Raw genomic sequence first — 72089 nt, forward strand, 5'->3', positions numbered from 1 at the left:
CAGAAAGTTTGGGTTCCTTTAATGGCACGTGTTTAGACGCCAGCCAGACTTTGACTCCCACTTGGTAGTTGGGGGTCTTTGCTTGGTGTTGATCAGCAAACTTCTTTTAGCGATTCTAAGCTTGAAGTAGGTGTTCAGCTGCCCTTATAAAGGTTTGAGAAATGGTTGTGTGCAAGGTTTTGACTGCTGGCATTTCCAGGGTTGTAGGAATGTCCAATTCAGAAGTACATTGTGTAAAAGGGTGTCTGCCCAGTGCTGGTGTGTATGGAATTATTATAAGCATATTCAGCTATCCATAACAAGTCGAACCAGCTTCCTTCAGCTTGGTGTAACATGCAACGCAGATACTGTTTGAGCGTCTGATTTGTCCTCTCGGTTTGACCATCCGTTTGGGGATGGTGACTGGTGGATAGCCGCATGTGGATCTGGGCCATAGAGCAGCATTTTCTCCAGAAGTTAGATACAAACTGAGTACCTCGGTCTGAGACCAAAACTGAAGGAAACCCATGGAGTCGTACGAAAACTTCAAGAAATACCCTTCCCAGAGTGGAAGCATTTGGGAGCCCTTGAAGAGGAATGAAATGTGCCATTTTTGAAAATAGGTCCATGACCACAAGAATGGTATTAAACCCTTGACTGGGTGGTAAGTCCGTAATAAAATCGAGGGACAACGTGTGCCAGGGTGCTGGTGGGATTTCTAATGGTTGTAATACCCCATCCGGTTTCTGCTTGTATGACTTGTTTTGAGCACACACTCCACAAGATAGGATGAATTGGATAATGTCCTTATGCCACATGGGCCACCAATAATTTCGTTTTACCTTGGCTAGGGTTTTAGCGATCCCGGGTTGGCCCTCAATCAAGGAATCATGATAACCAGACATGACTTGTTCTCGTAGTTTTTGGTTTGGTAAGAATAAATGATCCCTGAAGTAGGGCAACTGATCTTTTATCATGTAGGGCCTCATTACGACCCAGGCGGTAAGTTACCGCCTGGGCCGTGACTTTACCACCATGGCATAAACTACGTTTACGCCATGGTGGTTGGCGGACTTACCGCCCCATTCCGAGGTTGGCGGGGGCGGTAAGTCCCCAATCCCCATTTACCCTTCCCCATTCCCATTTTTGCCCCATAGGGCATAATGGGAGTGGGGAAGGCGTTAATTACGCCACCGTAAATTACGGTGGCGTAATTAACTCCATGGTCCCTTAGCGCCATGGATTTTAACACCTGCTAAAAGCAGGTGTTAAAAGCGCCATGGCGCTAAGGGACCTCGTACTCAGGCGGTAAGGGTCAGCGCTGTTAACGCTGCCGTAAACCCCTTACCGCCTGGGTCGTAATGAGGCCCGTAGTGTTCTCCTTGCACATTCCACGCTTGTAATTGCTCCGGACTCATCAGATTTTGGATTTCTTCATGTAATTCTTTCTGAGTTATCGTTGCTGTAATTCCTAGGAGCTTGTCACTCGGGATGATTGCTATTGGGTCAGGGGTCTGATACCCTTGCTCTTCCACCCCCATGCGGAAAGGGCATCGGCCTTCCCGTTTTTCACCCCTGGTTGAAACGTAATCACGTAGTCATATTCAGCAAAAAACAGAGCCCAATGTAGTTGTCATGAGGATTGGGCTTTTGCTGTTTTTAGGTACTGGAGATTCTGGTGGTCAGTTATTACGGCGATTGTGTGCCTGGCGCCCAAGAGGTAGTGCAGCCATGCCTTAAAGGCTGACTTAATGGCTAGGAGCTCTTTGTAATAGTGTAATTGAGTTTGGGGGGTGTGAATTTACGCGACCAGAAGGCAACAGGGTGTAACTGGCCCGTTTCAGGGTCCTTTTGTGAGAGGACAGCTCCCATAGCCATGCTTGAGGTGTCCGTTTCCACCAGGTATGGGAGATCAGGGCGAGGGTGGCGTAAGATTGGGGCAGATGTAAACCTTGCTTTGAGTTCCTGGAAAGCCTCCTCGGCTTCTGTTGTCCACTGGAACTTTTTGTTGCTTTTCCTTAGTAATAACGTGATGGGATGCACGATTTGCAAAAATCCTGGGATCAAGCGGCAGTAGAAGTTTGCAAAACCCAGCATACTTTGAACCCCCTTGACTGAATTTGGGGATGGCCAGTTCAGGATAGCATCTACCTTGTGTACATCCACTCGGATTCCATTCGGGCTGAGAATAAAGCCCAGGAATTCCACCTCGGAGAATTGGAATGACCACATTTCGAGCTTGGCGTAGAGCTGGTGTTTACATAGTCTCTCCAATACGGACCGGACGTGTTTAAAGTGGTCCTGCTTTGATGCGGAATATACTCGGATATCGACGATGTACACTAGAGCACAGACATCAATCAATTCCCGTAGGACATTGTTCATGAAGTATTGAAATGCAGCAGGCGCGTTGCAAAGGCCAAAGGGCATTACTTGATATTCGTACATGCCGTATTTGGTGCAAAAATCGGTTTTCCATTCGTCCCCCTGTTTTACGCAAACAAGGTGATATGCCCCCCTCAGGTCTAGTGTTGTGTAGATTTGGGCATCTTTGACTTGATCAAGCAATTCAGGGATGAGTGGCAGGGGGTAGCGATTTTGTTACAGTAATCTGGTTCAGTGCGCGATAGTCGATTCACATTCTCAAGTCCCCCTCCTTTTTCAGTACGTAGAATAGAGGACTGGCTGCTGGAGACTTCGAGGGACGGGTGAACCCGTTGGTCAGGTATTGGTCAAGATATGCCTTCAGGTGCTGGTTTTCTGGTTCTGTGAGTGCGTAAATTTGCCCACAAGGGATTTGTGCGCCGAGTATCAGGTCGATTTGGCAATCGTAAGGTCTATGCGGTGGCAGGGTATTAGCTTGTTCTTTCTGAAAAACATCTTGAAAGTCCTGGTATTCACTTGGTAGGGTGCCGATTGCCGCAGTTGCAAGCATGGAGGTGCTAATATCTATTGGTTTTTTTCTCTTGGAGGTAACATGTGTGGGCGTAAGTCTCGGGAAAGGCCAATTCTTTTGCTCTCCAATCGATTCGAGGATTGTGAGCTACCAACCATGGCATTCACAAAATCAATCGGAATTGTGGTACCTTAATGAGGTCGAAAACGATAGATTCTTGGTGTCCATCCTGGCACAGAAGGGTTTAAGCTGCAGTGCATTGGGATACTGGACCAGAAGCTATTTCCGTGCCGTCGACAGTGGTAACAGTGTCAGTGGTTGATTTAGGGCATAACGGAAGCCCCATCTTTGCTGCAAGATCCTGGTCGATGTAATTCCCAACAGCTCCACTGTCTATGTATGCTCTTACTGCGTGCATCCGAGATGGTTGCTGGTGATTGATCAAGACCACAGATAGTGCAAAATGGGAGGTCTGCAGTTCACTTTCTTCGCTCGACAAGTGGACCCCTACACTTGCCGGGCTGGGGAGTTTTCTGATTCCTTGATGGTATCTTCCTTGTCCGTGGCCCCTACAGTCCTCCTCGGTGGCTTCACAGGGCACTCTTTAAGGAAATTACTTGACCTTCCACAGTACAGACATAACTGATGCTGTCTCTTTTAATCCCTTTCCGCTTTAGTCAAGGGGGATCTGACCCCCCCCGATTTGCATTGGTTCTCCTGAACCTTCCGTTGTTCGGGCACCATTGTCCTTTGAACGCACATACATAGGGCGAGCGTCCGGTCTGGTTCGTTCCACCCTTCGGTCAGGTCACCTATGATGCAGTTGAACAACAAGGTCCATGAATTCTGAGCAGTCTTTCGGGGGGTTCACTACTTGTGCAGGAACATCCTTGAGCTCCCCCGCAGCCCCCGATGAAATAACGTGGTTCTCTTCTCCACTGGCCATTCTGCTTTAACTACAAGTCTATTGAACATGGCTATGTATGTTAATAGGTCTTGATTCCCTTGGCATAGGGACAGAAGTTCGTTGTCTAATGCCTGCCCATGAGTACGATGGGCGAACAGCTTTTCCATCTCCTGCTGAAAGCCCTTGAAGTCATGCAGCAAAGGATCGTCTTGGGCCACAAAGGGTACAGACCAGTCCGCGGCGCTACCACTCAGGTAGGATAGCACAAAAGCGACCCGTGATTGGTCATTCGGAAAGGCCCCTGGCCTACAAAGGAAGTGCAGGCGGCACTTGTTCATAAACGTTGCAAACCTCTTGGGATCTCCCGTAAATCATTCGGGCGGGGCTAAGGGAACTGCCCCAGGAAGGGTTATCTGAACGGGATTGGCTGATGGCGCTGGCATCGAGGGCATGCTTCCCAGTAATGGTGCATGCCCTGCTTGTGACTGGAGAAGTTGCTGGCTTAAATCATCAGTGCGTTCTTTAGCTACTTTCAGCTCTCTCCTCAGAGTGTTGGTCTCCTGCCTGGCTGCATGGACCTCAGAACGTAGCAGCCCCAACATGTGGGCTAACTGGTCGGTTTCTGATGTTTCCATGACGCCCAGGTGGATTTTTATGTGAGGCTTGGTGTTCTGTAACGCTCACCTGGTATCCACGGGGACGTCACTCAGCCTGTTTTGACCTCTCACGACCTCGACCCCTTCCCTGGAGGCTATTCAGCTGGGGACTGGGCCTGAAACACAGGATTGTTAGAGTTTAACTCCTTATTGTCTCTGTGTGCTTGAACCCCTCCTTTCCCGGGGGTCCAACTCTTCCCTATGATTCGCAGTTCACCTTGTTTTCTTGGATGGTGTGCTCTCCGTCCTGCTTTCAGCGCAGGGGCGCGTTGATTGATGCGGACTCGTTGCTGCCTAGTTACTTCACTGGCAGGAGTCTGACAGGTAAGTTAAATGAGTCTTTTGAACAGTTCTCTGACTTCGGTCCTTTCCTTCCTCAGATGATGGCCGGCATCCAGGGATGGTGGTGTGTTGCTGAGATGAGTAGCGCAGAAGGTGACTGAGAGCGCGATGCGCGATGCACCCCTTTCGTATTTGTATTGAACTGAGTTCTTTTTCTGTGTCTTTTAGGTGCCGCGATGTTTTCAGCGTGGATGCCGATTATGAAGAACAAATGCGGTGAGTAAGTGCGGTATGCGGCGCCTCTAGATGTTTCCATGCTAACCTGGAGTGTCTTTTCCTTCTTGCAGATGGATGAGAAGTTCAAGAGACAGAGTTTGCCCAAAGTGGCTGGAATTCAGGTAAGCTTTTAAAGTTCGTATAGTATTGAAAGTAAGCGAAGATTTGCAGAATGGTTACTAATGCCTTTCTTCTGTTCCTTTCCCTTGTCCTTAGGAAACGGCGTGCCGGGATGGGAATGACACCGCCGAAGATGCCTGCAGAAAAGAAGGAGCGATGAATGATGGGCAGAAGCGCTGCTAGATAAGGCTCATCCAAACAGTGCTCTTATTCTTGCAGGAGCTGAGCGCAGAAGAAAGATGCAGATCTGCTTTAGACCGATCCGAACACGGTGAGTGTCATGCTGCAGGTGCAGAAAACGCAAAGCATGTTTCTCAGCGTGGGTGTGGCTTAAATAGTCTCTGGGTATCCCAGGTGTCTCTGGTCTGAACCACACCCAAAAGACTAGACCACACATGCAGTTCTGGTAAACAAAATATATGGGGGCATCCATCCAGTCCAATCCTCAATGTTATCCTATGGGAGTGAGTGAGTCTGGTGCCACAAGCGCCAAGTCTGACTCCAAGTGTGTCTTTGGAGGGATGGAGAGGCCCTTGGGGGCCATGTAGGTGATTGTGGCCTGGCTCCAGCCTGACATCTTGGAGGGCTGGGGACATGAGGGGCAGGAATCATGCCACTCATAACTCGGTCTTCAGGGCCCATAATGCCCAGCACAGCCCTTTCTGCAGGTCTATAAAGCTATATTACGGTCTTGCCAGGATTTACTACAGATATATACCAAAATAATTAACTGTTATTGTCACTTTGTCTGGCCGATCTATCGGCACCTTACAATTGTGGTAATGGAGAAGTTAATCCCATTCCTGGAGTCCCTAGGACTCCATGGGTGATTAGGAGGAATGATCCCAGGGAATAATTCCACCTGCGTATTTTCTCCAGTTTTTGCTGTTAAAGTAGAGCGGTGGCTTTGCATAGTTTACCACTTATTATCCCTGAAGTCAGCAGCCTGAGCTGCGTGCAATATGGGATGTGTAGTTGTAAATCATTACCTAACAGACATTTTAAAAGAAGGACTTGATTCTGGGGTGCCATTGGTGTCGGTCAGACCAGAACCTATTACTGGGAATAGAGCTATGACTGGTTGCTATCAGAGTGAATCCACAGTTACATCGTGAGATTTGATAGGCCATGGAGTGTAGTGTTTCAGGGAGGATGGCTTAGGTCTTGGAAAGGCATCACTTGGTCACATGCTGTACCAGAGGCAGGTGTTGGGAAACCCCTCCTAGATAGTGGACTGCTCTGTGGATGTCAGGAATCATGGCTACAAGGAAGGGGGCCCTGCAGAGAAGTCCTAGCGGAGCTCTGAGATGCCGGTGGGTCTGTAGGCAGTGGCAGCAGTGTGAATACCACCAGGACTATATTTTACAACAATGTTAACAGCATTATATTGGTGCATGATCTGACCACCAAGAAGACCTCACAGAATCTCTCCCCCTGGCCCTTAGAAGTGGTGAACTGGAATAGTCTCACAACAGGAGCCCTAGTCTAATGGGGGCAATAACCAAGAACAGTTGGTGATAACCAGATTCTGTTGCTGGTAACAGGGATCCAACACAACCAATTCCATAAACGAAAGCACAATGTTGTTATGTACCAGACAGCATGTCTGGAGTACAGTTTGAATGCAGCAGAAATCAATCTGGACTGCACAAACACACACTATCTGGCAGCAGGATCCCCCAAAGCAATTCAACTCATCGGCTTCTATGAAAGTCATAAAGAAGAAATACTTGTCATGAGACTGTAGTCAGATCCCAGGCTTTCCTGGTCGGAATAGACCCGGAAGTACTATGACCAAGAGCTTTCCTTATGACTTGGAGTTGGCAAACTCCTCCCTCCTCCTGCACTCCCTGGCATGTGGGATGACCCGCCCACCACAGGGACATGTACATGCACGGTAGGTGGAGTGGATCACGCGGCATTTGGGATTGCTCCCTTTGAGTCAAATGAAATAGAATGGACACTAAAATAGGAAAGACAACCATTGCCTTACTTAAAGACTGCTCTTTGTGAATGCTTTTGAACAGCCAATCAGACAGCTGGAGTAAAAGAAAGAAAAGAAGAGGACCACACATTGGGTAGGACGATTTCCAGCAACCAGCTAAATAACCCCCCTGCAAACTGCAATGAAACTCAAATGTACATCTCCGAAATCATTCATCCCTTCAACAATGCATTGCCAAGTCGTTCCCAATCTCTTGACTGCAACAATACCAACATGCCGCCTTTCTCCTAATGATTGCAAGGCTTCTATTAAGCTTAAAGAATTTAGCATCCCATAAAAGTATTGTTTTCGGATTCAATCACTTGCCTAATGATCTTGTTTGTTTCTGTTCCGCAGCAATGACTTTACCAAAGAAGCTCTTTTTGTGTTTATTTGGACTTCTGTCCATGACACAGTTTCAGTATGAAGGCTATTTTTACGCAGAAGCTGCACAGACCTCACCCAACTTTTTGTGCTGATTTGTCATGTCACAGAAAACACCACAGAGTTTAATTACCCTGAAGCCATTTCCTTGGACTCGCCCTCTCTCCTCTCCCATCATGTCAGCAGGTAACCCCTCTTCAGCCTACGCACCACTTGATATGATATGGCATTCATGACGCGCCTTTACGCACGTGTTTCAGATTTATAAATCTGCTTTTGAAAGTGCTCAAGGAACCACAGCCTTTGCTGAAACCATATGTTTTTATAAAGGCAGAAGAGAGCATCTTCCTTTTACCGCCAACATATAGTTGGTGGGGCATCGGTGTTGCCATGGCGTAAGCTTTAGGCTCTGTTTCAAGCCATGAATTGTTGCCATTTTGTAGGATTCAGACTCTTATTTTGAACCTGCCATTTCTAAGAGGATAAAAATAATATCACAACTAGTAGAGGCCTTTAATCGAATAACTGCTTAGATAATATATCAGCGGCTGTTCTGATTGGGTAACAAACTGTGCCATAATGTGTTACATACGTTGTATACTTCCTTTAATCTTCTATATTATTGTATAAAAACATCAAACACAAACATCACGAAAAAAGGGATCGGATACATACAGCCCAACAGCCCCGGCAAACATATCCCATAGCTTTGCCCTACAAATAGTAGCACACTTTTAGATAAAGCAGGCAGAGTTGTAATGGTTTGGGTCTATTTGACCTAAAACATTTGACCTAATCACATTTGATCAAATTTATTTGACCTTTTTGTCAGTCTAAAATGCGAGGGGAGAATCCCCACAACCCCCACACTTCCCCTCAACATAATCTAGACCCTTACCAAACCTATATATATATATATATATATATATATATATATATACATATATATATATATATATATATATATATATATATATATATATATATATATATATATATATATATGTATAAACATACATATTTAATAAAAATTTGACCGAAGAAAAGGTTACAAAAATTTGATCAAATGTTTTAGGTCAAATGTTTTCCAAATGCTAACACCTTTGTAATTATGGTAATTAATCATTGTGCTGCTTGCTGTGAACAGACGAAACATATATACATGCCACTGGCCTTGAAAGGGTTCTGGACAAAGGGTACGTAATTAGGATTCATGAATGGACAACCTGAAGCTCCTATGCATAGAGGAAGATCCTTTCAGCGACAAGCCGTAAGGCAGATAGCTTTCCTATAATAAAATATATGGTAAAACAAGATTATTCACTCTCCAATGGCCCTCGACACTTGCTCCTAAAATGCTGCTCTTTGGTTATCTACTGTACTCTTTGGGCCCGATTCATGGAATTATTTGCGTCTAAAATCTGGTGCTTGTGCGACAAACTGCATGCAAAACACTGCTCATCGATTCATGGAACCAACTGTGCTGGACTTTTCCGGGACTTGCATGGAGTTTGCATAGGCTCCTCACAGCTCTGCGAGCGGCAGAGGGGCTTGCGTGAGACCCCACAAAGGGGGTGTCCGTGGCCTGCATAGGGTCCAGAACAGGTAGCGGAACACACAAAATGGAGAAGAACAGATAATCCAGAGAGTGGGCATCATGATGGACGGATTGATGGCAGTCCATAGCAGGCCCACAAATGTGCACAACAAAGCTTATTCATGGATGTGACCACACAAACTCTAGCCTTTGAAATGCCCATGCAGTTCACTTGAAATCTCCACCAGCGAGAAGCAGGTGTAGGGACTTGCACAGAGGAATCGCAACTCTCTAGGTGAGTTTGCATGTCAGATTTAGGGATGCATGCACATAGACAGGGTTTTGATCATGCTTGGGGGTGGGCATATGCAGCGGGGTGCAGGGACTGTTTATGGAGGTTTGCACGCAGTTCGGCAAAAGAAATGCTTTGTGTGAATCTGTATGCATATCCTCGGGGTGCCAGTTACCATTACGGGGGACCATGCACAGGGCCTCTGAGATGCAGGCCCTCTTGTGGGGGTCTCTGTGCACTATTTGAAGGATGCATGTATTTGCACCTGGTGGTGCATGCAAAGGTAGCTGTTCTGGGTGTTTTTGCTTCCCAGCGGGGGCGTGTTGGGGGTGTTCCAGCCATGACTTGCATATATAGTTACGCAGGCAATTCCATGAATATGCAGGGCACGCATCTTTTATGCTGCGCGCAGGCTCTCGCGGTGTCGATCTCGGCATGCAGTATTTGCGGGATTAATGCGCTCTTGTCCATGAATCAGGTCGTTTGTGTCTAGTCAATGGTTTCTTAGTTTAAGATGAGATATTTTACTGATCCGATTATTATTAGTATTTTTAACTGTTGGCAATGTTGGCCAATTAGATGCCATTTTATGCATCGGAAGAGAAATTTGAATTCAGTTGCCAGGTTGCTCTCTTTTCCAAGTGGAGTGCTTAAACAACTCTACTACTAATTGTTAGGCAGAATTACATGCAGTACCCTTAGGGAACACTACACACATTTAAGACTACAGGTGTAAGCACAAGCTCACCTTTGGTACAAGTCTGTACTTCACAGTTTTATGGTAGCAGTGGCTGAGCAGCCAGACTTCTCTCACGAGGGATATGAGCAGTACAAGGTGTTACACAAAGGACTTGCAATCACATTGGTTTAAACAAACACTTACTCAAGGTTTCTTGGTAAAACAATATACATTTATTTACACATTTAGTTAGAAAACATTCCACTAGTAAGAAGCAGCTCAATATCACACTATAATACTCTACAGTACTAAACCAATACGTTTCTGAAAAAGTTAGGCTCCTCTGAAGTGGCACTTCAGTAACTTTCAAAAGAGTTAGAAAGACAAAGGTTATAAGAATCAAACACAATTACTTTCTTAGGCAGGGCAAATAGTTTTAATTCACTACAAGAGTCAGTTCAATTCAATACACCTGGGCCAAAGTCAATGGCTCAGTGTCTTGGATAGGATAGCACAGTTCTGTTAGTAAACGGTTAATTCTTTGCTAATGTTCTTAGAAGTAGTTTGGAGACGTTGGGAGGTTCCTGCACTGCATGGGTATGGATCGACAAGCTTGGAAAAACGTTGTTTAAGGTGTGAGTGCCTTAAAGTCCACAATCTGGTATCCTTCTCACTGGCTATCCGGTTTTCAACAGCACTCTGAAGAAAATTCGACCAGTATGGAGATGGTTTCCATTTGGCTTGTGAGTTGGTTGTTCCCACCAGTTCAAGGGAAGAAGTCGTCCTTAAAGGGGCTTCTCTGTCAAGGGAGTTTCAGGCACTTTGGACCTGCAGCAGGGCTTCACCGGGCAAACCAATGGTTCAGGAGTTGCAGCAGTCGTCTTCCTTCAGCTCATCTTCGTTCTTTCGTTCCACTGGTTGACTCTGCCTTCTAAGTCCCACAGACCTGCTTTTAAACAGTTTTCTCCCATTCATTCCAGCCTAGCTGTCACTCACCCAGCAGGGTGGCTGTCCTTGCCAGAAAGTTAGCCAGCCAATCATGCCAGAGTGCATTCAGGTTTCCTAGGGGACTAAGCACGGGGAGTTTCGGGCATCTCTCTCACATCCCATCCACCCCAGGCACTCAGGCGCCAAAGGGGGCTTCAGTACTGAAGCATGCCAAAGGCCAACAAGCAAAGGGACCAAACCTGGTTTGGCGCACAGAGACAAACACTAGAAGGACCTTTCCACCTTTCAGATGCAATCTTGAAAAACATGGCTCCCGTGGATTTCAACTACCGGAGCATTAAAACGGGTCACGGTTGGGGAAATCATGGTAATACCACTGCCACAAGCCATTCTGAGAGGAAAGGGTAGCTTTTGATGGCTACATGAGTTTTCTAGCCATAGGGAACACTAGGTATTCCCTCCAGCATTCTGCTGTAAGGCAGTGTGTGCTGGGTCTAGCAATTTAAAAAGACTAGCAGAGTCAATTTAACTTTACATTCACTGTGAGACAGTGGTCAGTCCCAGAGAAGGTATTTGAACCTTGGGAAGTCTAAAAGACATCCCTGTGCCACTGCACTGAGGGTGCTGTGTGACACACAAGAAAAAGATGATGCATATGGAGTTGTCTAAAACTCCATATCCAAAGAACACAAAAGTAAAACACACATAAAAATACATGAAAGAGTGGGTAAAAAGGCTCACACTCTTTCCAGGTAATAAATTAAGTCCTAGAAGTCCAGCAAAGTTGCTGGGGGTCTCCAAACGTAAGGGAAATTAGCACATTTATGAGAATTTCCCTAACACTAATGTATTTTGTATTTTAAGATTTTATAGCGTGCACAAAACGGAATAAACTGTATAACAGCGCAGATGACAACCAGATTGACAGAAGGTGAGGATGAGTCCAAACCAGCCCCCCAGAATACAAAGTGCCATCTACCTGAACAGAAACGTCTTTAGTACTTGGCGAAACTGAAGAAGTGAGCTCATTGTCCTCAGCTTTAGTGGCAGGGAATTCCACAGCCGAGGACCGACAGAAAATCTTCTGTCACCTCGAGATTTGCAAACTGAGTGAGGAATAACCAGAAGATGACCTTCACTGGAACATAGCTAACTCACAGGGTGATATAAGTGAATTAGCTCTCTCAGGTACAAAGGGGCGACGCCATTCACACATTTGAAAACAATGCAGGCTGTCTTAAACATAATACGGTCTTCAATTGAAAGCCAGTGTTACTTATGATGAAATGAAGACACATGAGTAGTTTTAATTTACTTGAATATTAATCTGAAAGCTGTGTTTTGTACTTTCTATAGTCAATGAAGCTCTTTGGAAGGAACGCCCAACAGTTGACTATTACAATAGTCTAAATGTGTGCTGGTTAATTCCCCCACCACAGAAGCATGATCCTCTTTTGGTATATAAGGAAGCCTGGGCTTCGCTACCAAGGTCCTCTTGACATATGCAGGCCAGTTTTTTTTATCTTGGATACACATTTTTGATTTTTACCTAAAAGTGTAGGAATGGGCAACCTCTTAGCTGCACTCAGCAGATGGTTGGGTCTGAACAGGATATGTTTGGTTTTAGCAGCATTAAGCTGCATGTAGTTCTTTGACATCCAGCCACTTACTTCTTCCAGGCATTTTCCTAGTCTGCTGAATGCTTCCTCGAGGTTGACAATTCAGATAAAAATCTAGGTATCACCTGCAAATGAGTGGAAATCCAACCCATAGCGTCTCAGAATTTCCAGGAGAGGCCGGATGTACAGATTAGACAGCAGTGGGCAAAGGGAGGATCCCTGTGGGACCGCACAATTCAATTTAATGAGGTCCAACAGGAACTCCCCCAGTCTCACATGTTGTTGACAGTCGGTCAAAACCAGTTCAATGCTGAGTCAGAGACTCTTCCTACCTCCTGTAGTGGTTCCAGGAGAATGCCATGATCATGAAGCCCATTGAAGGCTACATGAGCTTAATCACACCGTATACATTTTTATACATCCCATACTCTCATCACTATCTTGAACAATGCAATGAGTATGTGTTCCACAGGACAGAAGATAATTCAACTTGTAGCCTTAGGCCAAAACCTGCCCTTGGTCTTTGTGGTTCACCTTTAGTGCTACACCGTGGAGAGAATGAAGAGGTATAGTCATGTTGTCTTTAGGCACATTAGTGATGGTGTAAAACATGACTTAATCTGTTGGAGTCCGCTCCTTAAAACAAAGGGTCTTGTTTCAGAACAAAGGGTGTAACATATGTTGCATGATATTAAAATGTCAATGACAAGTACTCTAGGTGAGTGATACCTTTAAACTATTATTATTCGGAATACAAACATATTCTTACCAGAAATGGTGTTTATCATTTCTCACAATAAGCAAACCATCACTGCATAATTAACACAATGCTAACATGCTTGTTCCATTCTTCCAAAGATCCCTCCATTGCTGCAGTACATTCCTAAATCTAACTCAGAGATTGACACAAGAATACACAATACAAACCCATGGCTGTTCCTTGGAAGTACACATAAAATGGTGTGTCAAATAAGCAGTATCATGTTATAGGCAGGGATAGTCATTACAAACCTATGACAATCAGCATATTGGTACTTGAAAAAATAATAAAAAGTGCATTGTGTTTTATGCTGGTATATTTAGCAGCAGCTCCTAAATTGAAAATGTAATTGAAGTCCCAAAATAACATATTTATTTATGTCAGCACATTTCCTGTGTCACTTATATAAAATGAAAGCGAATATATGTATGATGCCAGCATTGTGTTGAAATATATGAACAGGTTTTCTGTGAGGGGCCCAGTTCTTGATAAAATGGTCTTTTAAAAGTAGTGAGTGTTTCATGTAGAAATAACAGAATTCTGTTTTGACAAAAATGTTTGAGCTTTCAATGAAATGCATGTTAATCACCAGTAATGATAAACTGCAAAATGTAACCACTTTTGCTGTAATCAGAGGCTCCAATCACTGATGGAATTGGCGATCAGGTGAAATCAGCGTGTGGCATCACTTCTGAACCCACTACGAGCATACAGCCAGGGGTGTTCCATTGAAGGGTGAAGACCAGCCATTAACCAGCCGCTTTATATCTTCGACTATGAGCCTTTTATGTTTGTCTTCCTCCCTGCTGCACCTGTTAGTACCCCTAGCCTCCTAATTACTCTGCTGTCTCTCCACACTGTGGTACTCACCTAAAATGCATTCTGACCTGCTCCTCCTGCTGCTCCCCCTACTCCCCTCTCCCTACGCTTTCCCCAATCATTCAACAACTTCCTCCTTGCCCTTCCCTCTTATAAAACTCACATCTCGAAACTCCCACTTCTCCATCTCTCTTTCACCTACATGCAGCAAACATAGATGGCGAGTTAAACATACCTCCCCTAACACCTATTCACCTTGCCTCTCTTCCTCTTAGACTCAACTTCTCTACTCTTCCTTACTGCATCAACTGAACATTGTAGTCTGGAATGCTCAATCATTTTGCAACAAAACATCCTTTATCACTGACTACTTTCACTCCAGCTTTCCTCCCCTAGACCTTCTGAAACCTGGATTTCTCCATCTGACACTGCCACTCTAATGGTCCCACATGACTCCAAACTATCCTTCATGCACTCATCTCCTCTGACTGGCAGAGGTGGAGGTGTTGGGCACCTACTCTCTTCCCATCTCAATGCCTCATGTATCTCCAATGCCACACACTCACCTATCTCTTTTGAATTCACTATCTCTACTATTGCTCCACCTCACTCGGTTCAGATCATCTCCATCTATTGCCCTCTTGGTCCCACTGGACCATTCTTTGATGAACTTAAGTAATTCCGTGATACTCTTTTTCACTAAACATCAACTCATTCTCTTGCATGACTTTAACTTTTATTCTCCATTCCCTTCGCAGAAATCTAAACTTAATTTTTTCTTAGTGACCATGCTCTCCATTCTATCCATAACCTACCACACCGGGGGTAACTCTTTAGATTGCTTATTCATCTCCACCTCTCACTCGCCCACTAATACTACTGTCACACCATCCCTATCCGATCGCTCCATTGTTTCCACCACCATCTTCTTTCCACCCTCTGAACTCTCCTCATTACTTGCCTCACCTATTACTAAAAGGACATGTAACCCTTCCACAATTCTTCCCTTTCTCTCTGATCTACAGTTCCCACTCTCCTCCTTCACATCCGATGCCGCTTCCTCTAACACTGCCATCTTCAGCTTCCAATCAAAACTATACAACTCATTCTCCCATCATTTTCTATTGCTAGCTTTCCCCCCTAAGACTCAGCATCCTCAACATTGGGTCACCCCATTCATGTGCTGTCTCTGCACAGACTTGCATCGGCTGCTGCGCAAATGGAGACACAATCACTTGCATGAGGAACTGCAACTCTACCTCTATGCCCTTAACTCTCTCTCGAGACTTCTCTTGATAGACCGAAAAGGGAATTCTACCTCACCCTCATTAACTCTCACTACAAGCAGACCCACGGGCTAACAGGGCATCCTGAACTCATTCCTCACTCCTCCTAAATCTATGACTATCAACTACTTTCTTATAGCTAATGGCATAGCCCACTAGTTCACTGCAAACATTTCCAAAATGGGAGACTCTCTTCTGACTTTCCTCACACTCCCTCCTCGTACATTCTACACTCTGCCTACTCTAACATCATCCTCTGCCACTCTATCTCACACTTTAGTCACACTAATACTGAAGAATTCATATATCTATTATGGAAGGCTTGCCAATCTTGTGCCCAATCAGAACCTCTTGCTGCTCAGCTAGTGAAGCCTATTGCCGCATGTGTGGCCTCTCACCTCATTGTGTTCTTCAGCCTGTCCTTCGACTCTGCTTGCTTTTCCTCTTTTTTTAAAACAGCCACGGTCATCCCTCTCCTAATGAAACATGGGGCTGACCTGCACCTACTGGCTGAATCAGCCCTGTTTCTCTCCTTCCTCACTAATCTAAAGGGCTTGAAAGGATTGTGTCCAACCGTCTTACCAATTTCTGAGACATCCACAACCTTCGAGATCTCCTACAAGCAGGTTGTGGGATGTTTTTATCCACGCATCCAAGCCCTACCTCAAAACTGTGCAGTACTGACATGGAAAACATCATGATGGCCAGAGCTTCCCAGAAAATGCACAGGGAAATGCATGAAGAATAGGCTGCCACTCATTTTTGCCGATGTTATGGGCACAGAAGGACACTGCCTAAAACCACCAGTGGACTACCCACACAGTAGTCTGAAATCATTGGGAATGGCAATGCTGATTGCCAAAAGCAAATCCATAACTGTTGGGAATTCATTTTCTTAAATCCCAAAAAGGGGTGCTGTACTCACCACTATCAGAAAGCCGGCGTTTTAAAACAACACCAGATTTTACTTTTTTGTGTAAAACTGAATAAATGAACCCAAAGCAGGCCAAAGAAAGACTTACTGAGAGGTGGATCCAATGTAAAGTTATATTCTGAAGTGACTTGAAGGTTTATAACAAGACTGGCTGAGCTGTGGATTTCAGCAGTTTAAGTAAATTTGGACTGAAAGACACTAAATATCTAAATGTTTAAAAGAAATGAGTGACCTACTTTTGAATGTCACATAGGCTGCAATTGTTTAAATGTCATAGTTTTAAATTTAGAATCAGCATTCTAGCTGCATATGTAAAAAAAAATTGTTAGTTATTTGAATGCAGAAAACTGGCGAACAGAAATGACACGTGGCTAAAAACTGGCTTAAAGAGATTCCAATTTTGCCTGGCAACTACCCCCCATCAGGAGTGAAACTTGAGTCACAGCTGTGTTCCCAGGCCTATCTGCCTTTTGCTGGCCACACTAAGGATATGCCATCTCTCTGATAATTGAATTAAGGGGAGCCCCCACAGAATACAGGAGCTCTGAACAAAGCCCTGTCCTGACTCAGGCAAATGTTTTATTGGCGGGAGTCGTAAATGGAGCTTCCTCCTGGAAGGACAGGGGAGGGGCACTGCCTGTGAGAGCAAGCTGGCTTGGCAGAACTGGAAAAACCAGAAATTCAACCTTGTGCGGGGGGGAAACCACACCCCTTTGGGGCCAGAACATAACTCTAAAAAGATGAATAACTCATAGTACGGACTTGTGAAAATTATTTAAATGACACCATAATTCTTGTGATTTTTCTGCCCACATTTTAAGACGTGTTAGGACCCGGTGGTATGTTCAGGGGGGTTTTAGCGGAAAAGAGGATATTACTCAAAATGTGTGCATGTGAAAAATCTGACACTTCATCAATTAATGTCCATACTCCTTGCGCACATGTGTGTAAATTTGGGTTAATGTCTGAAATTGCAAAATCAGTTAAAAAGTGCAAATATTGCCATTTCTGAATGCAAGCTCCCAGGAAGAGCAGATTTGGACAAGGGTATACCTCCTGTGATATGTGAAGGGTGCATGTAATTTTAAACAAATGTGTACCTGCGCAAATATGCCTTTTGGATCAAAATATAGATTGTGTGTAAATTTGACAGGGGTGGGTTCTCTGTACCATAAACAGACCTCATCATGATGACACTTCATTTCATTCCCCCAATCAAGTGGAAGCGGATGAAGTGGCCAATGGCAAGTGGAGAGGGGTAGGGTCTAGTGATGCTGCACACACACCCATTTTAAAAACAGATAAAAGCAGACAGACAGGACAGATAGGGACCTTCAAATCCATTTGCAGCTGGAAGCTCTGCCGGAAAATCCATACTTTACCTCCTTCAATCTCTAGAGAAAGCTGTGCAGAAAGATCCAGACTTCAAATCCATCAATCTCCAGAATCCAGAGAGAGAGAGAGAGAGCTGACCCAGATCACTGTGAAGTGCAGAGACGAACTTAGAACCGCATTCCTACCCCCGATACTTTTGCCGCAATCGCGGAAAACGCACTCGCGAATTTACCGCGATTTGCAAATTTCTCAACGTGTGAAAACAGCAGTTTTCTTGCTTTCAGTTGCCAAAAATACGTTTAACCTGCTAGTTACATCCTAGATCCTTGCTAAAGTGAGTCTGGACTAATATTAACTTGATACCGCTCACCCTGAACCTCTAGAGGGAATTAAAAGCATTTTAGCATATTTTTCACTTCATTGCCAGCACATATAAAAGCATTTTGGGCCTGGGTTTCAAACTTCTGTAGTCCAAGCTTGCTGGGGTGAACTGAATTACATTTGATTGCATTTCTGAGAACTGTGTGCTTTCCTTCCATTTCCTTGCATTGCATAAACGGGGGAGGGGATTGCCAGAGAAAAGTGATTACATTGTTTTGTTGAAATCATATTGAGTATTTTCTGTACTGCATTTCATTCCACATTGCATCCATTTGAAACCATAAAAGTATTGTTGCTATCTTATCCATCCTATAACCATTCATCATTGATTATAAAGAAGTGTGCTAGTGCCAGACTATCCATTATTGATTACTGATCAGATTAAGTGTGATATTCAATTATTAATTTATTATAAAGCGTGATATATATATATATATATTGTTTAAATTATCAAATAAACCTTTAACTGCAAAACAGAACTACTTCTTGGCTCAGTGGGGTCAGGAGGATTCCAAGAGAGGGGTGTTATATAGGGGTAGTCATCCAGAACGTATGAACTGGACATAAAGATATATCAATAAGGGTTTCCAATCAGTATCCCAGACTAGGCATTGACTTAGCTGTAGTGTTGAATTGAATCCTCTTACAAATTGGGGGCTCGTGCCGGACGTTTGGATTAGATCTATCACTTGTGCAGTTTAATACAGTGTGCCAGCTGACCAGATACACATATCCGGTCGGATCACCACGCTGTGTTACGCTGTAAAGCACTCCTCAAAGGAACGCTCTAAGAAAAAGGTCTGTTTTGCAAAAAAAATAAAATACTAATTTCTGTAAGTCAGGACAGAGACAAATCTCTAGAATGACGACCTTAGTAGACATGAAAATAGCCAGAGAGCACTTCTTACATAAGTTATTTGTGAGAGGTGAGTGGACTCACCAGGACCGCATGGTCTGGTTGCAGGCCATCACGCAACAGGTCACAGAAACAGGGTCAGATATATGGAGAGATCAGGGTCCCTTACATGTGGCCCTGAGTGAACTATACATGGCTCCTAAAGCTAAGGATGAACAAGACAAGATGGTTAGGATAGCGGCATACCTGTACCTATATATGGGAGACATGCAGGATAAATGTACTGAAAGCCAAGATCTGGCGAATAAGCGACAGATGGCGTTAGAGAAGGTCCAATCTGACCTGGTCTCTTCTGAATAGAGGCTGCAGGGGAGCCAGGAGTCAGAAAATGAGAGTAGACAGCACATCATTAAAATAAAGAAGGATATGGACATCCTGCAACAGGAAAAAGCTGACCAGGATACCAGATTTCTGGCCTTGCAGAGGGAGTACCAAGAAGGTTTGGACTCCCTACTGCAGAGCCAGAAAAAGCTGGAGCAACAATTAGACTTTAACAGGGCATGCACGGAGCAGGTGGCCACCCTGCAAAGTCATCTAGATAGAGTGAAGGCAGAGAGCAACAAGCTGATTTTGAAAGACCTGGATACCCAGGCAAAGTTTGATGAAGAACGCCAGAAAGCTGGTGCCTTTCAAAGGCAGAGGGACGATCTGGCGGCACAAATGCAGGCTCTTAGCTAGGAAAGAGACGCCTTAGGCCAAGAAGTCTGCCATTTAAAAAGAAAAACAGAAGAAAATCACCTGGCCCACCAGGGACTGGGTGACCTCCAAAAAGAACACCAGGACTTGCTAGAGCACACCAGGAGGGTGGAGGAGGCTCTGGCAAGACAGGAGCAGGCCAATAGGGACACAGCTCAGGAGGTAACCCTCCTGCAGCAAAGACTGGCCCAGTGCTCCAGGACCAATCAGGAAACACAGAGAGAGAATGAGGCTCTCTGCCAGCACAATGATAGGCTCCAACAACAGGTAGCGATGCAGGAGAGACTGATAGAGTCTAGTAAGGCCTTAACTGAGGAACTGAAGGCGCAGGCTCTTGCATTGCAACAGGGAGCAGGGCGGATAGAGACCAAGTTCGCTGGGAAAGGGAAACTCCTGAGCATAACCTCAGGAGCCCTAGTACCAGAGGCCTTTATCTCTCTCAGTCCCTGGACTCTGCCACCCCCATGTCCCCTGGCGCACATGAGCACAGGGACACAGGGATGGCAGATTACTATCCAGCCAGAAGCATGGGGCTCATAGGCCAGTACCACCCAGGAATGGAGGGGCGGGCATCCGGGTATGGGCACCCAAGCACAGTGCAATTTGATGGGGAACCCCAGGAGAGTAGGCCCATTAAGGGCATCCTGAAAACCTCTGCCCAGTTAGGTCAGTGGGGGGGGTACCCATCAAATCCTGGCAGCAAGGAGGGATCTGAAGACTCCTCTGAGCGGTACAGGACACAAGAGACCAGGTCCCCACATTCTGCCAGCCATTCCCAGGCTCGCAGAATCCGGGAAAACCTGGAAGAACAGACGGGAACCTCTGGGAGCAGTGCCTCTGAGTCAGAAGATGAATGGACCAGGGTTACCCGAACCAAAAAGGCCAATAAGGCAAAAAGGGCCTTGATTAAGGACCCATTGAAACAGATTAAGGCAATCAGGAGCGTCATCACGCCTTATCATAAGAACGCCAAGTACTCTGTTTGGGAACACTTGGAGCTCTATGAGCAAATGATGGAGACTTTTCATTTGAAGGACAGCCGAAGCTGTATCCAATATGTAAAGTGGACATTCTCCCCAGAGTACTCCAGTTTCTTTGCGGGGCTGGAGGACCAAAATCATTTAAGATGGTCCACCTATAAGGCGGCCATCTTGAAACATTTTTCTACTCATAGAAATCCTCAAGAGGCTCGCAAGGCAGCTACAATTTACAATGTGGGGAGGATCAGGCCCCACAAGAATTTGTGCAGGAGTTAAAGCGTGCTTTTGCACAGACCACAAGAAGGGTGCGCACGGATAGCAGAGATTTTGTTAATACTTATTTCCATGCCTTGCCCAAATACATAATGACCCAGCTCGTGAGAGATTTTCATGAGAAAAGATCTTTAGAATGGGTCATTGAACAAGCCACCCGCATCTACGAGGTGCAGAAACCGGTGGAAAACAAAAACCAGCCCAAAAACCCCAAAACTAACAGCACCCCTGCTGCTGCCAAGGTGGCAGAGGTAAAGGTCACCCCCGTTTTAGAGTTGGAGATGGGGGGGCCTAAAAACCTACCTGCACCTAATAATGCTAGGCCCAGAAGGTCCTCGGGCCAGTCACAGACAGGGAGCCAGGGAGGCAGCCCCACAAATGGGGTCCCTCGCTCTCCTGACTATGTAAGTCCCCGTTACAAGGGAAATCGACCCATCCTGGGTTATGTGTGGACTCCTCCAGCCCAAGGGGGGGGGATCCAGCCAAGCACCTAACCCAGGGAACTTCCCTCCTAACTTCCCACAGGAGGGCAGAAATTCTCCAAATCCTGGGCAGAACTTTTTCCCCAGGTATCCACCCAATTTCCAGCCCCAAAATCCTCCACCCTTCTTTCCCCACTTCCCTGAGCCCAGACAACCGAATCCGGGAGAGGGGAGGCCAAGGGCGGAGGGGTATCCAAATCTTCCCAACCAGGGGTACTACCAAAGAAGGGGTAGCTACCCTTCCCGGGATCAGCCCAGGGGAGAAAACAGGGCCCCGTATCAGCCTGAGCGGGTTTCCCAGTTAGAGCGCCAGGTTCAAAACATGGCGCGGGATTTGGGTCACATACTGAGGGCTCAGCAGAACCCTCAGATGGGCATGCCGGCACAGAATGCACCAAACTCTGGGCCTGGTGCTCCAGAGCAATGATGGGGGCAGCACCCCGATAACTCACCGGTTCCCAGGGAGGAGGCACAAGGGGAAGGGGGGTGTAAAGCCTTGGAGGAAGCTTCCTTCCTTACTTGTAAACAGCCCCTGGAAAACCAGGAACCGGAAACAAAATCTCCTGCCCCTGATAGTCTGCCTCCTAAGGAGCAGAGGGGGGGTAGGAGAACCAAAAGACCCAAACAGACACAGTTTGAGGAGGAGGTACAGATCTTCCAATTTGAGGGAGAGGGATCCTCAGAGGATCCTGGGAAAAGGATCTTCTCCTTCAGAGAGGGGGGAACTCCTCCCAAAGAAAAATGGGTCCCTAGGGATGCAAATCCAGACTGGGGAGATGTGGAGACTGAGCTACCGCCGCCCACCATCTCATCCCAGAACCAACAGCAAGAAAATCCCCTGGTTCAAACCCATCGTGGTGACTGCCTCCAAAAAGGGGGGGGCGGCCCGGAACCGGAGCCAGGGGAACCCACAATGGCTCTGATCTCCCGTTGCCAACTTTTTCTTTCAGATTCCCAAGGCTCTCCACAGAATTCTGCCCAAATCTCTTCGCTAGCGATGTCCAAAACTAGAAAGTTAGCCCACCAGTTGTCCAAAAATGTGCATTATCTGTGCCCCCTTGAGGAGAAGGAGGGAAGATACTATGCCCCGGTACAAGTACAGGGGCAGGGTACAATTTTGGCACTGGTGGACACTGGATCTCAAGCTACCCTTCTTTCCAGAAGGGCCTTTGACGAATTGAATGCAGGAAGGGGAGAGAATTACCAAATTCCTCTCACCTCTCTTCCTGGACAACTGCAGAACTTTGACGGGAAGGAAATTCCCGTCGAGGGGACGGGAGACTTGGACATTAAAATTGGGCGACACAAGTTGAAACACCCAGTCATAGTTGTGACTCCAGAGGGCACCCCTTGTTTACTGGGGAATGACCTCCTGAGAAGGTTGTCACCCCTAATAGATTGTGTAAACAAGGTCCTCTGGACCCAGACTTGCCGACCCATAAAATTAAAACAGAGTGTCAACCATGTTAGTTTAAAAGGCACCTGCCACATGGTTGAACAAAAACCTGACCAAGTAGAATTTCACTTCCAGAATAGCCAAATTCCAGACGTGACAGTAATAGCAGTAGGACAACAGACTGGTGATGGAGGGTCCTCTCTATTTTTGAAAATTAACCTTCCTTCCAGTCTAAAGTGGTACTCCACGCTGGAAGGAAACACTCTGAAATTCTTTACAAATCCACAATCAGATATTACCACTCCTATAGTCCAGGAAGATGTGAAATCAGCTCAGAGCCTGGCTGATATTCAGCAAATTGGAGAGCAGTTGTTCATCCCTGTTCAGTTAAATGAGGGGAAGGACTCTGTTCTCGCTCGAGTGTGTGTGAGCAACGGTAAGAGCTTCATCAGCGAAGCCATGTTCCGCCAACTCCCAAAAGATCCAGCCATTCCCACCTTCAAATTGATAGACAAATGGGAAATGGACCTGGAAGCACCTAATTCCAAACATCTCCTGCCAAGCAGGTGTATGCTCAAAATCTCCATTGGCAACAAGAGCTTAGTCCACAATTGTTGGTTCGTGCGAGACGTCCCTGCCGCCTTTTACTTAGGCAGTGACATTCTCAATCGCTTTGCCAGTAGTTTGGACGTAATAAACTTCAAAGCTTGGTCCCGATTAGTGGATAATCCCATGGGCTTTGATGATCCAGAAAAAGCATTTAGGTCAGCTCAATTGCTACCTTATGCAGTTGAAATTCAGGTTAAAGAGGAAGTCACCATCCCAGAAAGGACCCGACAATTCTCCCTGGAAGTGAAAGTTAAAAGGGGACAAGAGTTGAAAAACCCTGATGCTTACATACATCTAAATGCTTCTCTCCAACAGCAAGGGTTGGGGGTAAACCCAACGCCATTAGTCAACATAGAACATGACACCATTCTAATAGAGGTGGATAACAGCGACTTAAAGAGTATTACTCTAGCCGCAGGCACCATTATTGGAATGGCGGTTGATGACCGACATTTTTCCATTGATTTAGGTAATGAACTGTTAGGACCAATCCCCAAGGACTGTTTTGACAGTGACAGTGATGACAATACAACACCAGACAGGATTTTTACCCGGCATGGGGGGAACTTCCTGGTGTACACTTCCTGCCCCTATGGTAAAGAAGATGTGACTTGTGACTTCAGGAGGGATGAGGTGATTTTCCAGGTCCATGAGGGCTGCCTTTCCCACCTGAAGCCCCCAGTCCAAATCAGCACTCTGACCAGGGACTTCTCCACCCAGCTGGAGGAGGCCGCTGAAATAGCCAAACCAGAAGTCTTTCCAGGCTTCAGGCAGATGGTGGAAGAGAGAGTCAACCTAGCTGATGCCTGTGTGACTCTGGAACAAAAGCAAAAGTTGAAACAAGTTTTCTTGGATTTCCAAGATCTCTTTGCGGTAGACTCATATGACTGTGGTCGCACGGACATCCACACAACAACAATCCCCACGGACCCTGGCATGACTCCTGTATTTGTGAAGCAATATCGCTTGCCTCTCACATCAATGGAGTCCCTTACTGAAATAATTAAGAACCTTGAGTCCAGGGGAATAATCCGCCCAGTCCACAGCACCTTCAATAATCCGGTGCTGGGAATATTGAAGCCAAACGGCCAGTGGAGACTCTGCGCCGACCTCAGGGAGCTCAACAAACGGGTCCATACTTCCCGATGGCCTCTGCCCTACATTGACCAAGGGCTGGCCCAGATCCAGGGGTCACAGGTATTCACTGCAATAGACCTGACCAATGGATACTGGACTGTGCCTGTCAGTAGGGAGGACCAATACAAGCTGGCTTTTACCTTTGGGGGCCAGCAGTACACATGGACCCGGACTCCCTTCGGATACCTCAACTCCGACAATGAATTCAACATTTTCCTACACAAGGCCATGCCCGACCTGGGTGCAAGGGGTAACCTGGCTTATGTAGATGATGTCCTCATCAAAAGTTCATCTGTGGAGGAACACATAGCGGAGATCCGTTATGTTATGACGCAGTTGAGGGCCGCCGGAGCAAAACTTTCCTTTCAGAAAGCACAGTGATGTAGAACCCGTGTTAATTTCTTGGGGCATGAGATTACTCCTCAGGGTCTCTGTCCCCAGGAAAAGAAGGTGGAAGCACTCCAAAAACTGAAAGACCCCACAACTCTGCGGGAACTAAGGAGCCTCCTTGGACTGACGAATTACAGCAGAAAGTTCATTGAGGGCTACGCAGAGATCACCAGACCCCTGATTCATCTCCTGAAGGGGGGGGTCAAGTGGGAATGGGGTCCAGAACAAGCCGAGGCAGTAAGACAACTCAAAAGAAGCCTCTCACAAGCGCCTTGCCTAGCTTACCCTGTCAGAAACAAGGAGTTCTTCCTGGAGACAGGGTTCTCTAATACGTGCTTGACGGCAGTATTATACCAAAAGCATGACAAGGTCAATAAAGTAATCTCCTATGCGAGCAAAACTTTATCCTCTGTGGAGGAAAAATTCAATGATTGTGAGAAGGCACTCCTGGCGACGGTGTGGGCATTGAAGAATTACCGCCCGTTTATCCAGGGGGAACACATCATAGTGGAGACTTCACACCAGCCTCTGCAATATCTCCAAAGTGACAGAATCCGGGCCGGAAATGTGAGTAATTCCCAAATTACTTCCTGGATTCTGTCAATGCAAGGCTTTCCTGTGGAGGTCAGGTATGGCCAAAACAAGAAGAGTCCCCTCGCGCAAGGTCTGGCTGACTTGCATGATTGTGCCAGAGAAAACTGTCTCGAGGACGAAAGTCTAAAAATCAAGGACAACACGGAGGCATACCTTAATTCCCCACACAAAGTCTTTGAAGAGGACAAGGGTGAGGGAATGCCCACTGTCTATGTGGATGGATGCTCTTACCATGTTGACAACGACGGGGAGAAAGAACTGGTGGCTGGCGTAGGGAATGCATGGGTGAATGAGTCCCCAGAACCCTCCGCTGGATACAAAATTGGTCCCCGAAGTAGTCAGGTGGCAGAATTGATGGCTGTGCATCAGGCCATCCTCACTGCTGTCCAGCATCAACTCCACGAACTGGTCATAATCACAGATTCGGATTATGTACGGAACGGGTTCGTGGAGCACCTGGTTAATTGGAAAACCAGAGGCATGTTATGTGCTAACAAGAATGGTATCAGGAGAACAAGAGAGACTGACGAAGGTGGACAGACAAATAAGAACTTAAATCGGTATATTCATTTTATTAAGATTTATCTAAAAAACACTTCAACACATATTAATTTAATTAATTCTAAAAGACATTTTGCTAATCATACAACCTTACATACACACTCTAATGCAATGTTTAAATAATGTACAGTGCTGAAAAATTAAAGAAGCTGATCAATTCATTAAACCACTTCTTTTCATTGAGTTTATAAAACATTCACAATGTTATAAACCACAGTTCATTCCTAAATGTAATATCATGTAATATCGACTATTGGTGCCTAAGACTATTGGTGCCTAACAATATCAATCTTCTTTACAAAAAAGCTTCCCATTTATTTAATAGTTTCGACTTCGACAAGTTGTGTGTGTCTTCATCAGGATTGGATGAACAGTAGCAACATTCTAAAAATAAACAAACATACAATTAAGACATAGTTAAAATACTGCTGTCAACCTTCTATCAGTAACTCTCTCTCATGAATTGGATCAAGCATTGAACACTAGAACAAAAATTGTCTCTAAGTCCAAGTGGGTATTCCCTTACCCATGATCCCATCAAAACTGGTCAGTACAGTACAGCCAGTTTAAGTAAAGCCGACTAAATCAGCTATTTTCATATCCCCATATGCAGTCGCCCCAATTTCATTCAGGGCTCCAGGGTTCAAAAAAAGGGAAACTAAGCTACTCCCGTATTCATACTTAGAGACACATATCCCTTTAAATGCTGAGTATACCCCTACCGTCCCAAATGTGAACTGCTTCAGAGTACAAATATAAGTGAGAAAACATACCTGCGAACCCCATTAGGTTCGCCTAGTGACTTGTATCCCAGTGGCTTTTAGTATAAGTCTAGTAAGTTTGGTTTTTCACGAAAAACGAAACCTGTGACAAAAACACAGGAAACAATAAATCAAATTTATTAGTGTCACACAAATTTGAGAATGCCCATGTTAATCTCTTAGTTGGCAGCTCACGTTCTATACCTAAACTGATCCGTTCACAGCACAGGTCAGAAACACTTCTTGCGCCAACAGAATGGAAGCAAGATGGCTCTTCTCAAAGTTTTCAAGGAAACCGCCTAAGAAACAAATTGAATCCTCTTAGAACTAACGAAATGCAAATAAGGCATGTATACTATTGCGGGCCAAAACGCCCTCTCTTTAATACAAAAAGCCTTTACCTTTGTTATAGTGACGCTGTCCAAAATGGAATAGCACTTATCTCCCTTCTATCCCGCAGCATAGTTTAAACGCTCACGGTCACAAAATGGATAATGACACACCTCTCCGCTGACGGGCGTGTACGCTGATGGGTGAATCTGTAAATTAATAAATAGACCACTATCTGGACCACTTTTTGAAACCTCTGGCGAAAAAAACTCCCACTTATCTATCTGACTCTACTGATGTCATTAGAATTGTGGAGGCTTTTCCTTTTGACAGCGACCACGACATGCTTATCACTCTAGACGTTGAGTCATTATACTCTAACATTCCCCAGGGGTACTCATTGGGGATTATGAATAGGTTTTTACAAACTAGGACCGATATCATCTCTGTCCCTAGCGAGTTCCTAATTGAACTATTGGAAATTGCCCTTACGAGAAACTTCTTTAGATTCAAGAATGGGTACTACATGCAGATTAAGGGGACGGCTATGGGAGCATCCTTTGCACCCAACTATGCCACCCTCTATATGTGGGATTTCGAGGAATCCAACATTTTGATAGATGCTAATCCGTTTAGACCAGCTCTCAAACTGTATAAAAGGTACATTGATGACATACTTATCATCTGGGACAGCACCAAAGGGGACTTCAGTGCGTTCTTCCTTTGGATGAATAACCTAAATCCTAATCTGAAGTTTACTATGCAAACGAGTAATAAGGAGATCGCATTTTTAGACCTCCTTATTAAAGTGGATAAAAATGTACTTGCAGTAGACCTTTATAGAAAAGATTCCGATAGAAACACTATACTACATTACGAAAGTTTTCATGCTCAGTCTTTGAAGTCAAATATACCTTATGGTCAGTTTCTGAGGACGAGGAGAAATTGCACTAAAACAGAAGATTTTAATAAGCAAGCTTCCGTCATCGAGGAAAGACTGATAGAGAGAGGATACCCCAAAAGATTACTTACACAGTCAAAAAAACGTGCAAGGTACCAGCATAGAGAGGTGCTTTTACAAAGGGACATAAAAGAAAGGAAGCTGGGGGGAGACCAACTTGTATGTGCTCTCACGCTCAGCACTCAACACAATCAAATCAAGAAGATAATATCCAATCATTGGCATCTACTTCAGCTCAACATGCCGAAAATGGCCAAACCCATTTATGCATTGAAAAGAGGCAGAAACATTAAGAACTGGGTTTCCAAAGCCGACAGAAATATGGCGCAAGATAGTCAACCCACCATCACCAGCTCTTGGGGTATGCTGCCCATTAAGGGACACTACCCCTGTGGCAACTGTTCGAGTTGTGCCACCACTTCGGCCATTGCCTCGATTGAGATTTATGACAGAATCTGGGATCTGAGGCACCACACCACCTGCCTCAGCACCAATGTAATATATGTTATTATATGCCCTTGTAAAAAGGCTTACATCGGGAAGACATCCAGAGCTGTCAAATTACGCATAAGTGAGCATAAATCTAAGATCAGAACGGGCCAGCAGAATGCTCCATTAACGATGCATTTTTTGGAACAGAAACATAGGCCAGAAGATTTGAAATGGTGGGCAGTCGAGAAAGTGTCTGGCACTGATGCGGCCAACACGGCTGCACGCTTAGCGCAAAAAGAACAATGGTGGATATACCAGACCAATAGTCTAGAGAGGGGCCTGAATCAACGAGAAGAATGGAACTGAGGTCCTCTTTCCACTTCTCCCCACTATCAAATGTGTCTATGTTATGTAAGACACTATCGCGTTTTTAGTCCTTTTTTTGTGACCATGTCTTGTAGGACATTATGTCGTTTTTTGGTCCTTCGTTTGTATTTATGTCCTTATTTTGGAAATAAAAGAGGGACCATGACGAATATTGTTCCGTCCTTCCGCTCCTCAGAGGTACACGGTACTAAACGGCGAATTACTACTGCGGCAAATAAGGTAAGCAGGTTTGAAGTAGGCGTTTGTTTACCACTCGGTTTATTGGGTCTGCTGTTGACGGGATCCGTCTATTTATTAATTTACAGATTCACCCATCAGCGTACACGCCCGTCAGCGGAGAGGTGTGTCATTATCCATTTTGTGACCGTGAGCGTTTAAACTATGCTGCGGGATAGAAGGGAGATAAGTGCTATTCCATTTTGGACAGCGTCACTATAACAAAGGTAAAGGCTTTTTGTATTAAAGAGAGGGCGTTTTGGCCCGCAATAGTATACATGCCTTATTTGCATTTCGTTAGTTCTAAGAGGATTCAATTTGTTTCTTAGGCGGTTTCCTTGAAAACTTTGAGAAGAGCCATCTTGCTTCCATTCTGTTGGCGCAAGAAGTGTTTCTGACCTGTGCTGTGAACGGATCAGTTTAGGTATAGAACGTGAGCTGCCAACTAAGAGATTAACATGGGCATTCTCAAATTTGTGTGACACTAATAAATTTGATTTATTGTTTCCTGTGTTTTTGTCACAGGTTTCGTTTTTCGTGAAAAACCAAACTTACTAGACTTATACTAAAAGCCACTGGGATACAAGTCACTAGGCGAACCTAATGGGGTTCGCAGGTATGTTTTCTCACTTATATTTGTACTCTGAAGCAGTTCACATTTGGGACGGTAGGGGTATACTCAGCATTTAAAGGGATATGTGTCTCTAAGTATGAATACGGGAGTAGCTTAGTTTCCCTTTTTTTGAACCCTGGAGCCCTGAATGAAATTGGGGCGACTGCATATGGGGATATGAAAATAGCTGATTTAGTCGGCTTTACTTAAACTGGCTGTACTGTACTGACCAGTTTTGATGGGATCATGGGTAAGGGAATACCCACTTGGACTTAGAGACAATTTTTGTTCTAGTGTTCAATGCTTGATCCAATTCATGAGAGAGAGAGTTACTGATAGAAGGTTGACAGCAGTATTTTAACTATGTCTTAATTGTATGTTTGTTTATTTTTAGAATGTTGCTACTGTTCATCCAATCCTGATGAAGACACACACAACTTGTCGAAGTCGAAACTATTAAATAAATGGGAAGCTTTTTTGTAAAGAAGATTGATATTGTTAGGCACCAATAGTCTTAGGCACCAATAGTCGATATTACATGATATTACATTTAGGAATGAACTGTGGTTTATAACATTGTGAATGTTTTATAAACTCAATGAAAAGAAGTGGTTTAATGAATTGATCAGCTTCTTTAATTTTTCAGCACTGTACATTATTTAAACATTGCATTAGAGTGTGTATGTAAGGTTGTATGATTAGCAAAATGTCTTTTAGAATTAATTAAATTAATATGTGTTGAAGTGTTTTTTAGATAAATCTTAATAAAATGAATATACCGATTTAAGTTCTTATTTGTCTGTCCACCTTCGTCAGTCTCTCTTGTTCTCCTGATACCATTCTTGTTCATAATGCTTGGTGCTACCTCTAGGTATCAGTGAAAGTTGAGGTTCCCACTTTGGGTTTGTTGTTTAGGTGCAGCACTTTGCTGTGTGGGGAATAGGGCCCTCTGGTCCCTTCCGCTGTGACCTCTTTGAGGTCTAGTCCACTCATTTTGGACTGTGTTGTTGCCCCGTTCACACTATGTCTGCTTCAGTTTCAGTGTCCTTCAGTGAAGAACAATTAGCGGAGGCCATTAAGATCCCTTCATTTTTTGACAAATTGCAGTTGGACAATGTGACTGGAGATTATTTGAATATAACTAGCGATAGTATATTACGATTGAAGAAAAAGAAATTTAGAACAGAAATGCATAGTCACCTTCTAACAGAGTACTTAAAGAAGAATATTATTCCAACAGGATTAATTGTTCGCAACGAGCCTTGTCTATTTGTGGACGATATTGAATATAAAAATGCGTTTTCTGGGATAGGAACCAAGTGCAGTAGGGACTGGATGTTACTTACTATAAATACAGCCCTGAAAAAGAGTATGGCAGTTGGGGAAGAGATCCAGAAAGCCGAATTGGCATTTAAGGCAGACTCTACCGTTATAAACATTAAAGAAAAGATGGAATCAATTGAGAATCAAGTGATAGATTTCATTAAAATAACCACCTCTAAGAAAATGGAGAAATTGATCAAGGATGTGAAAAATTTCTCTAAGGAGAAGGCATATCCGTATTTACATGCGGATTACCAAGGCCCATCGAATTGGCGAGATCCAGATAATATCTTAGGAACACCGATCCGAAAAAAGGTCACTTTTTCAGACACTTCTTCCGATGAAGGTGATGGTTACCAAAGAGGGAGGAGAGGAAATCTACAAAGGCAAAGAAACAGAGGGTTCCAAAGAGGAGGTAGAAGAGGGAGACAAAACATGTTTTTTCAATACCCCCCTTATTTCTATCCACAAGGATTTGTCCCCCCAGGGCCCTTGCAACCGTATCCATCGCAATAACTCCCTTTTCCTCCACCTCAAACAGACCCACCGCCTTTAGGAAATATGTTCGAAACAAGAAGGCGAGCATACAGAAGGTAAATTCCCCTTCAGCTGTGTATAACCTGTCTGACAAAACTTTGACTACCAAAGAAATATCCATATTAGAAAAAGGATTTTCCTTCATTCCGATGAAGGACCCTAGCAAAATGGATATTGAAACAGAGTTGAGGAGTTTCTTTCGCAAAATTAGGCTCAAAGATTTCTTTGATGATTCCCCTCCTGAATCTATTGAAAAGAGGGCCAATACGCCTTTTAAACCCCCTTCTACTTTTACTCCTTCCCTTAGCATGATTTCTAAAGAAACAGCCACATTTGAAAAAGCAGTACTTCGAGACTTTAATGCTCTCTATGATAACAGAGAGAAAAAGAGACGAGATACCAAATGCTTTAATTTCACCAAAGAGGATTGGGTATGTCTAAAAAATTTACAATCGGACAGATCAATTGTTATCAAGAAAGCTGACAAAGGAGGTGGAGTTGTAGTATGGGACGCTGTCAAATATGACTGTGAGGTCATGAGACAATTGAACAATCGAGAGGTCTATGTCAAACTGCAGGGAGACCCCTCGCAGAGTATATTGAAAGAAATAGAAGGTTTGGCCAAGGATGGTTTAGAAAAGGAAATCATCACTCAGAAGGAATTTAATTTCCTGGTCCCTAAGAACACCAGGACTCCCTTGATTTATATGCTGCCCAAAATTCATAAGAGCATGATTTCACCACCTGGGAGACCTATTGTTTCCCTAAGTGGGTCTATTCTTGAACCTGTGGGACAATATCTGGACCACTTTTTGAAACCTCTGGCGAAAAAAACTCCCACTTATCTATCTGACTCTACTGATGTCATTAGAATTGTGGAGGCTTTTCCTTTTGACAGCGACCACGACATGCTTATCACTCTAGACGTTGAGTCATTATACTCTAACATTCCCCAGGGGGACTCATTGGGGATTATGAATAGGTTTTTACAAACTAGGACCGATATCATCTCTGTCCCTAGCGAGTTCCTAATTGAACTATTGGAAATTGCCCTTACGAGAAACTTCTTTAGATTCAAGAATGGGTACTACATGCAGATTAAGGGGACGGCTATGGGAGCATCCTTTGCACCCAACTATGCCACCCTCTATATGTGGGATTTCGAGGAATCCAACATTTTGATAGATGCTAATCCGTTTAGACCAGCTCTCAAACTGTATAAAAGGTACATTGATGACATACTTATCATCTGGGACAGCACCAAAGGGGACTTCAGTGCGTTCTTCCTTTGGATGAATAACCTAAATCCTAATCTGAAGTTTACTATGCAAACGAGTAATAAGGAGATTGCATTTTTAGACCTCCTTATTAAAGTGGATAAAAATGTACTTGCAGTAGACCTTTATAGAAAAGATTCCGATAGAAACACTATACTACATTACGAAAGTTTTCATGCTCAGTCTTTGAAGTCAAATATACCTTATGGTCAGTTTCTGAGGGCGAGGAGAAATTGCACTAAAACAGAAGATTTTAATAAGCAAGCTTCCGTCATCGAGGAAAGACTGATAGAGAGAGGATACCCCAAAAGATTACTTACACAGTCAAAAAAACGTGCAAGGTACCAGCATAGAGAGGTGCTTTTACAAAGGGACATAAAAGAAAGGAAGCTGGGGGGAGACCAACTTGTATGTGCTCTCACGCTCAGCACTCAACACAATCAAATCAAGAAGATAATATCCAATCATTGGCATCTACTTCAGCTCAACATGCCGAAAATGGCCAAACCCATTTATGCATTGAAAAGAGGCAGAAACATTAAGAACTGGGTTTCCAAAGCCGACAGAAATATGGCGCAAGATAGTCAACCCACCATCACCAGCTCTTGGGGTATGCTGCCCATTAAGGGACACTACCCCTGTGGCAACTGTTCGAGTTGTGCCACCACTTCGGCCATTGCCTCGATTGAGATTTATGACAGAATCTGGGATCTGAGGCACCACACCACCTGCCTCAGCACCAATGTAATATATGTTATTATATGCCCTTGTAAAAAGGCTTACATCGGGAAGACATCCAGAGCTGTCAAATTACGCATAAGTGAGCATAAATCTAAGATCAGAACGGGCCAGCAGAATGCTCCATTAACGATGCATTTTTTTTAACAGAAACATAGGCCAGAAGATTTGAAATGGTGGGCAGTCGAGAAAGTGTCTGGCACTGATGCGGCCAACACGGCTGCACGCTTAGCGCAAAAAGAACAATGGTGGATATACCAGACCAATAGTCTAGAGAAGGGCCTGAGTCAACGAGAAGAATGGAACTGAGGTCCTCTTTCCACTTCTCCCCACTATCAAATGTGTCTATGTTATGTAAGACACTATCGCGTTTTTAGTCCTTTTTTTGTGACCATGTCTTGTAGGACATTATGTCGTTTTTTGGTCCTTCGTTTGTATTTATGTCCTTATTTTGGAAATAAAAGAGGGACCATGACGAATATTGTTCCGTCCTTCCGCTCCTCAGAGGTACACGGTACTAAACGGCGAATTACTACTGCGGCAAATAAGGTAAGCAGGTTTGAAGTAGGCGTTTGTTTACCACTCGGTTTATTGGGTCTGCTGTTGACGGGATCCGTCTATTTATTAATTTACAGATTCACCCATCAGCGTACACGCCCGTCAGCGGAGAGGTGTGTCATTATCCATTTTGTGACCGTGAGCGTTTAAACTATGCTGCGGGATAGAAGGGAGATAAGTGCTATTCCATTTTGGACAGCGTCACTATAACAAAGGTAAAGGCTTTTTGTATTAAAGAGAGGGCGTTTTGGCCCGCAATAGTATACATGCCTTATTTGCATTTCGTTAGTTCTAAGAGGATTCAATTTGTTTCTTAGGCGGTTTCCTTGAAAACTTTGAGAAGAGCCATCTTGCTTCCATTCTGTTGGCGCAAGAAGTGTTTCTGACCTGTGCTGTGAACGGATCAGTTTAGGTATAGAACGTGAGCTGCCAACTAAGAGATTAACATGGGCATTCTCAAATTTGTGTGACACTAATAAATTTGATTTATTGTTTCCTGTGTTTTTGTCACAGGTTTCGTTTTTCGTGAAAAACCAAACTTACTAGACTTATACTAAAAGCCACTGGGATACAAGTCACTAGGCGAACCTAATGGGGTTCGCAGGTATGTTTTCTCACTTATATTTGTACTCTGAAGCAGTTCACATTTGGGACGGTAGGGGTATACTCAGCATTTAAAGGGATATGTGTCTCTAAGTATGAATACGGGAGTAGCTTAGTTTCCCTTTTTTTGAACCCTGGAGCCCTGAATGAAATTGGGGCGACTGCATATGGGGATATGAAAATAGCTGATTTAGTCGGCTTTACTTAAACTGGCTGTACTGTACTGACCAGTTTTGATGGGATCATGGGTAAGGGAATACCCACTTGGACTTAGAGACAATTTTTGTTCTAGTGTTCAATGCTTGATCCAATTCATGAGAGAGAGTTACTGATAGAAGGTTGACAGCAGTATTTTAACTATGTCTTAATTGTATGTTTGTTTATTTTTAGAATGTTGCTACTGTTCATCCAATCCTGATGAAGACACACACAACTTGTCGAAGTCGAAACTATTAAATAAATGGGAAGCTTTTTTGTAAAGAAGATTGATATTGTTAGGCACCAATAGTCTTAGGCACCAATAGTCGATATTACATGATATTACATTTAGGAATGAACTGTGGTTTATAACATTGTGAATGTTTTATAAACTCAATGAAAAGAAGTGGTTTAATGAATTGATCAGCTTCTTTAATTTTTCAGCACTGTACATTATTTAAACATTGCATTAGAGTGTGTATGTAAGGTTGTATGATTAGCAAAATGTCTTTTAGAATTAATTAAATTAATATGTGTTGAAGTGTTTTTTAGATAAATCTTAATAAAATGAATATACCGATTTAAGTTCTTATTTGTCTGTCCACCTTCGTCAGTCTCTCTTGTTCTCCTGATACCATTCTTGTTCATAATGCTTGGTGCTACCTCTAGGTATCAGTGAAAGTTGAGGTTCCCACTTTGGGTTTGATGTTATGTGCTAACAACAAACCCTTGAAACATGGGAAGTTGATCCAAAAAATTGATGATCTGGTCACCTCGAATGAGATGACCATCTATTGGAAAAAGATCAAGGGTCATTCCAAAGTAGAGGGACCAGACAAAACTGGAAATGACTTAGCTGATCAGCTGGCCAAAACCGGGGCCACCCAAGGGGATCTAATTGAGATTGAGTCCCTGTTGGGGGAAATCCAGGTCACTGCTATCACTAGGTCCCAGACAAATGCTCACAACAACCTTTCAATTGCACAATGGAGCAAGGAGACCCCTGATGCTGATTTGATTACCGCTCAGAAGGGGGATCCCATAATTGATCAATTTTACCAGCACATTGAGGACCCTGAGAACTTTCCCCTGACGGATACCGATTACATTGGGAAAGAGGACCTAAGAGTGTTGATGAAATGTCCACAAATATTCCGGATCCAAGACGGTTTGTTGGTAAGGAAATCCAAAGCTGGCCACGATCAGTGGGTGGTTCCTACCTCATTCCGAAGCCTGATATTAAGTCACGCCCATGATGCGGCCACCGCCGGTCATAGGGGGTTTCACACAACACTGGAAATCTTAAGAGAGGTTGCATACTGGCCACACATGGGCCAGGACCTCAACCAATATTTGAAGGGTTGTCTTGTGTGTGCACAATTTCAGCCATCATCCCTCACGCACCGTGCGCCTCTCCAAAAGAGGGGGATGACCCTGCAATGGTCAGATTTACAAATCGACTTTGTAGGCCCCGTGATTCGCTCTGCCAGGGGGAATAAGTACATGTTGACTGTGACATGCTTGTTTACCAAGTGGGTGGAATGTCTCCCAGCCCCAAATTGCAAGGCAGAAACGGCAGCTGCCCTGATGATTAACCACATCTTTTCCCGTTTCGGTCTCCCTCAAAGGATTGAGTCAGACAGGGGTAGCCACTTCACCAGTGAAGTAATGACAAAGATGTGGGAGATACTGGGGGTCAAAAGGAAGTTACATATTGCTTACAGGCCAGCTTCTTCTGGAGCAGTGGAACGCTACAACCGGACAATTGTGAGCATCTTAAAAAAGTTTGTGGCCGATTCTGGGCCAAGTTGGGATATCCGATTACCTCTGGTCCTAATGGCCATCAGATCTACCCCTTCATCTGCAACCAAAATGTCACCATTTGAGTTGATGACTGGGCGCAAGATGGTGCTTCCTCAGCATTTGCTCTACAGGACCCAAGAGCAGACACTGATAAATGCCTCCACAACTCATGAGTATGTGGAGAATTTAAGGAAACACCTTCAACATGCTTTTGCTTACGCTCAGCGGAATCTAGAAAGATCGGCTGATAGCATGAAGACCCATTATGACCTGAAAACTTCCAGGAAGGAATATCAGGTGGGAGACCGGGTCTATCTATACAACTTCCAAAGGAACCAGGCCAAGCAGCGCAAATTTTTGCCTACATGGAAGGGACCCTTTGAGATCATCGACAAGATCTCCCCTGTGGCCTACAAGATCCGCATCCCCAAAGGCGGTTCTGCAGAGGGGGAAGACAAGTGGGTCCACATTAACCAGTTGAAGTGTTGCCATCCCAGGCACACTCTGCAACAACTGGAGGAATCCTCTGGAATCCTAGCGGGTACTGTCTCAGACTAATTCAGTTCCAACCATAAAACATACCACATCTAGTCTCTAAAATATTGTGATTTGCATGAAACTGTCTCTTAGTTATACTGTTTGTTTTTTCAAAATAAGAATGTAATGTTTCGTTATGATGAAATACATATGCTGCCCCACTATCTCAACAGTGGTGGAAAAACGTCTATGAATAGGTATTGCTGCTCTTCCTTTGTCGTCCTAGGAGAAAGAAAACCTCGAGACTGGCCAAGGAGGACGATCCGGAGACTGGGAGCAGAGACGCAAGGGGCCCCGTGTACCGCCCAATATTCCCATCAGGACCGGCGAGGAGAACCGATCGATCCGACCGGATGGAGAAAAAGATGCTGAACTGTGCCATCTATTGGAAGAAGATGAGGAAACATCCCAGGTCTTGCGAGTCCCATTAGTGAAATAGAATGGCCATCGCAAGAGGGGGGCTTGTGGGATGTTTTTATCCACGCATCCAAGCCCTACCTCAAAACTGTGCAGTACTGACATGGAAAACATCATGATGGCCAGAGCTTCCCAGAAAATGCACAGGGAAATGCATGAAGAATAGGCTGCCACTCATTTTTGCCGATGTTATGGGCACAGAAGGACACTGCCTAAAACCACCAGTGGACTACCCACACAGTAGTCTGAAACCATTGGGAATGGCAATGCTGATTGCCAAAAGCAAACCCATAACTGTTGGGAATTCATTTTCTTAAATCCCAAAAAGGGGTGCAGTACCAGTACTCACCACTATCAGAAAGCCGGCGTTTTAAAACAACACCAGATTTTACTTTTTTGTGTAAAACTGAATAAATGAACCCAAAGCAGGCCAAAGAAAGACTTACTGAGAGGTGGATCCAATGTAAAGTTATATTCTGAAGTGACTTGAAGGTTTATAACAAGACTGGCTGAGCTGTGGATTTCAGCAGTTTAAGTAAATTTGGACTGAAAGACACTAAAAATCTAAATGTTTAAAAGAAATGAGTGACCTACTTTTGAATGTCACATAGGCTGCAATTGTTTAAATGTCATAGTTTTAAACTTAGAATCAGCATTCTAGCTGCATATGTAAAAAAAAATTGTTAGTTATTTGAATTCAGAAAACTGGGGAACAGAAATGACATGTGGTTAAAAACTGGCTTAAAGAGATTCCAATTTTGCCTGGCAACTACCCCCCATCAGGAGTGAAACTTGAGTCACAGCTGTGTTCCCAGGCCTATCTGCCTTTTGCTGGCCACACTAAGGATATGCCATCTCTCTGATAATTGAATTAAGGGGAGCCCCCACAGAATACAGGAGCTCTGAACAAAGCCCTGTCCTGACTCAGGCAAATGTTTTATTGGCGGGAGTCGTAAATGGAGCTTCCTCCTGGAAGGACAGGGGAGGGGCACTGCCTGTGAGAGCAAGCTGGCTTGGCAGAACTGGAAAAAACAGAAATTCAACCTTGTGCTGGGGGAAACCACACCTCTTTGGGGCCAGAACATAACTCTAAAAAGATGAATAACTCATAGTACGGACTTGTGAAAATTATTTAAATGACACCATAATTCTTGTGATTTTTCTGCCCACATTTTAAGACGTGTTAGGACCCGGTGGTATGTTCAGGGGGGTTTTAGCGGAAAAGAGGATACTACTCAAAATGTGTGCATGTGAAAAATCTGACACTTCATCAATTAATGTCCATACTCCTTGCGCACATGTGTGTAAATTTGGGTTAATGTCCGAAATTGCAAAATCAGTTAAAAAGTGCAAATATTGCCATTTCTGAATGCAAGCTCCCAGGAAGAGCAGATTTGGACAAGGGTATACCTCCTGTGATATGTGAAGGGTGCATGTAATTTTAAACAAATGTGTACCTGTGCAAATATGCCTTTTGGATCAAAATATAGATTGTGTGTAAAGTTGACAGGGGTGGGTTCTCTGTACCATAAAAAGACCTCATCATGATGACACTTCATTTCATTCCCCCAATCAAGTGGAAGCGGATGAAGTGGCCAATGGCAAGTGGAGAGGGGTAGGGTCTAGTGATGCTGTACACACACCCATTTTAAAAACAGATAAAAGCAGAAAGACAGGACAGATAGGGACCTTCAAATCCATTTGCAGCTGGAAGCTCTGCCGGAAAATCCATACTTTACCTCCATCAATCTCTAGAGAAAGCTGTGCAGAAAGATCCAGACTTCAAATCCATCAATCTCCAGAATCCAGAGAGAGAGAGAGAGCTGACCCAGATCACTGTGAAGTGCAGAGACCAGAGTCCAGTCTAAAACCTGACCAGATCCGTGGCGAGGCCCATTTAATTCAAGAATATAGTGTGAGTACCTAGCAAACTGTGCAGAACCAATCTCTTAGTTAAAATAATATAATTCAATCTATTTAATCTAAGTAGAACTGCCTCCTAACTGTCACCTGTCATTTGCAAAGCTGTCACCTGTCATTTTCTAGTTGCAAGCTGCACTTGTCTTTTTGAACTTTAAAATTTCAAATCTGAAAAACGACCTTTATTTAATCGCTCATATCTCCATGACCGTTTGTCCCAGAGACTTGCAGTAACTTTCCTCTGAAAGCTGGGAATCGTGGCTTTCCTAGGAACTTAGAAGCGCATTCCTACCCCCGATACTTTTGCCGCAATCGCGGAAATCGCACTCGCGAATTTACCACGATTTGCACATTTCTCAACGTGTGAAAACAGCAGTTTTCTTGCTTTCAGTTGCCAAAAATTCGTTTAACCTGCTAGTTACATCCTAGATCGTTGCTAAAGTGAGTCTGGACTAATATTAACTTGATACCGCTCACCCTGAACCTCTAGAGGGAATTAAAAGCATTTTAGCATATTTTTCACTTCATTGCCAGCACATATAAAAGCATTTTGGGCCTGGGTTTCAAACTTCTGTAGTCCAAGCTTGCTGGGGTGAACTGAATTACATTTGATTGCATTTCTGAGAACTGTGTGCTTTTCTTCCATTTCCTTGCATTGCATAAAGGGGGGAGGGGATTGCCAGAGAAAAGTGATTACATTGTTTTGTTGAAATCATATTGAGTATTTTCTGTACTGCATTTCATTCCACATTGCATCCATTTGAAACCATAAAAGTATTGTTGCTATCTTATCCATCCTATAACCACTCATCATTGATTATAAAGAAGTGTGCTAGTGCCAGACTATCCATTATTGATTACTGATCAGATTAAGTGTGATATTCAATTATTAATTTATTATAAAGCGTGATATATATATATATATATATATATATATATATATATATATATATATATATATATATATTGTTTAAATTATCAAAAAATCCTTTAACTTGCAAAACAGAACTACTTCTTGGCTCAGTGGGGTCAGGAGGATTCCAAGAGAGGGGTGTTATATAGGGGTAGTCATCCAGAACGCATGAACTGGACATAAAGATATATCAATAAGGGTTTCCATTCAGTATCCCAGACTAGGCATTGACTTAGCTGTAGTGTTGAATTGAATCCTCTTACAAGGTTTCTGCTCCTGCCACTCCATCAACATTGCTACCACAATGCAAAACAGGGCCAGATTTAAACTTCTTCTCCTGGTTCACAAGTCTATCCACGGAAAGCTACAACTCTGTCTATCCTCCTCTATTCAGCTCTACAAGGCCTCTTGTGATCTCTGCTCCCTTGTGGCACATTGAACTTCCTGTGCTTCCTTTCGCATCCGCTCTTTCTTTCTTCTTGCTCCACTTGCATCAAATTCTCTTCCCTCAGACTTTCTGAGAAACAGTCCACACGGATTTGTTCAAAACCAAATTAAATGCCTACCTCCTCCCCTCCGGGTTACCCTCTTAACCTACCTCTCATCTGCATTCTATCTAACATTTTTCCCTTGCTTTTAACATGCCATTGTCCCTCACATTCTCTGCCTCCACTCTAGCACTTTATCCATCATGGTTACAGCCCGAACACAGTTGGCCATACTACCTACTTGCACTTAAATATTTCTAATGTATAGTCCCTGGTGACAGTTCCATTCATTCCTCTCCACAACCTGTTCAGAAAGTCAAACTCACCCATTGTAAGATGTTCACTGCTTACTTTCAAATCTGATAACCTATCTATTGTACCTTCTTTTGTGATCAAAAGAGCATTGTTCCTCCCTGTGTATGTGCATATATATATATAAATATATACAAATAAATGCAAATAAATAAACATAAAAAGAATTGAAAGTGAAAACTAGCCACTCACCTCCTTTTGCTAGTTTTAAAAGATGCCTGACAAACTGGTTTACTTTGCCATTGATCCTAAAAGCAATTTTATGTCTAACTGTGGAGGGATAGTAATGTCATGCCTAACTTTGGAAAAATCGATTTTTGAAGGCCCACACATTCTCTAAAATAATGAAGTCAGGGGTGTGCGCTATAAATCACAATAACATAAAATAATGATACTATATGATATGGCATTTATAACGCGCCTGTACACAAGTGTTTCTAGGCGCGAAGTAACATAACATGTTTTATCTACTTCTAAAAACGCATGTGCTGGAAGCTCAGCATGCTTATAACATGCATGTCTACAAGGCTATTTCTATGTTTAGCCTGTGACTGATAGAACACACTAATGGGCATATTATTAATTTATATCCTATCCATCAACCATCAGGCTCCAGAAAAATAGCAAGCTCCAAAAACATACTGACATTAACTTATGCAAACTTATGCAATCTATTGTGAGAAGACTCTAACATCAAAAGCAAAGTTTAAAAAAGATATTTTAAAGATGCAAACACAAGCAAACAACAAAACAAACAGGATAACAGGCAACAACCAGTCAAACAGGAAAAAACATAAACCGGCACTAGGGCAAACTGTTCCAAAAATAATGCAAGCACAAACAAAGGTAGAGCCGTCTTCACATAGCCTCTCATTCTTTTCATTGTCTTGAAGATTTTCAAACTTTTGATTCATTCCCTGATGAGAATCTATGTCATAATACAGAGGAAAGTTATGATCAAATCTAGCTCATCAATATTATATTATTTTGTTAAATTTGGGCATGTGCATGTTTGCCTGTCAAATAGTTTTTATCATAGTTTAGCATGTATTTTCTTTTACATGTAACCATTTAAATTGACTTGAGGTATACATCGTAGTGATAGATAATTTCAAATCCTAAATGAGATAAAAGAGACAACATGCAAACAGATATAAAAGTTTTGAGCAGAATTGACAATGTCACCTACTTTTCTAAAAGGGTTCTGCTAAAATGTGCGCACCATGTATTCCTGGATCTAAATGCGCATTTCTAGCAGACACGCAAAGTGAATCGAGTTGAGCAAGGAACGCCCACAACACTCCCCCACGCAAACCAAAAACAAAGCCAAAGACCAACCTATCTGCAAAGCTATAGGGCCACCTCCTATACAACATCCAGCTACTTTGTGGAAGGTTCCACATAAGTAACAGCTGCACCACAGCTCTCTGTGTGAGGTCCCATGCTAGTACCGGCTGCACCCTAGCTACTGTACTTGAGGTCCCACGTAACTGATGGCTGCACCCCTGTGAACCGTCCCCTCTACTCCCACCGCACACACAGTGCTGGCACATACCCAGTTGCACATCAGCCCCCTCAGGTGCAGACACCACCCACCAGCCCTCCTCACCTTCGCCACTACCCCAGGCAGGCATTACACCACCCATCAGCCCCCCTCACCACCGAAACTACCCCAGACAGCCCTCACACCACACACCTGCCCTCCTCACCTCTGCCACTACCTCAGGTAGGGTGTCCGTCAAATGTTCGAATCAAAAGGATCGAATGACCTTTTGATCGACAGTAAAAGGACAGAAAAAAAAGGATCACATATTTTTTATTGATTTATTTATATATTTATTTAGTTTAGCATGTATAAAAAACTTTTTTTATAAAAGGAAAACAGGGGTTTGGGTGGAAACCCCCATAAAAAAATGTTATCTTTTTTCTGTCCTTTTACTGTTGAAAAAAAGGCATTCAAGCCTTTTGTTTTCGAACATTTGACCTATAACCCTCAGGTAGCCCTCACACCACACACCAGACCCATCACCTCTGACACTACCACTGCCAGCAACCTCAGGTGCAGATTCCACCCACCAGCCCTCCCACCCTCTTATGTCCTACTTCACCACAGCAGCACTCTCAAGTCCAGACAAGACACACCAGCCCCCTCACCTGCGACACTACCCCAGGTAGCCCTCCCCCCACCCACCAGCCCCCTCAACTCTGACATTTACACAGGCAGCCCCCTCAGGTGCAGACACAACCCATCCGCCCTCCTCACCTCTGCCACTACCCCAGGTAGTCCTCACACCACCCACAAGCCCCCCTGAACTCCAACACTAACACAGGCAGCCCCCTCATGTGCAGACACCACCCACCAGTCCTCCTCGCCTCTGCCACTACCCCAGCCAGCCCACACAGTACCCACCAACCCCACTCACCGCTGACACTACCCCAGGCAACCTTCACACCACCCATGTGCCATTCTTACCTCCTACACTACCCCAGGTATCCCCATCATCTCCAGACATCTACCACCAGCCCCCGTCACCTCTGACAGTACCCACACCTCTGACACGACCCTAGCAACACCCACACAGTATTCCACACTCCCCACACATCCCTCACTTCCGACACTGCCCCCAGGCAGCCCCCTCAAGTCCAGACACCACCCACCAGCCCCCCACCTCTGACACTACCGTAGTCAGAACCCTCACAGTACTCCACCCTCCCGACACCACCCTCACCTCCAACACTGCCCCCAGGCAGTCCCCTCAAGTCCAGACACCACCCACCATCCCCCCTCATATCCGACACTACCCCAGGCAGCCCTAACATCACCAACCAGTCACCCTCACCTCTGCCACTACCCCAGGCAGCCCCCTCAAGACCAGACACAACCCACCACCCCCTCACCTCCGACACTATCCAAGGCAGCACCCTCACCGAACTCCACACTCCCCACACCACCCTCACCTCCATCACTGCCCCCAGGCAGTCTCCTCAAGTCCAGACACCACCCAGAATCCCCACTCATCTCTGGCACTACCGCAGGCAGCCCTAACACCACCCACCAGTCACCCTTACCTCTGCCACTAACCCAGGCAGCCCCCTCAAGACCAGACACAACCCACCATCTCCTCACCTCCGACACTACCCAAGGCAGCACCCTCACAGAACTCCACACTCCCCACACCACCCTCACCACTGACACTGCCTGCAGGCAGCACCCTCAAGACAACCCACCAGCCCCCCTTACCTCCAACACTACCCCAGGCAGCACCCTCCCCTCACCACTCTCACCTCTGACACTGCCCCCAGGCAGCCCCCTCAAGTCCAGACACCACCCACCAATCTTCCCCACCTCTGACACTACCCGATGCAGCACCCTCACAGTACTGCACCCTCCCTCACCTCTGACACTGACCTCAGGCAGCCCCCTCACGTCCAGGCACCACCCAAAAGCCCCCCTTACCTCTGATACTACCCAGGCATCTCCTACACCACCCACCAGTCCCCCTCACCTCCAACCGTACCCCAGGCAGCACCCTCACAGGACTCCGCCCTGCCCACACTGCCCTCACATCCGACTCTGCTCCCAAAAAGCCCCCTCAAGTCCAGACATAACCCACCATCCCCCTCACCTCCGACACTACCCCAGGCTGCACCCTCCCAGAACTCCACATTCCCCACACTACCCTCACCTCTGAAACTGCCCCCAGGGAGCACCCTGAAGTCCAGACACGACCGACCAACCACCCTCACCTCTGACACTACCAGAGGCAGCACCCTCACAGTACTCCACGTACCCCACATCCCCCTCACCTCCAACACTGCCCCCAAACAGCCCCCTCAAGTCCAGTCACCACCCACAAGCCCCCCTCACCTCTGACACTACCCCAGGAAGCCACCACACCACCAACCAGCCCCCCTTATCTCCAACACTTCCCCAGGCAGCGCCCTCACAGTACTCTCCCCTCCCCACACTGCCCTCGCCTCTGTCTCCGCCACCAGGCAGCAGCCCCCTCAAGTCCAGACACCACCTACCAGCCAACCCTGATCCTGACACCAACCCAGCCTGGCCCCGCCACATCACCCCCTAACAGTGCCATAATGCACAACAACTTACCTGAATTTCACTAGCCTGCCACCAACATGAAGCACACGGGCTCCATACCCACCTATATATGATATATTATGATATGATATGATATGATATGATATGGCATTTATAACGCACCTATACACAAGTGTTATACCCAACAACTCGGTGCCCTGAAGCAGCCTGCAGGTTTCTACCTCATCACAGGACTCCCTGTTACATCACAACCAGTGGCACAGCAACAGGACAGCTGAATTTAGCAACACCTTCACAGTGAAACCACTATGTACATGTCACACAGTAAAGCAATATGATGCAATGTAACACATCATTGTGCACATGTGTCATTGCAATTGCCTCAAACTGCTGTAGGCAAATGACCTAGGAGGACACTGGTCCAAGACATCACTGACAGGACAGAGTCACATATGATGTCAGTGCATAGTAGCAAACAACAAACAATGAATCAATGGACTAAGGCCAGAAAGCACAGCATTCTAAGCACCTGCAACCAACATCATTTTAACAGGCATATTTTGGGGTGATGCAAAGGAATTCTGGGAGTGTGTGAACCAAGCAGACATAGGATGTGTACAGCCACATATAACCAAACTCATTACTGATGAAGAAGAAATACAGTGGCAGAGGTGCTGCATGACATGAGACCACACACTGTCAGTTGATGTGTGTTGGTGGGTGTCCATGCATTGTGAGACACCCCACACCACCCACATACATAATTGTACAGCGTATGCCACCCCTCCACAGTTTGTCCCCCAATCCAAGTGAGAGTCACACAACAAATGCATAGCAAAATAAAACTAAAGCACATGAACAAAGAGAAAACAACAACTGTGTGATGAAGAACGAGAAACTGTATTAACAATATATACACTAGCAAAAATCTCTGTGTGGAAAGGGGGAAATGTCCAAGGGAAAATAAAGAACCAAAAAAATAAACCACAATATGTGACAGCTGGGACAGTGAGACGCAAAGGGTTTGTGATGATATGAGAAGAGGTTCTGAATCTCTCTCACATCATCACAAATTCGGCCCGTACACATCGCAATCCCAGCCAGCAGGGCATTTGACATCTCTAGGTTCATCTCTGTGGCCCCAAATACGGGTCCGGACTGGGTGCAAGCATCCATGACAGTGGTCTTGGCTGCATCAGAAGGGGCAGGGGCAGGAGGTTGGTCAGCACCCTCTACGATGCACTGCACATTCTCCTGTCCCTGGCCCAGGGGTGCAATCTGAACACCCTCCTGGATGTCCCCACCCGATTTCGTGGGCTGGCCTTCATCTTCCTCCTCCAGCACCACCTCCATCTGCCTGGAAGACTCCAAAGAGCCTTCGTCCCTGGATGGCCCCTCTGTCCCTGCACCCTGGCCCACAGCCACTGAGGAGTCCCCCTCCACAACAACCTCCTGGAACATACCTCCAGCAGCTCTGCCTGTTAGAACTCATGTTGCCCCAGCCAACTCACCCTCAGACGATGTAAACACCATTAGGGCTGGCCAGGGTCTGCGCTTTTGCCTGGTGTCTTTGTCACTACACTTTTGCTCCGCAACAATGCCTGCACCCTCTTCTCAAGCTGCAGTAACTGTAGAAAATCTTTTTAAAAAACATTGAGAAGGGTAAGCATCATCAATGGATGTCTTGCATACACAAAACTAACAAGAGGAATCATGCATCATGTCAAAACCATGAACTGACACACACACACACACAATGCACACATGCATGTATGTGCCCTGGCAAACAGCACTGAAAATGTGGCATGATTGTAGTGTTAAGGCTCAATCACAGTCATAACCCATGCACATGTGAACAACCCACATTGTACAGTGGCCAACAACACATCCACTACAACAGGTAACACCACCATACCAATCATCAACCAACACAAGAACGGCCTTAAGCCTTGGTCATGGAGCCAGCACCAGGTCACCTGCCCACACAAACCCAGTCACCAATGTCCATATGCCACAGCATGACCTGCAAGCAAGCAAAATGTACCACCACCCATATCGGACATAACATTGCACATGTCAGTTGGCCAACCATACTATTATTGCATGTACACACATACACTCATCTTACAGATCCAGTGGAATGATATGTCACATCCTAGTCCTGGAGGAGTCAATGCATGAACCCCACACACGTAGGCATAATAGCACCTGCGTCACTAACATCAGATGTGCCTGAATGGATGCATTGTCAGTTGTGCCACACATCGACTTGCACATTTTGCACATCACTCACATGCCCACAACATAGCATGTCCACATTGGTCATGTCTAAGCACTTGCTGTGTGCCTACACACTGCAGGTGCACAACAACAACAAGCCATGAATGTGCAATCCGGCACAATCCAGCAATCCTCATGTAAATGCCAAATGGCAGCATTCAATGTCTTATGCCACAAAAGGCCTGCATTGGCATGAGTCATCAATCAGCTGAGTCTCACAACCAACACAAGCAACAAACAGGATGTGGCATCTGCAAACATGCATGCCACACATACAACATAGAGCAGTGTCCCAAAAGGATACTCACCAGTTGCATCCAGATGACTTTTCCAGGCAAAGAGCCGGGAGTGGAGGTCTGGATTGAACCTCTCAAGTACCTGCAGCTATATCTTGCTGAGCTGTGGCAGCCAGCACGGTACACCTCTGCGGTGCATACCGTGGAGAGGGCTGCCAATGCCTTAGTATGGCTGTAGGTCTTCAGGTCGCCCCACCGTTTCCGGACTGGCACCCCCTGCGTGTTAATGACAGAAGTGATGACATCCCAGATCCTTTGCCTTGCGTTGGTGCCCAGCTGTGTAGCTGGGTTTGTTTGTATGTTTTGTTTGTTTGTTTTATTATTTGTAATGCGCGAGCGTACCCTTAGGTATCAGGGCGCAGCCTTTACATGAATATGCAAAGCTTAGTTACAACAATCATAATATATACATAAACATAAAGAAGACACTCAAGATTATACTGTGAGTATATGTAGTTTGCCAGTGGTGGCTTTAGAGGCTCCCAGATAGAGGGCATTACAATAGTCGAGGCGGGACAGTAGGAGGGCTCTAGTGAGGGTAATGCAGCTGGTGTCGGATAGGAATGGTTTGGCTGCACAGATCAATTTACACGTGTATGCCGTGGAGGATGCTAGGGAGCTCACCTGTTTGTTAAAGGAGAAATTGAGTCCAGGTAAAAACCTAGAGTGTTGAACTCTTGTTCCACTTTAATGTTGTTGCCATCAATTACGAAGGAGCAGTAGGCAGGGGCCAGTTTCTTTAGACTGGTGGTAGTGCCTAGGATGATGAGTTCAGTTTTATCATCATTCAGGGATAGTCTGTCTGTGGCCATCCATGCCTGGATGATAATGTACACTCTATTTACCAAGGCCAAATCCTTTCCATGATCTCCAGAGAGCGGAAGGAGGATCTGGGTATCATCTGCATAGTTAGTGTAGGTGATACCGAGATGATCCAAATCATCGAAGAGGGGCTTACTAAATATATTTTACAGTGTGGGGGAGACACAGGAGCCTTGTGGCATGCCACAGGTGATAGGTGTGGGGTCTGCTGCCGCTGTAGGTGAGAAGACCCTCATGGTTCTGCCGTTGAGGAATGAACTAATCCAAGTGATGGCCTCAGCAGAGAAGTGGGCTGATGTGTGGAGGTGTGAGCATAGGACCGTGTGATCGACCAGGTCGAAAGCAGCAGAGAGGTCAAGGAGGAGGAGTAAGGAGGCTTGGCCATTGTCTCTGAGCTTATCAATCTGTGCTTTTAAGTCGATGAGAGCAGTTTCCGTCCCGTGTTGAGGACGGACGCCTGATTGTCTAGCTCCTAAAGGGTGATGTTCTTCCAAATACTTCTGTATTTGTACGTAGGCGACCTTGTCCAGGATTTTTAGAAGGAATGGTACGGTGGTTATGGGTCTGTAGTTTGTAGGCATGGCTGGGTCAAGTGTTGTTCTTTTTAGAAGTGGCAGTACCCAGGATTGTTTTAGATTGGTGGGGATAGAACCAGTGGAAAAGGCGGCATTAATTTGTTTTGTAATGAAAGGGGAGAGGTCACGGGCGGCATCTTTGATGAGCTGTGCCGGGCACAGATCTCCCTGACAGTTAGAGGGTTTCAGAGACAAGATGATTTTTTCCACTTCAAGTGTGGTGTCTTTGGAGAAATTGAAGCGAGTGATTTCTCTTAGATTAGGCTTCTCCGGTAGTTTCGAAGGGAGAGGGTCGCTCAAGGAGGCTTTTTTGCAGGCTATTTTGTTCTGTAGGGTAGCAATCTTGTTGGCTAGGGTGTTTTGAATTTCTGAACACCAATTCTTGTCTTTGGTGCAGGTATCTGGTGGTGCTATAGGGGTTTCTACTTCTTTAATGATGGCAAATAGTTCATTCATGTTTGATTTTGCTTGGGATATGCGGGAGTCTAAGGAGGTATATTTAGCCAGGAAGATTTCTTTTTTGTAAAGGGCGGCTACTTTGGAGAATTTGAGTTTGTTAGCTACTGAGGGGAATTTTTTCCAGGTGGCTCGCAGTTTCTTTTTTGCTGCCTTAAGTTTTTGAGGAATGGTGTGTACCATTTATTTAGATGTGTTTTGGGTTAGCTTGGTCTAAATTTGAGGGGGGCAATAAGGTCCAGTGAGGTAGCCATGATTTTGTTATATTCTTCAACCAAAGTCTCTGTGTCCAAGTTTTCAGGGAGTGTATTGAGTGTGGGTAGTAGGTTCCGGATGAGTCTCTCGACTGTAATGCACTTCTTGTTTCTCTTAAGTATGGGGGGCCCCTAATGGTTGGCGGGGGTGGGGGGTTGGGTGGTGGAGAGCATAAACAATACTAGATGGTGGTCAGTCCAGGTTAATGGTGAGATGTTAGTAATGTTCGCTAGACAGTTGTAATCGGCCACCCAGTCAAGTATTCTGCCTTTGGCATGTGTGGGTACCATGCTTCTTTGTGCAAAACCTAATTCGGAGAGGGTGTTGACTATAGCGCTGGCGATTTGGTCTTCAGGGTCATTGAAGCACATGTTAAAGTCCCCCAAGGTGAGTATTTGGTGGAACTTTTAAGGTTGCTGGATAAAATGGTGTTGATGTCATCGTCAAAAGTGCCTATTGGGCCTGGTGGACGGTAGATCAGGTGGATATTAAGAGTTTGGGCATGGTTGATAGGGATTTTAACTGAGAGTATTTCACAGGAGAGGACGTTGATAGTTGTAGCTAATCTCATGATGAGACTACATTTGTGGATGATAGCGACACCACCTCCTATAGAGTTGGGTCCATCTTGTCTCAGGATGGAATAATTATCTGGGACTGCAAACATAAGCATAGGACCTGCTGCTGGGTGCAGCCAGGTCTCAGTGATAGCAAGGAAATTGAGTTCTTCTTTGAGAATCAAATCAGTAATTTCTGTTGCATGAGCTACCAATGATCTGGCGTTGATCAAGTCTCCCTTAATTTGTGGGCTAGCTGTGGTTTTAGTAGTAGTAGTATGGCGGTGGTTCTGTGCTAGTTCAGGAGTGCCCTTATTAGAGGGATTTAGTTGAGATGTATAGTTGGAGTTCTGTTGGGGTAAATTAGGTTTTCTGGTAGTTAAGCTGGGTTGGACCAGCAAAGATTTTGGTTTCTGTACGCTAAGCAATGAGCGGGCAAGGGGCTCATAGATTCTAGCTAATCTTGCTCTAAGTCCTAAGTTCCTATCAGTAGTAGAGCGAGGGAAACTAGTGGGTAGAAATGGCTGTGGATCATTTATATTTAGGTGTGAATTGCTGGAAGACTTAGTGTTGAGCAAAGTCGGGAGCGTTGTGATTGGTGAGTGTGGAGCCATCCTAAACTGTACTACAGTCTTTAGGAGGAGCAAGACGCAGGGAAACAATCTGGTGATCGAGGGACACATGCTAGGTAAATAGGACGTTGGCCTGGCGCTGGGAGGGGTGATAGGGATAGGGCCAGTGCAGATTTAGGCACTCCCTAGACAGAGCACAATATAAGGAGTAGAGTGTGGCACAGGCTGGGACGTACAGTAGGAGTGTTACTGGCTGGAGAGCAGTAGATAAGTGCCGATTAAAGGCATTGCACAGGTGGAGCAATAGGCAGGGAGACACTTAGCCACATTCAAACAAGCAACCAGGTAAGGTTCAATCTCGATAATAGTATGGCATAGGAAAGTAACAGCATTAAAACCCCCAGGTTACACAACTTAATCTGAGGTGCAATAGAGTAACACCTAGATTCAAGTATAATGGGTAGCACCTAGATTTGAAAGTACACACATTGGCTAAAATGCAATGGGGTGACTCCTAAGTTAGAAATAGCACAGCTAGGTAAAGTATAATGGATAGCACCTAGATTTGCAAGTACACAAATTGAAGAGGGCATCATAGGCACCCCAGACCCGATCAACCAGGGTGCCAGGTTCAGTGTTGCTGAAGTTGGCAGCCCTCTGGGGGTGCTGCCCTCCTGAGATGACGTGGATGGGGCGCACATGACACACCCAAGGGATGTATGGGCTCACTGGGTGCTCAGTAGGTGTAGTGGAGCAACAGTGGTGTAGATAGAGGTGGAAGTCCCGAAAAAGTACATAGGAGGTTTTTGCAGGGCCAACAAAGGAGTCCAGGCAAATGTGAGGCAGCTGGCAGACTAAGACAGTGCAGGTTGCAGACAGGCACTCACTATCGAGCAGGAAGCAATACTATAGGGCTGAATGAGTCCAAGCAGGGCCAGTGGTGGCAAAGTCAGCAGCAGTTTAGGTAGGAGGAACAGTGGTGCGTGTCTTGTATCAGCAGCAGCTGATAGCAGAGTAACAGTCCTAAACGCATAAATTATGTTCTGCATGCAGTGATGCTGCGCACCTACATGACATGCCTATGCAACGACGCCGTAAAATAAGTCAAGCGACGCGCATCACTAGTTGTGTGCAAAGGTTATGATCCGGAGGAGTTACAAAGCTGTATGTGTATTTTGCTACCAAAATATTACCTTCAGATATCGCATACCCAATTTTCTTTGGGGGGTATTTGTCTCTGCACATACACGCAAGTTTTTGTGTACTTCCTGGGGCATACAGTGTGTCATGTATGCACATTTCTGATATCTGTGTGCCACTGCATATCACATACCACTTTTTACGTTATCGGAAGCTTTCCGGGGACCGCGTATGCAGTTTTTGTGTTTGGGTGCCACTGCATCACGTACCCTTTTTGTCCCTTTTGTGGTACATTTGAGCCTTGCTGGACCACGCATCTATGTGTCGCACATCATGCAGACTGTTCCCCAACTCAAATTACCCAGGATAATACATTGGTGTGCCTTCCATGAAAGTCCCCAAGAGGGAAAGGGTGCAGATGGTGTCTGAGTGGGGGATGTGGTGGTGAAATACCTGCTCCAGCCGAGGGAGTTGTGGGCATGGTGTGGAGACACCTGCCCCAGATCCAGAGGGTCAGAGAAGTGGTGTGGCAACACCTACCCCACCCACAGGCCATTGGGACGTTGTGTGGAGACATCTGCCCCAGCTCCTGGGGTTTGGGACATGGTGTGGTGACATCTTCCCCAGCCCCAGCCCCAGAAGGACATGGCAGGCCTCAGTCCACAGGTGGCCCGGCACCTGGAGGCCAAAGTAGTTCCAGCCAGTCAGAGGCAGGAATGGACACCCTGCACAACATGGACAGGCATCAAGACAAGGCAAGAACACTGGCCCACAGAGGAAGAAGAACTTCACTTATGAGGAGCGACATGTCCTCATTGACTACGTGACCGATCACCATTGTGACATGTGCCTGTATGTGGGGAGCACACATACACATGCACAACGTATGGAGCATTGGCATCATGTCACGGACCAGATAAACGATTTAGGGGAGGAGATGCATACAGCAGAACAGGTTATGTGACAGCTCCATGTACTGTTGATTGCTACATTCATGTTGCGTTTCACTCTGCACTGCTAGACCGGTGTATGCAGACAAAGTTTTACATTCACACCATGTCTGTGCATGGAAGCGAACATTAAGGGCCGATGGGCTGATCTTCAGGCACACAGTGAAGCCCTGAGGTGTGAAATGATCACCATGAGGACTGCTATCCATGAAGAATTCTCAGACACTAGGACCCTTGCACTGGGGTTTGTATCTGTAACCATACAGTCCCCCCTTTTTTCCATGCACTTTCAGACAAACCCTGTATGCTGCCTAAACCCAGCACTTGCCACTTGCTGGCTGCACTACCACTGTTTGTTGCCTTTATTGTTTATTTATTTAAATATTTATCTATTTTTCACTTTGCTCCGCACTTTCCATTTCTCCCACTTTCCTTGCACTTTTCCCCTTTCCTTCTCCCATGCATTTGCGCATTCTTGATGTCACTGGTCCTACTAAGATCGTTATTATTGATCTCCATTGTTCGCCTCCCTTGACTTGTCAATCTCAGAAATACTTGTGTACAAGCGTAATATAAATAAAACATCAATTTGATTCAATTCAATGTCATGCAGAGTTATATGTTCCATTTGTCACCTGCTCCTATTGGTTTCCATGTCACAATGCATATCTGAGCTGTCTCTCAACGCACCATGTTTTGTTCCCAGAGTTTAGTTGCATAAGTGTCCACAGAGCACATACACATTGACTCAATTCAAGTGACACAGAGAGCCTACTCATTTACATAGCCCAATACACTCTCTGTCTCTCTGCACTTCACAGACCTTTACTAGCAGGCGCACTTTCGGGTGTACCTATTTACGGGATTCTTTGCTTTCCACGCCTTCCTGTAGGCCCTCATTATCTCCAGTTCCCTGTCCCAGATCTGATTAGTGTTTCATGTGTTGATCGTGGTGTTGTCTGTGGATATGGATGTCTGGCTGTTCCCATGTGATGTCATTGGACACTCAAAGGTCACATGTGCATTACTTGTCTCTATGGTATGTGTGGCGACTTCACAGTTAAATGGGCCCTCATTGTGCGTTTACATCACTGTTGAATGTCAATGTGCCCACTGCTGGCATGGACATGGTCACTTGTGGACCAAGTGTGTGAATACAAAATGTCTAATGGGTGCGTGTCCTGCCACTTCTTGTTAGAGTGTACCTTCAAGCATATGTGCATTGTTGGCTCTTTCAACATGGATCAATATGTTTCTCTGTTCATGTGCAGGTGACGATGTACCATATGCGGAGGAGGAAGAGTTAATGGTGCGTCGGACCACCAATGAGGGACGTGGTGTGTTACTATGTGAGAACCCACAGGTGCTCCTGACCATCATGAGTCATGCTGCAGACTCTTCAGACTCTTCTGACTCAGCTGGCTTTGATGCTGAACCTGATGTGAAAGAGGGCAAATGGTGAGTGGCCCAATGGGCGAATCAGGTGGCGCCTGTGAATCTATGGCAGGGCAGCTGGCTTCTCAAGGCCAGTCAGTGATTTTCCCCCTGCCTGTGGTGGTTATGGCTGCAAGGCCACCCTCCCATGATTTAGCTTCATGTCCTGGGGATGATTCCCAAGGAAAGGTTGCAGACCTGCAGCCAAAAACAGGGGCAGCACAGCAACGGGCATGGAATCTTACATCTGGCTGCCGTGGGCCCTGCACACATGGGGGACGTGTGCATGCTGGGAGTCAGAATAGGAGCAGCAGATATTGCGTGCCACACTCCGACATGGGAATGTGTTGGATAAGATATCTGAGGGGTTGGATAAGATGGCAAGTCCATGACCCCACCAGTGGCCCGGGCAGAGCAACAGCTGCAGGTCATGCGGTCCTCCTTTTGCTCCCACACACTGCGCATGGAAGGGAACAGTAAGGGCTGACAGGCACACAGTGAAGCCCTGAGGGGTGAAATGTTCACCATGAGGGCTGCTATCCATGAATACTTCTCAGACACTAGGACAATGATCCATGAGGAGATGGATGCCTGCAGGCAGACACTCTCTGAGCAACTCAATGCATCATAGGTGAGCTTGCATACAGACTTTGCCGCCATCCCTGAGGATATGCATGGTGACCTCACCAACCTCACTGTGCTGGTGCATTCAACTGTGTCATGGCTGGCCACTGCCAGTGAAGACCAGGCCGTGGCACTGCCTGGTAAGGCACCAACACCATGTCCTCCTGCAGATCAACCTCAGGATGTGGGTCCCAGCACATACCAGCCTCCTTGTCCACCAAAGCCATGAGATTCATTAGCCCAAGGAGGTTATTTTTAAAAATATGTTTTGCTCCATTCATGTGGACATTGACATGCACCCTACCCGTCCCCTCTCCAGGGTGGATTTCCACCACCCACCGTCCATGATGGACCTTTTATTTTCGTTCTCTTGTCCACAGACAGAGTTCATTTTAAGTTTGTGGGTTCCCCTTGATTCTGAATGAACAACTTTTGGTAGTTTATTACAATCCCCTGGCCCGTATGTGGGCTTATTATTTGTTTTCACTTTCCAAGATGGATTTCATTGATTTTTATTTTTTTGGATCCTTTGAGATGTGCAGTTTCACTCTCATGGGAATGATGGATGAAGTTGGGTACAAGCAGCCACGCACAGTGGCGTCAACTGGTTGTATTGTGGACAACAGGAGGACATGTGCAGGTAACATTGGGATAAGTGAATCTTAACACACTTATGCTTTCTGCATGATTGGGAAATACAGCTGTTATAATGCATTGTCCCATGTTTTTGCAGTGCTACAGTATCTTGCAGTGACGGCACTCCATGGGGTGTCCACCAGGCACACTTTTGCATTCCTAGTCCCCATGCCCTCTGCCAGGCACTGGCTCTCCTCTCACGCATTTGGAGGCACAGTTCTTTGTGGAGGTGATGAGGAAATCAGATCATGCCAGCTCAGTCAGCAGGTAAACATGTGCTATGTCTCGCATGTTGTGTCAGTGTTATTGGTCACCATGGAATTTGCATGCAGTACACACCTTGACATACTGGGTGCTTAACCTTGTGTTTTTTGGACTGTCTGGGTAGAGGTTAGTCTATACACATGGATGTGTGTGTATGTGCAGTTACACTTCTATGTGTGTGCTTTGATTGTGTGGAGGCACATAGATGCCAAAATTGGAAGAGAATGGATGGCACTATACACACCTTACTTTTGGCAATGTTTCATTGAGTCGGGATGTACGTACTGATTGATGGCATGCATTCACTGTGCATCTGTATGACCAACCGTGATGATGTGTCCTTACTGCCACCCTTCCACTGCCCCTGTCCACATGTTTCCTACCATTCCCTGCAGGGGTACGCCATGTGCACACTTCTCTTTGACCTGTGCCACTTCACAATCCACTCCCTTCTACACGTCCATGACCTGCCTAGACATGTTACTGTTCAACATGTGCCACACACATTGATTCTCATGTATCATCATCCTCCACTGTAGCGCTTCATGACGTAGACTATGGATAATCATTCTGGCCTCTTGTGTGCATTGACTCCACAGGAGTTGTTTGTCACACGTGATGCATGTCGGGTTAGGTAAATATACGCATGTTCTCCAGTGACTGATTGTTTCTGTGTTACCCAATGAGGACACTTTTATTACAGTGTTTGATTTGTTGGTTATCCGCAACAGGGTGTGTTACATGTTCTTTGGTTTTGATTCATTCTTCATGTTATCTGCCACTGTCAGTGAGTGAACATTACGTGCCCGCATTGGGGACTCATGCATGTGTATGATCGTCCACTACCCACAGCTTGCCTTCATGTGTTCTCCCTGTGTGAGTTGCATGTGAACCCTGGAATCAAAGCACACTAACTGCAACAGTCTCAATCAGGGGGTGTGGTGTTTTGGGGGGTGAGGGATCAGCTACATGTTGTCTGTAGGTCCATTTGCAGTGTTGTAGTACTGGGGTGTTTGTTGGTTGGTGTCAGGCTTGGAAATATGGTTTGATTGCCTTCTTTGCAGGGGTGTAGCATGCATGGTTATTTGGGTGATTTGCATGCCATGGCGGGTGTTGCCAGTGTTATTATTCTGATGGAGAGCTGATGATTGATATTTCACATGTACCCATTCTTTGCCAGTCTTCCCTTCACTGGCACCCACTTTTGTCCTTCATGTCCCACTAAATGTGGTTCTTATTCATCTATGTTCCTTCCGTGCTCTCTGACCAGTATGCTACTTAAAGAAGTGTTCATGTCTCCGCATTCTTACATAGGGCCGATTGTCTATGCCCTCACACACTATTTGTATTTGTATTTGTTTTATTTATATAGCGCAGACCAGGCCCAAGGGCAACCGGGCGCATATTTTAGAAGAACATTACAGGCTTGACATATAGTTACAGTGTTTACAGTAAATTGTGAACAAAGTACAACTGATGTTACAATTCAAGGTAGCAAACAGAGCATTAGTGAGGGAGCATAGCAGAACAGGGACCCAGTGGGCCAGTCATGATCAGAAGAGCTGTTGTTAGTAAGATGTGGCTAGCCAGAGCTTTGCTTTGTGTTTAAATAGGTTGAATGAGGGTAGGGTTCTGATAGCGAGAGGTACGGTGTCCCAAAGCTTGGCTGCCAGGACTGGGAAGCTGGTGCCCCCAGCAGATTGGAGTTTGAATCTAGGGATCGCAAGACCTTGGGATTGTGCAGATCTGAGTACTCGCGATGGAATATGCTGTGTGAATCGTGAGGCAAGGTACGTTGGGGCCTGATGGTTTACGCATTTGTATGTGAGGGCTAGTGCTTTGAGTGAGATTCTTTGGGTGACTGAAAGCCAATTGAGGTTCTTCCTGGTTTCTGAGATGTGAGCAGAACGAGGGACATTGAGGGCCGCTCTGATGGCATTATTTTGGGTAATCTGTAGTTTATTAAGATTACCCTGGTTATTACCTTGGTACAGAGCATTGCAGTAGTCCAGTTTGGACATAACCAAGGTCCTGGCCAGGGTGATGCAGTTCTGGGTGGTAAGGAATGGGCGACAAGCTGAGATCAATTTGCAGGTGTAAGCAGATGCGGAAGCTACTGCATTGGTTTGCCTAGTGAGAGTCAAGGAGGAGTCCAGATAAATACCCAAAGTTTTAGTATCTTTGGAAACTTTAATTAGGTTACTGTCAATGTTAAAGGAACCGAACAGAGAGCTCAGTTTGTTGAGTCTCTGTTGCGTACCTAAGATAAGAAGCTCTGTCTTGTCATCGTTGAGGCACAATTCATGTTGGGCCATCCATGCTTGGATGACAAGATAGATGTCATTGAGGGCTTTGGAGTCGGCAATGTAGTCACCAGTGATGGGTATGAGTATCTGGGTGTCATCAGCGTAATTCGTGTAGGTGACACCCAGATAGTCAAGCACATCAAATAGTGGTTTGGTGAAGACATTGTAGAAAGTTGGGGAGACACAAGACCCTTGAGGCCCTCCACAAGGGACAGGTGTAGGATCAGCCGATGAGGACGGCGAGAAAAATCTCATGTGCCTATTGTCAAGGAATGACCTGATCCAGTTGGATGCATTGTCTGAGAAGTGTGCAGCGGATTTCAGATGCCGGCATAGTATTTGGTGATTGACTAAATCGAAGGCCGCGGAAAGTAGTAGTCCAGTAGAAGTAGAAGGGCCAGTTTACCGTTGTCTTTGATGTCCTCAATTTGGGTTTTGCGGTCTAGTGGAGCAGTTTCAGTACCGTGTTTATGTCTGAAGCCCGATTGTCTTGAGCCAAGGAGTTTGTTAGTTTCCAAATAGTTCTGAATCCGCAGGTAAGCTGCTCTGTCAAGTATCTTGAGTAAGAATGGTACAGTAGTGATAGGTCTGTAGTTGATTGGAATTTTAGGGTCAAGAGTCATTTTTTTCAGGAGAGGGATAACCCATGCATCCTTTAAGTTATTAGGTACCGTACCAGTTAAGAAAGAGGAGTTGATGAAGGTGGTTATAAAAGGAGCAAGGTCGTGTGCCGCTTCCTTAATAATAGGTGCTGGGCAGGAGTCACCTTGGCAGTTGGATGGTTTTAAGTTGCAAATGATGTTTTTGACCTCAAGGATGGTGAGTGGGGTGAAGCTAAAGGGGGTGTGAGAGAAGGAAGTCGTGGGGGTTGTGGAGGGTTTGGTAGGGGGGTAGTGAGTAGGGTGGTTTGTTTGGCATTGATTTTTGATTGCAAGGTGGTGATTTTGTTAAGGAGAGCGTTTTGGATGTTGTTGCACCAATTGCTGTCTTCAATGCAAGTATCCGGAGCAGCGGAAGGGGATTCCAACTCTTTAAGGATTTTAAATAGCTCCTTGGTGTTGGATTCCGCTTGGGAGATACGTAAATTGTAAGTCTCCTTTTGGGCTTGAAGGATTGCATCCTTGTAGTTGTGGGTGGTGATAATGAGGCGCTCTTTGTTCGAGTCACATGGGTGGCTCTTCCAGAGTGATTCAGCTTTACGGTTTTCTTTACGTAAGGTCGTAACTGCGGGGTGAACCAGGAATTAAGGTGGGCTTGTTGTTTAGCTTTCCGTAATTTGAGCGGTGCTATATTGTCAATGGCTTTAAGCAGTGTTTGATTGAAGATATCTACTAGGTAAGTGGGGTCATTGTAATGGGACGCGCAGTCATTCAAGATGGATGAGAGGGAGTAGTTTATCCCTGGTGATGTCTTTTTTGTTCCTTGTGGGGACAGCAGGAGCTATCGTAGGAGTGGTGTGCGGGTTGGTCGCTGGTATGTGGAAGATGATAGTGTGATGGTCAGACCAGGCGCAAGCATAATTGGTGCTTATGGTGGTGTTACAATTAAGATCAGTGATCCAGTCAAGCGTTCTGCCCTTGATATGAGTGGGTTTGTCTATGCGCTGCTGGAAGCCTAAGTTAGCAAGTGTAGTGGCAACCTCAGAGCCAGGTGGTCCTTAGTGACGGATAGACTAAGGTTAAGGTCACCTAGAAGCAGGTGACGTTAGTCAGGTTCATCCTCATCTTCACTCCAGACAGTCTCCTTGCAATGTTTTTTTCCTGTCCCTCTCACTCTCTCCCGCTCCACTCCACTGCTCGTCAATCGTCTCTTTGTGTCCTGTTTCCCTCTTGCACTCTGTGATCCTTGTATACTGGGTCAGGCAAGCCTACCTTTGTGCTCCCTAAATGAGTTATCATGCATGGGCAGTATCTTGAAGTTATTGCAATGCATGTCTTTGCAATTTGAAAATGTATTTGCAGGTCGGATGCAGTGGATGCAAGCCGGGTGGATGACATGTGCAGGTCAGTGAAGCACACTCAGGGTGTGACTTGTGTCATGTTTTGTGTCATGGATTCTGGCACTGTGTGGGGTTCATTATATTTCACTTGTTTAGGGGAGAATGGGTCCAGCTTTGTGGTTTCATGTGGCACATGTTGATAGGATGGTTTGTGTATGCATGGTGTTTTTTGCTGATGATTATCGTGGCACTGGTTGCAGGATCCTAGTTGGGGGTGGGTTTCACTGTAGGGCCTTAGTTGGTGAGATGTCATGAGGGTGTCTGTCCCGGCTGTTTGTGTGCTGTGACACATCCTTAAGGTGGTGAGTGTTTCCTTGCACTTTCCACATGTGTCTTGGCTGGCATATGTCTTCCTGTTTGAAGATTTTAAATAGTAAGTCCTACCCACTCAGGCAGTCCAATCTTGGTGCTTCTTCCCCTTCTGGGGTTGCTGTCCCATGACCAATCCACATACATACCTGCATTGCTGCACATTGCTGTGATGCAATGAATCCCACGGACACCAGACACACATGATTGTCCATTCTTTGTTGGTTGCCATAGTGACCATGTACCATGCAGGGTGCACCGTCACTTATTAATAGGCATGTTGATAGCTGCTGGGTTCATTTCAATGCTAAATTCAGTTCAATGCACACTTCACCCAATGCAATCAATTGTAGGTGAAGTTGACTTCCCTTGCACTTTCCTTTTGCATGTTCATGCTTGTGTGTGTTTGTCCTTGACCGCTGTTTATCATTGCTTTCTCATGTCTGCTTGTTTGTTTCATGCCAGTTGCCTCAGTGCCCTGCCTTCCAGTCTAACAGCTGCCTCTGTGAAGTGGTGCCTTCTGCGAGATTCTGTCTTCTATGCAATAGGTGTGATTTATGGTTCGCTTCTTCTTGGGCTTAGCATCATCGGCTCCCCTGCCAGTGTTTACTGCATTGTCACACTGCAACATTGATGAGGGGGTGGCATAACATGACATTGACAATGCTGCAAGGTGCTCCTGGGTTTCCATCCTCTCAATGTTCTCGTTTTGGGGGGTGTCATGCTGACTGTGGCCAAATGCATGTGTTGGGAAGGTACCATCAGCATGAAGATGTGTAAGTGTAACATGGTCATTCACTGCTCATGGGGGGCAGCAGTGTATGGGTTGTGCGTGGATAAGGTGTAACTGTGTGGGTTCTTCATGTTACATTGGCGTAAGGTGGGCAGAGGTGGCTGCATGTGTGCTAGGACACAATATTGATGGGTGGATGATTAGTTGCTGTATGCATTTGTAGCATGCCACTCAGGGGTGCGCATGTTTGGTGTATGTTTGGGTGCATGGATTTTTTGGCGGCACTGACATTGAATTATTTTTCTCTACAGATGATTTTGGCATGGAATGATGGATGCATGAATTGTGATTGAAGTAGCAGCTCCATGCATGCACAGGAAACAGCATGAGGAATTGAAGGTTTCGAAGTTGACAGAGGGGGAGTTGGTGGACTGCACAGTCCTGATGATGCAGGCATACATGGGATGAGGTAAGATGTGCATTTCTCTTGCAGTGCATTTTATTTTCCATTTTCAACATGACTTCTTTGATTTGACTGTGCATTGTGGGCATATTAGTTGTTAGGGAATGGTTTGGCAACTGAACCAGTTTATTGTTGTGTGACACACATTGTGGGTTCAGGGCTGTCCTCGCATGACCTTGTTAGCATCAACTGCTTTCTTATTTGTGGTCTCATGTGTGTGGTTTGGTGGCTACATTCAGTCCAGTTGTTGTTGTACAGCTCTAGGACTGTGTTCCTTGTGCTGTGTGCTTTTGTGTGTACTACCTGGACACTGTTGTGTCACGTTGATATGCCTGGGCGGTTCAGTGGTGCACTGCAGATTAGGGGCATGAGTCACATGCTGCTTTCATGTGTGGTTGCACCATTATTTGACAGATGTGTCAATGTGGCCCTTGGGGTGTGTCAAACACTTTTTGCTTATTCTGATGTTTTGATATGGGGGCAATGTATACCTATTCCCAGTATGTATGTCACATGTTTAATCTTGCACCCCTGCTCTTACACTCCCAGCAACGTGGATATGTGTTTGCCGGTAGGGCACATGGTTCCACAGGTCTTTCATCAGATTTGGCTTGCTTCTCGGAATTGGTGGAATTGTTGATTTTGGTGCCTATGAATGGTTAGGTACTAAAATGTGATTGTTGCCTATTTCATGCATTTTTCTATAGCATCATATTTGTACTTGTGACAGAATATTTTTCATTTCTACAGTTGTTGATATTCAAGATTGATTTCACTACATACTTAACACAGTGGTAGTGGTATACTGCCACTCACACATATTTTCAGGGGCGCTCTGCTTGTCCACGTTGTTTTATGTCCAATGGCACACACAAATATGCACCCCCAATGGCACATTCTCAGGGTGTTGTGGGCACAGAGGATAGGCCCCAATTCATCTTTGAATGGCACATGTGAGGTGGCTGCTTCACTGTGTGTACTCCGTAGGGGTTGGTATTCAGGTGATGTATGATTGCACCAGCTGTGTGCATGCAGCCTCTCCATGTGTCTTTTGTCCAGGCATGGTCAAGGGTTCTGCCCATCGGTGAGGATGCTATCAGCACACATCCCACCACAACAGTTCGACAGACTACTGGTGGAGTATAGCAACACCCTGCCAGACTGGTCCAGGGAATAGAACTGCGACTTCAGCACTTGAATGTGCACTCCACTATGCTCGAGTGGCTATATGTTCAGTATTGTACCTGACCTGAGCTGGTATTCTGGTATTGTGGGGTTCCTAATGGGTGTCATCATGAATGTAGTCAGCGGGTGGGCACTGTCCCCTGTAAATGTCGACATGGGTGCTATTGTCATTTTTTGGCAGGGTCTATTATTTAGTGTGTGACATGCATGCAAGTGCATGAGCGTTCACACTCACCAATGAGCCATGCGTTGCCATGTTTTCCAGCTACCTAGGCCTGGTGCAGTGGTGCTAAATGGAAGATGTAGCTGTCGTGTGTGCTGTCCTGGAAATTAGCATAGACCTCCATGATGATTCCCCTGGCATCACACACAACCTGCACATTGATGGAGTGCTACTGCATTCTGTTCCTGTATATGTGCTCTGTCAATCTGGGTGGTCGTAGTGCTACATGGGTGCAGTCTATGGCACCTAGTACACAGCAGAAGCGCGCCACTGCATTGAATTCATACATGTCTGTCTGCCTTTCCGCCAGTGTTCTGGGAATATATATGTGCATATGATGTTATACAGGACAGCACCCGGTATAGAGAACCTCTGCAGTGGTCGGCTGGAAGGAACCGGTGGCAAGGAAATGTAGTGCAGTGAGCACTTTTTCTAGTGGGGTAAGGTCCTTGGAGCAGATGTTGCGTGATGTTAGGTTTTCTTTCCACTCCCTGGCAAGGTCTAGGATTATATGGGGGACGGGGGGACCTGTACCTGCCATAGACCTGATCATCGGGCATTGCAAAAGATGTGGTGCCTGTAGGAAAGATCCGGGCCTTGGGCATCCTCCTCCTCCTCCTGTCGTGTCTGTGCCCAATGGCTCAGAGTACTGCTGGATTCATCGTGGCTGTAGACATCCATTTGGTGTGCATTGCATGCTTTATATGCATTTGTTCCTATACGCGTTGATGCTTACGCCTGCTATCATGTGGCGTATGGGTCCGGGATTTGCGTGTGCTTTTTGCGACCTGAGGTTCCCAGTTCAAATCCATGAAAATGGTTATATTTACACAGTGATGGGCATGCGATTGCTTGGCTGATGTACGTCATTCAACATGCCTATAATTATCTGTGTTCTTCCTCATTCTGCATTTTCCATCCTCTATTTTGGTCGATGTGTAGGCCCGGCTCACACTCTGCGTGGAGTCTCATGCAAGGCACTCGTCGACTCGCACAGATGTTCCGGGCCAGCATGAAATCCACGCAAGTCCGAAGAATGTCCTGCGGAGCCGGTTCCATGAATCGATGAACATGGGTTTGCATGCAGTTTGACGCACAAGTTGTCTATCTTCAGTGCAAATAATTCCATGAATCAGGGCCTTTTGTTTGTACTTTTCTTACCACTGTGCATAAGACCTTGTGTGAGAGAGAAAAAGGTCTGACAGTGCATTCAGGGAAACAAAGTGAAAGTAGCCAAGCATCGAATAGCCATTGTGAGAGAGGGCAGACATAATACCAATACAGTGCATTCTCGGATTTGGATTGAATTTTCCATTGAAACACTAAAGGCCCGATTCACAGAAGCGTTTTATAATGGCTCACCCTCATAGGAAAACGTTCTGTGAATTAGGTGGTAGGCACTATGACAACGAAAACACTTTTTAACAACTCTGCTTCTGTATAAGAAAGTCCATTCTGAAAAACTGCAACTGTGCAGTACAAATATATGGTACAGCAAATGGCAAATAAAGAGCGCTCTTGCGGGTCACAAACATTCCCATCTCTCTCTGAAATGCTCATATGCTCATAAACGGCATTTAAAAGGAACATATTCATGCAACATGCATAAATGCGGGTGACATCTTGAACTATCTTGAACGAGTGCAGTTCCTAGTGTATAGAATTATGTTTATGCATTTCAGGGAATTGTAGGGTAGGGAAGTATGTGTGGCCACCCAGGACCCTTTGGCGATTGGGGCCCTACAAGAAACTGCTCCCCCTTCTTAACTACTGTAGTTAGCCTGAGAACTCAAGTGTGAAGGGTCTGCATTTCAATGGCATGTCTCTTCTCTTCCACCCATCTGAAGCCCTTACAACTCCCCCAAAACTCTGCCCATCCTTGTGAGGCCTTGAGGTGTGCATTCAGAGGCACATCGGAAAACAAAGAAACCTGACTTTGTGGGGCCTCACAAGGCAGACGGGATCAATTTGTACCCCAAGATAAGAACCGCAATATTAGCATTTACATGTGAAATCCCCAAACTAGCTCCAGTTACTTCATTAAACCTGTGCCTTCTCTGAGGGTAGTTAAACTGAGTCCGAAAATATAATTACCTTTTTTTTAACAGCCATAACTTTATTTCAATTATGTACAGTTGTTGGCACAACCAAAAAGTGATTTCTTTAATTTAATAAAAATGCACGCTTTTGAAAAACCATGACTATAATCAAGGGTCCTTTAATGCTGCTTGTTATACATATCGTCTCAGCTTTGGTTGGTAGAAATATGTATTTTTCAACTTGGTTAAGTCTGTCCTTTCAGTACAGTATTATTTTAGCTCTTTTATTTGTATTATGTTTAGAATTCGTGTACTAACCAGAGCTGAGAGGATATGTTGTCAAATGCCAATAATGCAGACAGGATTCAAACCCAGGCTTCACTATTTAATTGAAGTGTGTGATCCTGGCCAACTTGTTCTATTTGACTGTGCCTCATCTTGGAGGTACAAATAGTGTGGTAAAGACTTTCCTGTAATTGTTGCTGTAAGTATAAAATGTGCATGGATTTTAAACCAAAGAATCTGTTTCGAAATAGTGCCTGCTGGGCAGAAAGCAAATAGGAGATGCGCTACACATGCAATGACGCACTCCCCTGCGGTCCTGTGGGTAAGTGTCTCGCATGGCAAATAGATGACCTGGGTTTAAATCTCCTCTTCAGCTGCCTCTGAGAAAAGATACAAAACTTTCAATTTAAACACATTTTTACAAAACTTACAATGAAAAGTAAACACATTGTTAAGAAATGTGCTCCCTCAATTGTAAACTGCAGCCCTAGGACAAGGCCTCGTCGGCCCAGTGCTAAATATGGCCCTAGTTACAAAGGAACAATGTGCATGTTTTGCCTAATATACCACGTTAAAAGGGTTAAATAATGCAACTCATCTGTACAAAAATATATACATTTCTGACTAAAACATACCATCAGTTACCACAATGAAAACAACACATTTCGTTCTATTCCCAGGTCACTTGGGTTGTAAATACATCACTAAATAACATAAAAGGCCCCGTAAAGCATGCTATGTGTATGCGTCGAGATATAATACACTTTATTCATATTGATCAAAGTTTCTTGCTTAGCTTTCAATATTTCATCTAGATTTTATCTTGGTTAAAAACATTGGTGATGCCTTTTAATTACTACACACAAAAGGAACTTTGATAGTCAAAGGTACCGCAGAATAATTAAAAGCCAAATAAATGTATGGAATGTACCCCTCACTCTAAGATGTTGCATACTAAACTTGAAGATATGCTAACTTAATCAAGCATGCATCCCTGCAAATTTGTTGTATACATTTCTTGCTTCAAATATATTCAATTCTTATGGACCACATATTTATGGAATAGCAGAACTTTTGCTTCCCCATTCTCACCCACACCATACTTAGCAAACATTGTAGTGTTATCCAACTCAAATTATACAGTGACCTAGCCTCTGCTATAGTTAATTGCTTTACATGAAAAACAATTCAAAGCTTCAAAGCAATTATAACATATCTTGACAAAGAAATATGTTGTAGGACTGGCAGCACTCCCACCAACTTCAAGGAAAAATTCTTTAAGCGGGTATTAAGGAATATAACCTCTGACTCCTTATCCAAAGGAAATAATGTAAAATTAATCGGAAACTCTAGCAATGTATTATTCCAACAAGCAGTGCAGGTAATTCTATGCTTGAGTCCATGGTGATAAATGCAGCTGATAACATAGAGGTAAAGTAACACATCTTACTAACTTAGCAATTTCATCTCTGTATCATTGCTTTGCACACGTCCCCAACAAAGGCGCTCATTATGAGTTTGGTGCATTTTGTAAATAATAATAATAATAAAAATGTGGTGATTTTATAGCACATTATGCCATATCCTTATCAGATTCTAAGCACCATAATAATCAATCTCACCATTATTAAAGGAATGGTTCGGTCAACATTTTTTATTGCCCCTACGGGTCGGCCATGTGTTTTTAAGTCGCTCGATTTTAGAAAAATTTCCTATGGACCTTACCCGAGTTTTCGTCCATTAAACGCACGCGAAAACAGGCATCAGGGAGCTGCCATTTTGTGATAATGTTATCACTTGCCGCATCGCCCTGGCTGACCTGCTTTTGCGGCACTAAATCATATGCCCCGCCCCTGAGCCTGACATTATCAAAACATTCATATTCCCCGCCTCTCTCCGTGACGTTTCAGTGCTGCGTAGGCAAACGCACCCAGTCGTCTTCTACGCGACTTCACACAGAACCCGGAAACCAACACAGATCAACTCACAACACAGCGCTCCACAATTCGGAATATGAAACTGTACTTTAAAATCAAACAGCAACACGGTACATTTGGTAAAGTACATTTATTTGACATTAAATGTTTATAGAATATTCATCAATTGCCATATGAACTCTGAATGCCATTTATTTTCTTTTATCTCTATCCACAAATCCGTAAAAGTTTATCCTGAGTCACGCGCTGTTCCTTTATGGTACACAGGGTGTTGGTTTTCGTTAAAAGAAGCACTTTGGTCGCACGTTGAACCGCAAGGCTGTTCCATCAAGTAGGCACTATGCCAGCGTAAAGGTTGATATGTTGCTTCTAGCTGCTAGTACCGCGTAAGGGCATATGGGCCCTTGGCGATCGTCCCATAAAATCATCAAAATTATGCAGTTGTTTACATTAAGCTGCAGCAGGCGGTTGAAAAAACCATCTGCCGGTGTCTGAAACTGGTGGCAGTAGCAATAGGGAAGGATATACCTGTTTTGAAAACATAAAATGTATAATTAGTCTCGCCAGCCTATCTTTAAAAAAAAATATATATATTATTCATTTTATTTATTACGGCCGAGCTGAAACTATTTGCTTTCAAGGATAGTGCAATGGAGTATGTTCGGCTCTAAAATCAATGTGAAAACTAATGAAATAAATCGAGGTTAGTACACAATGAGAAACAACTTTTTGTCTACATGCGTGTGGAATGTGGACCTGCATGCCCATGTGCCCGCTACAAGGACGATCCCACAAACGTTTTCAAAGCTCTTCATTCATTCATTTATTCATGCATCCATTCATTAATTCTTCATTCTGGTATAAAAGCGTCTAAAGGGTTACTTACATTATATTTGCAATTTCCATTGTGTATCTGCGTAATGCAGTCCGTAAATCCCACTGTGCTCTTGACAACGATTTTTCGTATACTGAACTAACATGAAACTCTGTCTAGTTTATGAATTTTCTGCCTTATCGTCTCTTACGTTATTGCACCCTCCCTTCAAATGAAGTTCTTTCGGCAAGGTCCCTGTCTCTCAAGGTCAAAAAACAATAGAACCTTATACTGCCAGTGCGAGTTGTGGGCCTCTTGAGGGCGTGAGCTGAAAATCAAAGCCGCTGACCTTCACTAGAAATGAGCATACATTCTTTCTTTGCAACATCCTGTAGTAAAGCCATCTGTGAGAACTTGAAGTTTCCAATCCATCTATGTACTGCGCCTCAATGTGCAAATGCGAACTGGCTTCTCTCCCATCTGCAACAGCTCGCTTGGCGCGTTCCAAGGCCCCCAATTTTGTCCTTGTTGTCTGCGAGCTTTGAAGCCCCAAAGAACCATAACTATTGAGACTTTTAATTTTTTGGGGAAGGTCAGGGAAAGTATAAAGTACCCGAGGAGTTGAGTTGAAAGTGAGATTTATTGTTTGTTTTATTATTTGCAATACGCAAGCCTCCCCTCGGTTAACAGTGTGCAGTATTTACAAGAGATTGCGAAAATTAGTTACATCAACAAAAATATATACATACACATAAAGACAAGGTCAGCAAAATGAGGTGAATAGAGAGAGAATTCAAAGATGACACCCAGGTTGTTCGCCACCCAGGATGGTGATGGTAGGGGTTAGGGTTAGCGTACTTTGTATACACACTGTACAATAACATTTATTTACAAAAAGACAATCATATTACAATTATTTAAACCAGGATTTGTACTTCACAACCAGCTCTCCTTTGGGTGGACATGGCAATGCTGGGTGGCAATGGATCAGTGCTCTGCACAGAAACGTTCAAAATTCCATATCTGTGCTTCTCTAATACAGCAACAATAAGGCTTTTGACAAAGTCGAACTCCATTTCCTCATAGACTGGTTGATCACCCATTGCTTACTTCTTTTTGAAAAAACCTTAGTGTAGCGAGGCATCCTTACATTACCCGTAGTCCTAGTCCTTTAAAAGAAATGAGGTTCCACTTTAGTCGCGCCTTGAAACACTTGTGTATAGGCGCGTTACAAATGCCATATCATATCATATCATATCATATCACAAACTGAAAGAAAGACTCTAACTTTCTAAAACTGGAGCCACTAAAAAGTGATGCAGCTGCATACAGTAGATTGCCTGCTGGCAGTTTCGCCAGCATTGGTTGTGCAGACCATGAGAACGTATGGTGTAATCTACAGGCGGCATGTATTGTGACGTTACTGCCTTGTTTTTTACGAGTCACATGAATCAATGGCTTCCCACACACTTTCCCTCTGACGGAATGCCCACATTTCAGCATACTTATAATATCCATCAAACAACTGTCGAATACTATGTATTTGCCCTCTTTCATTAAACTGTCATCCTGCGTCAAAGTTGTTTCGGCCTGTGACGTTGAGGACATATCACCACATTTGAAAGAAATATCGCTGCTATCAAGTTCTGATGCGTCGGTGAATGCTGCTGCTGGTTCATTCTCTGTCATTTCAACATCTGCTACCTCAACATTGATGGGAGAACACAACAATGTCGACAGCTTTTTTGGTGGCAATTTTTTGGCGGGTGTAGATTGTGTGAATTGATCTGCGACTACTTCAGAGCTATCTTTAATACATCCAGTATCATGTTGTTGTGGTGGTGCGGTCGTACTGTATCAATAGTCCAATACAACTTTGCTGGATTCTCCGGACATATTCATTTCATGTTCTGGCCATTGGACATGAGCATCCCGAGTCTCAACACGCCGCGTCTGAATTAATAGTACCTTCTTAGCCTCCATAGTGTAAATAGTCTGGCAAGCAACATCTCTCATTCGCTTCACTGTCTGTGTATGTATAGTTCGTAGACCCACGGGTAACTAGAGGACAGATTGGAAAAGGGATGGTCAGTTTAAACACAAGATAAAGTATAGTACAATTGACTGGAAAAAAAACATAAAATAGTACCCAGCACAAAAAATGAACTGTTTGTAACTAACCTTATTTTTGTTTCTTTTCTTTGCAACTTTTTTGACTCGACCTTCAACATCTGCACGCTGTTGCTCCGATTCATATCCGCATGTCTCCCCTTCCTCTTGCGCTGCAACAACTATATTTTCTGTATCCGCATAGACAGCACGGAATGAGGCTCCATCGACTCCCTGAAACATAGTATTTTCATTACTGTGTATCAAAATATTGTTAGCTTAAAACACACGTGAGGACGAACACACATGTACATCTCAATAGCCAAACACGATTTAAACATTGTGTGGAACAATCAAACGACAAGTATTCGAGCTCTGATGACCTAGTTCGATGGAGCTGTCAGTATCCATACCTCTGGCTCTGCATGGACTGCCACGAATGATTGTATTGAAGAGGAGGCATCAGCAACTCCCTGAAACACAGTGCTTGCGTTAGTATGGTTTTCAATATTGTAAACATAACACATACTTGGGGTTGACGGCACAGGTACATATAAAGAGATAACCACAAATGTTGCATTGGGCCTCATTACATGTCAGGCGTTAAGGGGTTAACGGCGCCGACCCTTAACGCCTGATTCCGAGGTCCCTTTGCGCCATGGTGAGTTTAACGCCTGCTTTTGCAGGCGTTAAAATCCATGGCGCTAAGGGACCATGGTGCTAATTACGCCACCGTAATTTACGGTGGCGTAATTAGCGCCTTCCCCACTCCCATTATGCCCTATGGGGCAAAAATGGGAATGGGGAAGGGTAAAAGGGAAATGGGGATTTACCGCCCCACTCACCTTGGAATGGGGCGGTAAATCCGCCATCCACCATGGTGTAAACATAGTTTACACCATGGTGGTAAGGGTACGACCCAGGCGGTAACTTACCGCCTGCGTCATAATGAGGCCCATTGTCTAAAAGAATCAAGGAATATTTAAATATGATCAGATTTAATCGACTTATTTCTCCGATTTCTTTACATCTGCATCATCTAAATGGGATCTTGTGATTGTAGTGGAAGCTCCATCGTCTCCCTGAAACACAGTACTTGCGTTAATAGGGAAGAAAGTATAGCAAATGGAATCACGTTATATGATCACGCTCGATGGAGCTGTCAGTATCCATACCTTGTGCTGCTGAAGAATATCTGTGGATGTTGTAAATGTGGTGCGCACTTCCGAAATAATTACTTGAATGTCAGGCTCTGCATTAAGTGCGTGGGTTGACGCTTCAACAACTGCCTGAAACATAGTATTTGCATTAGTAAGGATTACAATATTGAAAAC

General features: G+C 44.8%; 5 long non-coding RNA genes and 1 pseudogene across 5 annotated transcripts; 5 read left to right on the forward strand and 1 right to left on the reverse strand.

Annotated features, from left to right (window-relative positions):
- Positions 1-5355: 5355 nt before the first annotated feature.
- On the forward strand, positions 5356-7527 carry LOC138498352 (rab-like protein 3 pseudogene; annotated as a pseudogene).
- Positions 7528-26335: 18808 nt separating this feature from the next.
- Positions 26336-26974, reverse strand: LOC138498678 (uncharacterized). Its single transcript, XR_011278829.1, has 2 exons — positions 26882-26974; positions 26336-26492 (listed from the first exon to the last, which is right to left on the reverse strand). It is a non-coding gene; the product is annotated as an uncharacterized lncRNA (long non-coding RNA).
- Positions 26975-29178: 2204 nt separating this feature from the next.
- On the forward strand, positions 29179-29621 carry LOC138498679 (uncharacterized). Its single transcript, XR_011278830.1, has 3 exons — positions 29179-29198; positions 29285-29422; positions 29525-29621. It is a non-coding gene; the product is annotated as an uncharacterized lncRNA (long non-coding RNA).
- Positions 29622-29718: 97 nt separating this feature from the next.
- LOC138498680 (uncharacterized) lies at positions 29719-30359 on the forward strand. Its single transcript, XR_011278831.1, has 2 exons — positions 29719-29811; positions 30203-30359. It is a non-coding gene; the product is annotated as an uncharacterized lncRNA (long non-coding RNA).
- A 3853-nt stretch (positions 30360-34212) lies between these two features.
- On the forward strand, positions 34213-34655 carry LOC138498682 (uncharacterized). Its single transcript, XR_011278832.1, has 3 exons — positions 34213-34232; positions 34319-34456; positions 34559-34655. It is a non-coding gene; the product is annotated as an uncharacterized lncRNA (long non-coding RNA).
- A 97-nt stretch (positions 34656-34752) lies between these two features.
- On the forward strand, positions 34753-35391 carry LOC138498683 (uncharacterized). Its single transcript, XR_011278833.1, has 2 exons — positions 34753-34845; positions 35235-35391. It is a non-coding gene; the product is annotated as an uncharacterized lncRNA (long non-coding RNA).
- The last annotated feature ends 36698 nt before the right edge of the window (positions 35392-72089 follow it).

Source organism: Ambystoma mexicanum, chromosome 5q (assembly GCF_040938575.1).
Source record: "Ambystoma mexicanum isolate Mex_15411 chromosome 5q, UKY_AmexF1_1, whole genome shotgun sequence".
Classification (NCBI taxonomy): Eukaryota; Metazoa; Chordata; class Amphibia; order Caudata; family Ambystomatidae; genus Ambystoma; species Ambystoma mexicanum.